Source organism: Sceloporus occidentalis, unplaced genomic scaffold (genome assembly GCF_023333645.1).
Source record: "Sceloporus occidentalis isolate IW3139 unplaced genomic scaffold, rSceOcc1.0.p SCAF_1, whole genome shotgun sequence".
NCBI lineage: Eukaryota > Metazoa > Chordata > Lepidosauria > Squamata > Phrynosomatidae > Sceloporus > Sceloporus occidentalis.
Genome location: NW_028316981.1, coordinates 78,866,366 through 78,937,402, shown reverse-complemented (window position 1 = coordinate 78,937,402; position 71,037 = coordinate 78,866,366). Strand labels below are relative to the sequence as shown.

At 42.0% G+C, this 71,037-nt stretch overlaps 3 protein-coding genes across 15 annotated transcripts; 2 read left to right on the top strand and 1 right to left on the bottom strand.

Moving 5' to 3' along the window:
* Nucleotides 1-20,889: 20,889 nt before the first annotated feature.
* Nucleotides 20,890-42,091, bottom strand: LOC149321672 (M-phase inducer phosphatase 1-B-like). Of its 8 annotated transcripts, none has more exons than XM_089526704.1 (16): nucleotides 42,001-42,091; nucleotides 40,621-40,865; nucleotides 39,686-39,783; nucleotides 37,047-37,080; nucleotides 36,083-36,119; nucleotides 34,631-34,720; nucleotides 34,133-34,234; nucleotides 32,637-32,759; nucleotides 30,123-30,203; nucleotides 28,762-28,914; nucleotides 28,027-28,128; nucleotides 26,237-26,299; nucleotides 25,603-25,701; nucleotides 25,352-25,485; nucleotides 25,101-25,212; nucleotides 20,890-21,544 (listed from the first exon to the last, which is right to left on the bottom strand). In XM_089526704.1, the coding sequence occupies exons 2-16, from the start codon at nucleotides 40,806-40,808 to the stop codon at nucleotides 21,404-21,406; spliced, it is 1,557 nt and encodes a 518-aa protein (XP_089382830.1). In that variant the 5' UTR covers nucleotides 40,809-40,865; nucleotides 42,001-42,091; the 3' UTR covers nucleotides 20,890-21,403. The 8 variants fall into 8 exon arrangements, with proteins under 8 accessions (XP_089382830.1, XP_089382845.1, XP_089382838.1 ...); XM_089526719.1 differs by having other exon boundaries at nucleotides 30,123-30,200; XM_089526712.1 differs by having other exon boundaries at nucleotides 36,083-36,116.
* A 409-nt stretch (nucleotides 42,092-42,500) lies between these two features.
* LOC149321671 (oocyte-specific histone RNA stem-loop-binding protein 2-like) lies at nucleotides 42,501-50,325 on the top strand. Its single transcript, XM_089515776.1, has 6 exons — nucleotides 42,501-42,550; nucleotides 47,892-47,990; nucleotides 48,075-48,179; nucleotides 48,427-48,562; nucleotides 49,690-49,791; nucleotides 50,046-50,325. The coding sequence occupies exons 1-6, from the start codon at nucleotides 42,501-42,503 to the stop codon at nucleotides 50,190-50,192; spliced, it is 639 nt and encodes a 212-aa protein (XP_089371902.1). The 3' UTR covers nucleotides 50,193-50,325.
* Nucleotides 50,326-51,752: 1,427 nt separating this feature from the next.
* Nucleotides 51,753-70,012, top strand: FAM53C (family with sequence similarity 53 member C). 6 transcript variants are annotated; one of them, XM_089526669.1, is made up of 6 exons: nucleotides 51,753-51,959; nucleotides 58,932-59,001; nucleotides 60,023-60,270; nucleotides 64,392-64,449; nucleotides 67,618-68,345; nucleotides 69,655-70,012. In XM_089526669.1, the coding sequence occupies exons 3-6, from the start codon at nucleotides 60,193-60,195 to the stop codon at nucleotides 69,931-69,933; spliced, it is 1,143 nt and encodes a 380-aa protein (XP_089382795.1). In that variant the 5' UTR covers nucleotides 51,753-51,959; nucleotides 58,932-59,001; nucleotides 60,023-60,192; the 3' UTR covers nucleotides 69,934-70,012. The 6 variants fall into 6 exon arrangements, with proteins under 6 accessions (XP_089382795.1, XP_089382786.1, XP_089382779.1 ...); XM_089526660.1 differs by lacking the exon at nucleotides 51,753-51,959 and adding an exon at nucleotides 51,968-52,119; XM_089526653.1 differs by lacking the exon at nucleotides 51,753-51,959 and adding an exon at nucleotides 52,169-52,353.
* The last annotated feature ends 1,025 nt before the right edge of the window (nucleotides 70,013-71,037 follow it).

The window sequence follows — 71,037 nt, the reverse complement described above, 5'->3', positions numbered from 1 at the left end:
CTTTGCAAGAAGCCTGACATGCTATTCTAAAGGTAGCTGTAAGTTAAGGAAAATGCAACATGGGATATACAGTGAAAGAAATAAAACATGTATGTGACAGTCAGGGTGACTCAGCAGAAGCAATTAGGAGCCACACAGGTGTAAAAGGTAATGGAATTAGCAAGTCCTAAATGCCAAGGACAGAAATGCAAAGTGGATAACTGAACACACCTGAGAATTGTTAAGTGGTCAAGGCTGAGATGATGAAATCATTAATTGTGGGTTGAACCAAGAGAGCCAATGAGAGTGGATGTACACGCCCACTGGGTGGATACTGACAAGAGTGGGTGGTATGATCCAAGGACTATAATAATGGCTATGATTCCTAATGTATTGTGTGGGTAGTAGTTGGGTAGCAGTGGATAGTAGGAGTGAGGAGTATTGTTGTATTGGATAGTTTTGGAGCTGTATATAGTAGAATAAAGTAGATCTTTTATATAAGACTACTGAGTTGTCTGGTGTCTTGAGTGAAGATACAAAAGCCAGCAGGATCCTGAAGAAGTGTGAAGACTTCTGTGGAAGCAAGAGTGAGAAGGCTTGGAGAGTTTGTCAGGGTCTTCAGCCTATTCTCTCTAACTCTGCTGCTTTAGAGCAAAGCTTTAACCACTGGCCAAAACTGGTCAGCGCCGGTGCGTAACAAGGTGGTGAGTTCGAGCCAGAGGTGAAGAGCTACAACTCCCATCATCCCTGACATTCACTGTGTACTCAAACAAAACAGTTAGAATCAAATGTTTCTGTGCAACTTGTTTATATTATTTTTGTCCCACTTTTCTCCAGTACTAAGATCCAATGTGGCATATAATATATATATATTTTTAAATGGTAAAAGTTAGAAATTCAACAACAGTAATGACAACTGGAATAAAATCACTGGGAAAATATAGAATTCCTAGAACTTTTTGCTAATGAGTGAGTTCTGTTTTTCATCAAAACAGATGTTGAAGGGGATAGCAGGACAACCTAGAACATAATAGAGTTTTGTCTGATTTTAGTAGGGATGTCCACTGATTAATGGAGCTTTTTGCTGATCACAGAGCCTATCCTGCAGTGTTCTTAGATCTCATTTTATAAAAGAAATGTAATCACCATCACAATTAAAAGTTATTATCTTAACATGAAGTTCTAAAGACTCAGGAATCATAGAATCATAGAGTTGGAAGAGACCCCAAGGGCCATCCAGTCCAGCCTCCTGCCATGCAGAAACTCACAATCAAAGTACCCCCTGGGACAGTCCAGCCTCTGTTTAAAGACCTCCAAGCAAGAAGACTCCGCTACATTCTGAGGGAGTGTGCTCCACTCTCTTACTGTCAGGAGGTTCCTCCTAATGTTTAGGTGGATTCTCTTTACCTGTAGCTTGCAGCCATTGTTCCGTGTTCTAGTCTCTGGAGCAGAAAACAAGCTAGCTCCCTCCTCAATGTGACAGCCCTTCAAATACTTAAACAGGGCTATCATATCACCTCTTAACCTACTCTCCTCCAGGCTAAACATCCCCAGTTCCCTAAGTTTCTCCTCATAAGGCTTGGTTTCCAGAGCCTTCACCATTTTAGTCGCCCTCTTTTGGACACGCTCCAATTTCTCCACATCGTTTTTAAATTGTGGTGCCCAGAACTGGACACATTATTCCAGGTGGGGCCTGACCAAAGCAGAATACAGTGGCACTATTACTTCTCTTGATCTAGACACTATACTTCTATCGATGCAGCCTAGAATAGCATTGGCCTTTTTAGCTGTCACATCACACTGTTGACTCATGTTCAACTTGTGGTCTCCTGTGTCTTCTAGATGCCTTTCATACATAGTCTTGTTAAGCCAGGTATCCTCCCATCCTAAATCTTTGCATTTCAATTTTTCACTCTAAATGCAGTACCTTACATTTCTCCATGTTGAAGTTCATTTAGTTAGAAGTCTGTGAAAGATAAAGTTTGGAACTGCTGATGAAAACACAGTGATTCCCGCCATGATGTTACAAGCCAATGATTACAACAAGAGTTTAGACATGTTATATTTTGGATTTTGTTATTGTTGTGTGCCTCAACACCTCCCCTAATACCCTACAAGCTGATTTGGGAATTTTCCAAAAGGCAATGTATCCAAAATCTGATTATAATTAACTACCCCTTGTTTTCCTAACATCATACTGAATCCGAAGAAGTGGGTATATACCTATGAAAGATCATGCAAAAATAAGTCTTAAAGGTACTGTCACATGTTTTCCCTCTCCCTTTTCCTTCTTATGCATTATAGTGGCATACTTAGGGGTCATTCACACTATGGAAATAAACAAGTTTGAAACCAGTTTATTTCCATGACATTCACACTTGCCCTGACCACAATCTATGAAGTTTGCGGGAAGTCGGCCAAAAAGCCCACTTAAACCGGTGCATTTGGTACCAGACCCCTTAGTGGTTCTTTTTTAAAGAGCCACAATGATGAGCATCTTTGGTAGTGTGAGTACGCTACTGAATTGATTTGGATCATACTGCATTGTTCCCAGGAATGGAGGTGCCTCAATTTTAAATCGGCAAATTGGCAAATGTGAATGGCAACAGGGTTAAAATGGCACAGAGAGATTCCATTGTGTTAAATGTAGTGGGAACACGGAATCGATTCTGAATCGGTTCTGGATTGGTGCGGAGATGCAATTTTTTTCATTCAAAAAAGTGCAAATGACCCCAGAAACATCTACCTCATCTCAAGTGAGAAGCTGATATTTAGTTTAGCTGCCACACAATGGAAAAGGCAGTTGCATCTTTTCAGGAATGTGTCTCCAATAGATGGACCCTTTCATCAAGACAGAAACATCAGAGTCCTGGCTAGAGGAAGCTGTGCAAACACCACTCTGCTTGGGTTAATATTTAGAACAATGTGGTCCTCTCATTACAGGGACAGCGACAGACAGACACACAATGGAAGCAAAGCATGTATTAGCAGCACCTGGGCCATATGGAATTATTACCTGCTAGCAAACAGCCCAGCAAAAGCAAATGTCAACATTTGAAGGACACAAGCACAAGCAGTGTTGCTTCTTAACATCTGTTCCTTATGTACTTCATAAAGCACAATTTAGAATTTAGCACAAGTTGTTAAGAGACAACAATTGCATATGTGGCTTCAAATATCTTTGCTTTTGTCTTTGGGTGGAAAATGCAGGTCATATTATTCCAGGATATTCCAGTGCCAAGGTAGTGCATCTCTAGGGCTAATTCAGAGGAATTAATTTGTGATATTTAAAAAGCAAGTTGCTCCTTTTCACTAATCATTTTTACACATGATGGAGAGACTAAGGTAATAGGACTGACTGAGGGGCCATTCAGACTACTTTTTACCCCAGATCAGAACCCGGATTAACCATGGGAAGTTCATATTGGCCCCGATCCTTCCACAAGCAAAAATGAGGCTTTCACACCCATTCAGCGGCAAATCCCCCTTGGTGCGGGTCTTTGGAAAGCAGACTTTCAAACCGGGTCTGGCAAATATGAACTTGTCCCCAATCATGATCGGGTCAAGTCCAGGGGAGGGATTTAGGTCAGAGGGAGGGTGGAGGGCGGAACATGCCTCCCCTTCATCGGGGCGGAGGAGGAGGAGGAGGAGGAAGGAGCCGGGGGAAAGAAGGGGGCCATGAAGGGCAGAATCAGGAAGAGGAAGAAGGAGCAGGGCGAAGGGTCAAGTTCAGGGGAGGGAATTAGGCCAGTGAGAGGGCAGGGAACGGAACATGCCTTTTTTGTATTTTTATTTTGACAGACTATGCGAATACTTTTTCTACAGGTAGATACATATATAGATAGAATGTGTGTGCTTGTGCTACATTTCCCTTCATTAGCTTGCTCCCAGCACTGCACCTTACTTTGCAAGAGGCTTTTTTTTTCTAAATTATTTTTTATATGCAAATCCTACAATGCAAATGTTACAAATGTTTCTCTTTCAATTTGGCAAATTGATACAGAATGCTTTTGCTACTGTATGTGTCTGTAAGGAATTCTGGGGTGGCTGAGGGAAAGCAAAGGATGCAGAGATGGCATTCCAAGGTGAGGAATTTATTATTATTATTATTATTATTATTATTATTATTATTATAGGAGTATGAGGCATTCTGGGGTCGCAAGGAGGGAGGATGCAGAGATGGCATTAGGTTGCATTTTGGGGTTGAAAACGGAGGCAAAGGAAGATCCATAATCTGTAGTGACCCAAATACACACAACACACACACACCTGGAGGTTTTTAAATTTGACAAAATATGCGCACACTGCCGCCAGCTCTTTGAAAAAAAGGAGGGGGGGAAGCACCCATCTGGCTGCCCAATTGCTGTAGCAAACGTCACCTTCGATGAAAGCGGAACTGAATTTGATTGCCAGCAAAAGATCATAGAATCATAGAATCACAGAGTTGGAAGAGACCGCTAGGGCCATCCAGTCCAACACCCTGCCATGCAGGAAATCTCAATCAAAGCATCCCTGACAGATGGCCATCCAGCCTCTGTTTGAAGACCTCTAAGGAAGGAGACTCCACCACACTCTGAGGAAGGAGTTTGTTCCACTATCGGACAGCCCTTACTGTCAGGAAGTTCCTCCTAATGTTGAGGTGTAGTCTCTTTTCCTGCAGCTTGCATCCATTGTTCTGAGTCCTATTCTCTGGAGCAGCAGAAAACAAGCTTGTTCCCTCCTCAACATGACATCCCTTCAAATATTTTAACAGGGGTATCATATCACCTCTTAACCTTCTCTTCTCCAGGCTAAACATCCCCAGCTCCCTAAGTCATTCCTCGTAGGGCATGGTTTCCAGACCTTTCACCATTTTAGTTACTCTCCTTTGGACACGCTCCAGTTTCTCAATGTCCTTTTTAAATTGTGGTGCCCAGAACTGGACACAATATTCCAGGAGGGGCCTGACAAGAGCAGAATACAGTGGTGCTATTACTTCCCTTGATCTAGATACTATACTTCTATTGTTGCAGCCTAGAATCACATTGGCCTTGTTAGCTGCCGCATCACACTGTTGACTCATGTTCAACTTGTGGTCTACTTGGACTTCTAGATCTCTTTCACATGTTGTCTCCTTAAGCCAGATGTCCCCCATCCTATATCTGTGCATTTCATTTTTCCACCCTAAGTGCAGTACCTTACATTTCTCCCTGTTGAAGTTCATTTTGTTAGCTGTGGCCCAACTTTCTAGTTTATTCAAGTCATTTTGAATTTTGATCCTGTCCTCTGTGGTGTTAGCTACGCCTCCTAATTTGGTATCATCTGCAAATTTGATAAGTATGTCCCCAATTTTGTCCTTCAAGTCACTGATAAAGATGTTGAATAGCACTGGGCCAGGACAGAGCCCTGTGGGACCCCACTGGTTACTTCTCTCCAGGATGAAAAGGAGCCATTGTTGAGCACCCTTTGGGTTCAGCCAATCAACCAATTACAAATCCATGTAACAGTTGCCTTGTCTAGCCCACATTCTACAAGCTTATTTGCAAGAATGTCATGGGGAACTTTGTCAAAGGCCTTACTGAAATCAAGATATACTATATCCACAGCATTCCCTTCATCTACCAAGCTAGTAATTTTATCAAAAAAGAGATCAGGTCTGGCATGACTTCTTTCTCTGAAACCCGTGTTGACTTTTTGTGATTATGACATTGCTTTCCAGATGTTCATAGACTCTCTAATGATCTGATCTAGAATCGTTCCTGGTATAGATGTCAGACTAACTAGACAATAATTGTTGGGATCCTCTTTTTTTCCCCTTTTGAAGATGGGGACAATGTTTGCCCTCCTCCAGTCTGCTGGCACTTCTCCTGTTCTCCAGAAGTTCTCAAAGATTATTGCCAATGGCTCCGATATTACATTTGCCAACTTCTTTTAATATCCTTGGATGTAGTTCATCTGGTCCTGGAGACTTATATTCGTTTAGATTAACAAGGTATTCCTGTACTATCTCTTTACTTATTCGGTGCTGAAATTCCCCTATTCTGTCCTCTACTCCTTTATTCTCAGGTTGAGCACCCTTTTCCTTTTCTCAGACTGAAGCAAAAAAGGTGTTGAGTAATTCTGCCTTTTCTCTGTCTTCTGTTAGCAAGGAGCCTTCTTTTAAACCGGTACCTGCAAATGTGAACTCTCCACAAAGAGCTGCAATGGCATTCAGGGTTAAATTACTCCAATTAAGGTAGATTATAGTGGGCACTTGCTTCCGGAGAGATTCAGGAGGTGGGCGGACCCAGATCTGCCCAGTTCCATCCAGGGTAAATGGGCCAGTGGGAATGGGGCCTGAAAGTCAACTGTACTAAGAATCAGAATATGACAATGGTTGAATTACAGGTTAGCTGCTCTCAAGTTGACCTATGAATGAGAGACCTCCAAATCATCCTATCATTTAACAGCCCTTGCAGATTCAGGGTCGTGGCTTCCCTAATTGAGACTTGTCTGACCTGGAATGTGGTCTTCTTCTTTTCTAACTGCATTCTACTCTACCATTACCATTATTGTCTTTTCTAGTGAGTCATGTCTTCTCATCAAGTACAATAGTCTCTATTTAATCATCATGAATTCTAGGGAGAGTTTGAGCTTTATTTGCAGTAGGGCCCATTTATTTATCTTTTTAGCAGTCTATGTTACATAGAAATTGGAAACAGGTTAGTATGGACAATCCTAAATTTAGCGTTCAACGATAAATCTTTACACTTCAGCATCTTCTCTAGTTCCTTTGTAGTTGCCCTTCCCAGTCCTAGTCACCTTCTTATTTTGTGAATGCATTACTTTTATTAACATCACAATGAACAATGACAGCAAGTTAACCCACTAACTGTAATGAGAATGAATTAGTTTTGAAAAGGAGGTCTTCCGAGCTCCATCTTTTCACCAGGCTGAACAGATGGTAGTACTGTTTTGAGAATTCCTAAGGGTTACAGCAGAAAACCATACTCTTGAGATCACTTTAATTGCCTTGCCTAGCTCAATGTTAGGGATTTCTAGGAACTGTAGTTGTGTGAGACATTTAGCCTTCTCTGTTAGAGAGCTCTGATGCCACAATAAACTACAATTCCCAGGATTCCCTAGCACTGAACCAGGTCAGTTAAAGCAGTCTCAAACTGGATTATTTTTTCGGTGTGGATTGGACCACAGCCTATTTTCTGGTCTAAAATCTAGCCAGCTGGCATGATAGAGAATGCCATTTTGTTGCTCGTGTTAACTACATTGGCTATAAGTGAAATCGAGGGAAGCATCATCTTGCCTTTTGCCTCTGGCAGGAAAATAGCTCAGGAGAGCTCTGTTGGCCAACTATGACTGGAAATATAATGAAACAGCTCAATCCTTGTAAACTCTCCCAGCTAGTCAACAGGCATATGCAACGGGCAACAAGTCCATCTTTCTTGGATCAACAATAAAAATTCATAATTGCTGAAACATTTTCTTTTATCCGAAGCAAAATGGCAATTAACAATTGGGGTCAAAAGACATCAGTAATTAACGTCTGGATAATTTGAAGATACCAAGAATATATATAGCTAGAACAAACAGGCAGGACAAACAATCTGTGCTGGGAAGGAATAGTCCTTGGCTCGATGCAGATAGTGAATGGCTCTCATCAACTCTTGGAAACATTTTAAAAGCCATCAGCAGAGTTTCATAAATTTGTCAGAAAATGACTATGCAGAGGTGGGAATTGTACAGTCCTACAGATGTTGTTTGATTGCAACTCCCAGCAGTCCCAGTCTAAATTACCAGAAGAGAGGGAGGCTGGGAGTTGATATACTGAAAGTCCACGTAATTCCCACCCTTCTTTAAATTCACATCTCAAAAAGGCACCCCTCCCAACACAGACAACAGGCTATAGTGCAACAGACCTGGACCCTCCCTCATTTATCTAGCCTGTGCATGAAGTGGAAGCACAAAGGAAGACAGTATGAATGGAAACATTAAATGGAAAATTGAGCAATCATTGGCTAATAAAAAACAGAGGTACCATTAAGATAAAGTGTAAAGATAACCCTAAAAAGAGATATCAGGAGCTTTGAGGTTATCCATCAACAGCAGACGGATTAGGCCAGGGACCACCTGGTCATAGCCCCCCCCCCCCCCAGACACTATGATACCATGTATTGTATTTCTATTTAAATTGGGGAAGACCAACTGCAGAGGTTTTTTTAGAATTTGAGGGTGTCAAGGTTTTGGGGGCTGCAAGGCTCACACCTTGATGCTTAGCAAGGCACATGGGGCTTATTGGCCACCCTTTTGCAGACCTAATCTAAAATTATAATAATTATTTCTAAATTTGGACTATCCCAATAAATTTGCACATGCCCCCTTTATGCAAAATAGTGTTGCCTTGACCTTTTTTAAGTGGTGTATTCTTCTTTGCACTGTGTAGAAGCCTTTGTACCTTCAGGACTGATTAGAAGACCTTGAAGTGATATTGTCTGCCTTTTCATTGCATTAGTTTGGTAATGCAGTATGCACAATTTTAAACTGGCATTTAACCAAGACATTTCCCATCTGGTTGATTCACTAAAACAAAAAAGTTCAGCACTGAGTAATAGATGCAAACTTTCTGCATAATTTTTAGTAATTTAATGGGCTATTTACAATGACTAAAAATGGCATTTTACTTGAAGCCGCTAATTGTGTAGTTCTGAGTTTTTGACAGAGGGACCCCAGGGAAGGATAAATTTGTCAGATTTGGTTTCTTTGCATTTCTCATGTTTCCAGTATTAAATCTGTTTTGTCCCTCTCCACATAAGTTTTCAACTTCTAAAAAGTCTACCTCAAAATGTAAACACATTTTTGGATGCCAGTAGACACAGTTTTGCAGGAAATTTTGCCTACCGTGCATTTTTGCAAGCAAATGTAAAGAATATACACAGCTTTGTGCATACTTTCCCCTGCATTGTAGATGTTCTATTATTATTAATTTTTTTTTACAAGAGAACTGCATTACATGATTTAGCAAATTGTATTTCAATTAACACATTGATTTTAGAGGTGCACGTTAGACAAGTTCACAATCAAATTTAGTGTACCTATGTCAGTTATGGATAGGAGAGAAATCAGGTCAATGCACAGCTGAGTTCTCCCTTACCTTTACCTGACACCGGTAAACAAAGAAGATGATGACAATAGTTAGAACACAGAGACGCATGAGTGCTGCTCAGAATGGTGATATGCTGACTGGTTGTGGACTGTGGCACATTTCTAGGAAACAGAGAGCTAGGGTGGTGTAGTAGTTTGAGCGTTGGACTATGACTCTGGAGAAAAGAGTTTGATTCCCTGCCCAGTCACTGAAACTTATTGGGTGACTCTGGGCAAGTCACACACTCTCAGCCCCAGAAAACTTCACAATATATTCTTCTTAGGGCCACCATAGGTTGGAAACAACTTGAAGGCACATAACAACAGCAACAATGTGAATAGGACAATAATATGACACAAATATGATACCAGTCCCTGGTACATTGGGGGGGGGGGGGGGGGATTGTTGGTTTGCCAGATCAAATAACTTGAGAAGCACTGGTTTTAGCAACAAGAACACACTGTAAAACAGAGAAAGAGCTGTTTTCATTTCAAGCTGTACCTTCATGTACTTTTCCTCTATCTCCCAATTTGCAAATGTGTTGGAGCAGAACTGTGCATCTTTTTGCCTAAGGCAATACTGATGTAGTGTGCATTAATAAAGGTAGAGGGGGAAGGGCAGTGCTTCAGGACAACAGCTGCTGAAAGGGATGGGTCCTTCACTGCAGGGCCCATGATCATGAGCAGGAAGCATAGAACAGAAAGCAAGCCTTCTGAGCCAATGACATTTCCAGAGTATTATAAGGCAGAGTGTCGAAAACTTCTATCCTAGCACCATTTAAAAGTAATCTGGCATCTGTTAGCAAACACAACAACAACTCCATGCAAACTCAGAAAGAACAGGTGATGCTCAGCTACACACACACACACAAGCTGACAACAGTCCAGTTTCTAGCTGGTCACAGGGAAACCCCCTCCCTGTTCACTCCTTTCACTTATACTCAGCATGGACACCTGGAGAGGCAGTACTCACAGGGAAAGTGTTTGCCATTGTCTTTCTAAACATCACTGGATGCTGCATTGACTTTATCTGGAAAGAAGAGGGCTAGTGACCTTTCTTTGCAAGAGGACTTTGAACCTCCACAGAGAACCGGCTGTTCATACAAGACTGTGGCTAACGCTGAAACTGTATCCCTGATAACCTAGAGGTCCTGGTTCAGATTTCTTTAATAAAGCTGTTGAACACAGAGCTCATGTTTATCCATTGTTTAAGAAAGATCTGCTACTGTTCCTTACTGTATATACTCAGCCAAGAGAGATGGGACAACACTGTAAGTATCTGAGGATAGGGCAGAAAGAGATTCAGGTTATAACCTTAAGCAGTGGCAGCCCACAAACGTTGCAGCCTGCACTGAAATAGTAAATTATTCCCCTCACCACCACCACTTCTCAAGCGAAGGCACATAGTACCTTAGGCCAACCAGTGTGTTTTGCCTTCTTGTGCAGAAAGTAACAAAATGAACTTCAACAGGGAGAAATGTAAGACACTGCACTTAGGTAGAAAAAATGAAATGTATAGATATAGGATGAGGGACACCTGGCTTAATGAGACTACATGTGAAAGGGATCTAGGAGTCCTAGTAAACCACAAGTTGAACATGAGTCAATAGTGTGATGTGGCAGCTAAAAAGGCCAATGTTATTTTAGGTTTCACCAACAGAAGTATAGTGTCTAGATCAAGGGAAGTAATAGTGGCAGGATACAGACTGCCCCTTTGTGGCAGCCTGCAGGTGCCGCAATCCCCGCTGGATTGGGGCCTCGGCAGCCACAGTGGCAGCCCCAGACGCCCCAATCCGCCGCTTTTCCAAGCCTCAGGGAAGCGGCAAAACGCCACTTCCCCGCGGCCTGAAAAGGGGTGTCCTTGGGGCTTCATGCCCCAACAGCTGCAGGGAAAGAGATAAAGGGGCCACTCGGCCCCTTTCTTTTCCGCATCGCTGGGGCGGCCGTGTAAAGACCACGCCAGCGATATGCGCAGCAAAAAGGAGCACCGTTTTGGAGCTCTTTTGCGCGCCACTGCCAGCGCCATTAGTTGCCTAGGGCGGTGTGCATGTCACGCCTGCGCCACGTCGTTTGGAGATGGCGCGGTCGTGACATCATAATGGCGCCGCCTGTGTATACAGGGCAACCCATTATGCCGCGGTAGTTACGTGCTAGGGTTGCGGGGCATTTGTAAAAGACACCCAAAGGCAACCCTAGCATGTATCCAGGCCCTAGCATGTAGCCAGTCTGTATCCCGCCAGTGTCACTCTATTTTTAGTTTTTTGTGGGTTTTTCAGGCTATGTGGCCATGTTCTCAATACAGAACAATACATATGCAAATCACTCCTGCATTCCCAGGCTCACACAGTATATATGCACCCAATTTTTCCAGGCAAAGCATTCTCTGAAAATGCCAGCCACAGATGCTGGCGAAACGTCAGAAAGAAACTCTGCTAGAACATGGCCACATAGCCCGAAAAACCCACAAAAAAACTATGGATGCCGGCCATGAAAGACTTCGACTTTACATTCACTCTATTCTGCTTTGGCCTCAGGCCTCACCTGGAATACTGGGTCAGTTCTGGGCACCACTATTCAAAAAGGCATTTGACAAGCTGGAGCGTCTTCAAAGGAGGGCTACCAACATGGTGAAGGGCCCAGAAACCATGCCTTATAAGAAAAGACTTAGGGAGCTGCGTCTTTTTAGCCTGGAAAAGAGATGTTTAAGAGGTTATATGATAGCCCTGTTTAAGTATTTGAAGGGGTGTCACATTGAGGATGAAGCAAGCTTGTTTTCTGCTGCTCCAAAGAATAGGACCTGGAGCAATGGATGCAAGCTACAGAAAAAAAGATTCCAGCTCAACATTAGGAGGAACTTCCTGGCAGTGAGAGCTGTTTAACAGTGGAACACACTCCCTCGGAATGTGGTGGAGTCTCCTTCTTTGGAGGTCTTTAAGCAGAGGCTGGATGGCCATATATCAGGGATGCTTTGATTGTGAGTTCCTGATTAACAGGGGGTTGGACTGGATGGCCCCTGGGATCTCTTACTACTCTATATGATTCTATAAGACTCACAAGAGACTCTCTTTCTTGGCAATAAAAAACAGAAGCATGATCAAATCCAGTAACTTACCCTCCAACATTTCACAGCTCAAAATTGGGACACATAGGTCCAATCAGCATCACAGTGTGTTCATGGCCAAAAATAAAAATAAAAATCTTATTCTTACTTCTTATTAATAAGGAAGAAAAAACAAGCTAGGAGAGGATACAGCAGTTTGCTTTTGCCTGAGTCTATGGGGAAGGAAAGAGTCAACCTTATATAAACAGACAAAATCAAGGAAAAAATATTTTTGGAGTATTTTCAATCCATAGTGAATAAAAAAAATCCATGGAGGACTGACTGTAATTTGAACTTAGTTTGCAACAACTAAAGTAAGCAAAGGACAAAGGGAGAAAAGAGGAGGAGGAGGAGAGAAATTGGGGCACTTTAAAAGGTGAAAAACTTGGAAGGAGGATTAACCTTGAAGAAATGAGAAGACTAACAGACAAAAATCATGCATGTAAGTACATTGTGGCACATAAAGATCTGAATCATCTTGGTGACAGTGTGTGTATGTATTTTTTCAGTCATTTATCATAACACACAGCATCAGCTTGATATACCAAAATACACTCCCATGGCAAATTATTGATCTGGGGAGCAGGGGGAGGGGGCTCCTAGGAATTATCGAGTGGAGCCTTTGTCCTTAACCCTCATCCTACTTCCCCTTTCTGAGCATGTTTGTTTTTCTGGCTGCACATCTGACCAGTCTTGCGATTTTAAGCTGAGGTTGTGTCACTAGGTGCAACTTTAAGATGAGGTTGTGCCACTGACACAGTGGAACTACACTGACAGAGCTTAAAACTCCATTAGCACCCAGGACCTTGGCCAAAGGGTACTAAAAGGTTTCCTAAAAAAGAGGAGCTCTGCTAGAGCAGACTGGAGATCCTAGTCTCAGTTGCATCATTAGGCACTGTGAGGGGTTCAGACTGCACCAGGTGACACTCCAGAGGGGGGTGTCATCCTGTGGAGTGATACACCCAGCCCAGTTGTTAGACAAACGAGAAAGGGTGTCATGTCCCCTTCTCGCTTGCACAGCAGCCATGGCAGTCTCTTCCATTTGGCCTTTGGTGTGTTACAACCACGCTAGAGCCCAAACAGAGCTCTCGGGCCTGGCACTACCTCCTCCAGCAGCTGTGGCTACTTGGGGAGGCAGTCCCTTCTGTTTGGGCTTTGGCACAACTGCAGCCATGCTAGAGCCTAAACAGACCTCTGGGGACCAAGGCAGTCTATTTCCTTAGCTTACAGTTGTAAACTGCTTAGACACTGTTAGTTCAGTAAGAAGCGGTATATAAATGAAGCTATTTTGTTTGTTTGTTTCCGCTGCTCCCCCGCACCAGGTGATGCCAACCCCTGGTACACCACTGCCTAGTCTGGGAGCCTTTTCCACACTAGGAAACATAAGCATGACTAGAAGTCAAGATCCTTGCCAAGCTGCTGCACACCCATCTCACCTTGCAGCTGGCATCCCGTGGCATTTAGCCTCTGAAAACAGACTCCATATATTTATTCTTTCTTCGTTTATCGCAGGGGTGGGGAATGGTGGGAGGCTAGGGGGCGGCATTTTCCCTCAGCATATCTTGAAGGACCACACCTGCTCCCATCCAAAAATAACTTTTTTAATTCACATTTTTTTATTCCCAAACACCTCTAGGGGATGGGGGGAGCATTTTCATCATATTTTGGGTTTCGAAAAAGAGCCTTTCTTGAGCCTAAATTGGTCCAGGGAGCCTCAGTATGTGGTGGAAATACACCCCATGCCACCAATTGAACATTTTGGAGCATTTCAAGACAATATATATTCTTGAAAATTTTTGTAAAAATTGTTTTCGACCCCTGAGAACTTCCAAATATGGTGGAAACGTCCTCCACACATCTTAGAATGTAGAGATTTGGGGAAAATATTTTTGACCCCAGGGCCATAAAAATGGTCTTGGTGGGCATATGCAGCTCACAGGATGCACACTGCCTACCCCTGGTTTATTTGTTACTTTCATATCACACTTCCCTATCATAAAATTGAATGTGGCATATGTGATTCTCTTCTCAGCTTTATCCTCCCAACCCTGTGAAGGAGGTCAGGCTGAGTATTATGACTTGCCCAAGTTTAGCCAATGAGTCTGATGACTATTTGAGAGCACATACCCCCTCTCCAATGAAGATAGGATAATGCAATGTTGTGAATAAGTGAAATGGGTATTTCCACACATATATATATATTTAAAGTACATGGAAAGATAGGATTACAAAATAGTTTGGCAGCTCAGGTATATTGAGAAGCAAGTCGTATTGAGTCCAGTGTGGCTTACTTCTAGGTGTGCAGAGACTAAATCAATAATGGAGGGACACCATCATTGAAAACTTTTATAAGATGTAAACAAATATTTTGTTTCAATTGTAGGAAGCATCCAACAAGCTAATATTCTTGCAGCATGTATGTTCAACTGGATTTCAAAAATTTCAAAAGAGATTTTGCATTACAGAAATGTAAGAGAGAAAAAAATATGTAACTTATGTAAATCCAGATATCAAATAAAAAAAAAACAACACAGTTTTTCCAGAAAGTTTGCTTCTAAGTTATTTATGCTAGAGAAAGAATAAATATTTTAGGTACTAAAAGAATAAAATTCCTGCTAGGTTTAAAATCCAGTTTATATTCTTCAGTCAGACATATGAAAGTCAGATCCCTAAAACATCAAATCCATAGCTTTCTCATTCCTCTGTGTAAGTGAAGTCTTTTATTAAGAAAAACTGGGAAGCTTTGAGCAAAGTGAAATGAAATAGAGTTTTGGTAATTCAGTTTCAGTAATGAAATGTCCAGCACTAGGAAAAACTGCTGTTTGCAATTGAGCTTAACAGATGTTTAATGCTGGCATTCTTCTTTCTCATTATATGGGGGGAAACCTTGTTATTTCAAAGCATTTTACAAGTGTAGGATCTCAAGGAATAAATGATACAACATAAAAAGTAATTAAGCATTCAGCCCTATCAAACAGAATAATTGTGGGAAATGGTGCATTGCAATGCACCTTCATAGGGGAATCACTGAACAAAAGCCGCCATTCACATCACTGAACAGAAGGAGATTTACAATCAAATCCATTTTGTAATGATGATGGAGGAATTTGGATTCAGGCATGTGATTTAAGTAGAAAGATTTCAGACCAAGTGAAATCTCTCCATCTCTGGTCATTAAGCAGTACCAAGAACAGAGGAAATTTATTAAAAAAAAAAATCTCCCTCACACACATCAGTCATCACACTCTCTCTCCTTTCTCACATACTTTCATCACATTCACATTCTCTCTCTCACCCACAACCTCTCCTGATCTCTCATCTTCATCACCATCTTGGTAATCTATAGGAGCAAAGCTGAAGATGAAGGGCAGGTTTTAACCTGGTCCAGCTGAGCAATTAGGCTCAACATCACTACCATGGGAGGGAAGCTATAGACCATATTCCATTGGTTGGATTATTTTTGGTTACCATTTCAGCACTTTCCCGATGCTATGATATTCTCTCTGAGATGGTGCAACCAAACTATACCTAGCAGTTCAAATGTAGCAACAATATAGATTTATGTAACATAAAGACTGTGGGCATGTCTGCACAGGCCATTTACACCAATTTTCCCCTGACCTCACATCATCCTGTCCACATGATGCAGGGCCTAAGCCCCTGATTCGACTGCACATTGTCATCACAAGGAAAGACCAGTTCCGCACTGAATCCAGGCTATCCCTGCCTTAAATTACATTTTGAAAACTCATTGTTTACTCTGGACTTTCCAGGAAAATCAGGATCATTCCAAAGCAATGCCAGGCAGCTGTTTACACACAGATCTCACTGTGTACTGCGACCTTGTGCAAGTATCTCCCTTTGAGGTCAGCATGAGGTGCCCAGCTATGTGATCAACTCATTTCTGACCTCAGAGGGAGCAACGTGTGCCAGCAGGAGTGGTACAGCGGGATGCATGTGTAGACAGCCACCTGGCATTGCTATGAAGAGCCTAGGTGCAATTCAGAGCAGCATCAGGGCCAGAATACTCCAAGAGCAGCCCAGAATATTTTGGCCAGTAGACTTGTCCAACGGGTGTGTTATTTTTAATCTTTCTCTTTACACATCTTAATATGGGTTTTGTATTTCCCATCCCACAGCTGTAGCATGTTGCCAAATGTTTTTATTGTCACTAACATTGCTTTTACAAAGTGTGCTGCAAAGATGTAAGCGTACTATCCTTGAGAAATGCTGATGTAGCTTCTCAGGGGTTTTCTGCACTGTCTGCTCAAAGATGCTCCAGGCACTACTTTGCTATTTGAATTCCTGCAAAGTTGAGCTCCCAGATGCTGAAGAAGCTTTTGCCCCTATAATAACGCACCAGTAAATATTGTGAACATATGAGCACCATCTGAATAACTTATCCATATGTTCCTTAAACTCACACAAGCGAAAATTAGGGGACAAAAACAACAACAAAATGATAACAGATATCAAGGGTGCCATCTGATGGTGATTTAGATTCTTTGTTTGGTATTCATTTTGTTCCACTATTCTGAACAGGTAACAGACTGAGTACATTATAGATCTTGGCCAGAGGGAACTAAAAGAAGCAGAGATAGCATTTCTTTCTTCTCCAAGAAGTAAGTACATAAAACACCTGCTGCAGCACAAACCTTCATGGACTGGAGTCCATTTCATCAGATGTCAGTAAGATGGCCTCTAGTCTATAAGAGTTTAAACCATAAGCCAGTTGGCCTGAGTTCTCAAACAACCTGCAGCACTTCACTGATGTGCTCTGGGAGCCTTGCCCCCTTTTCAAGCCTCATTTTAAACAGCTTGTATTTAAAAATAGTTTGGTGTAGATTGGTACACATTTGGCAAGGCCTCCCACATTCCCTTTGCTATTCTCTCATTCCTTCCATTTTTTTTTTTTTTGCATTTTAATTTTTTATTTATTATACTTTTTCAAAGAAAACATATAACATATAGAATTAAGTAACTCATCGTTCATATAATATTCCACAGATCAAAATTTTTCATACTTATCTCCTTTTCTCCCATTCTTAGCCCCCCCCCCCCCCCACCTCTCCACCTGTGGAAAAGCCTATTCATTTTAATATCTATTACCTTTCATATGAAAGATCATTTTAACTATATCCTTTAATTTCTTCTTCCCCTCTATCCCACTTAGATAATCAACTAGTTTTCCCCACTATTCTCTCATTCCCAATATGAAACAACTGGTCATTCAGAACTGATAAAACAATTGTTGCCCTTGGTTTTCTGTCTCTTTTGCCCCAAGTCTGGTGGATCTCTGTTGAAAGATCTGATTCCAAGACCCCCATACAAGTCTTCTTGAGCACCATTTTAAATGTCCATGACTTATAGCTGTTAGTGCCTAGCTTTCCACAGCAGTATGCACACTAATCTCAGCCATCTTCCTGTCCTTAGGCTTGATTTCATAGAATCATAGAATAATAGAGTTGGAAGAGACCACAAGGGCCATCCAGTCCAACACCCTGCCATGCAGGAATCCAAATCGAATCATCTTCGACAGATGGCCATCTAGCCTCTGTTTAAAGACCTCCAAGGAAGGAGACTCCACTACACTCCGAGGGAGTTTGTTCCACTGTCAGACAGCCCTTACTGTCAGGAAGTTCTTCCTAATGTTGAGGTGGAATTTCTTTTCTTGTAGCTTGCATCCATTGCTCTGGGTCCTAGTCTCTGGAGCAATTGAAAACAAGTCAGCTCCCTCCTCAGTATGGCATCCCTTCAAGTATTTAAACAGGGCTATCATATCACCTCTTAACCTTCTCTTCTCCAGGCTAAACATCCCCAGCTCCTTAAGTCGTTCCTCATAGGACATGGTTTCTAGACCTTTCACCATTTTACTTGCCCTCCTTTGGCCACATTCCAGTATTTCAACATCCTTTTTGAATTGTGGCTCCCAGAACTGGACACAATATTCCAGGTGGGGCCTGACCAAAGCAGAATAGAATGGCACTATTACTTCCCTTGATCTAGATACGATACTCTTACTGATGCAGCCTAAAATTGCATTGGCCTTTTTAGCTGCCGCATCACACTGTTCACTCATGTTCAGCTTGTGGTCTACTTGGACTCCTAGATCCCTTTCACACGTAGTCTCATTCAGCCATATATCTCCCATCCTATATCTGTGCATTTTATTTTTCTGCCCTAAGTGCAGTACCTTGCATTTCTCCCTGTTGAAGTTCATTTTGTTAGCTGTGGCCCAACTTTCTAGTTTATTCAGGTTATCTTGAATGTTGATCCTGTCCTCTGGAGTGTTAGCTACTCCTCCTAATTTGGTGTCATCTGCAAATTTGATAAGAATGCTTCCAATTCTGTCATCCAAGTCGCTGATAAAGATGTTGAATAGCACTGGGCCCAGGACAGAACCCTGTGGGACCCCACTGGTCACTTCTCTCCAGGATGAAAAGGAGCCATTGTTGAGCACCCTTTGTGTTCGGTCAGTCAACCAATTACAAATACATGTAACAGTTGCCTTGTCTATCCCACATTTTATAAGCTTGTTAACAAGAATGTCATGGGAAACTTTGTCAAAAGCCTTATTGAAATTGTTTCTAGCAAACTCATAAGTTTACAAGGAATTCCTTTATAGGAGCTTTCCCTTCTTTCATCTACTGAGGCCCAAAACCTTCTTATCGAATCAACTCCTGTTGTGTCGTCATGGACCAGACAAAACACCTAATCTCTACATTGCTAACAAATTAAAATTAAAAACATATTTATGACAGAGCAAATTTATTCTACTTGTGAAGAATGGCCATACCAGTTAAAAATGCTATGAGGAACATATATAGAAACAGGGATGTGCTACTGGAAATTTCCCAAAGACCTCCTTCTAACTCAGCAAGTCACAAACTAACCCATTGTATTCAGGTTTCAGTATTTCACTGTCTGAATTCTTCTACAATAATAAATCTGTTTTTTAAAAGGTGCTCCAGCTCTTTGATTTTCTGTCTAGAAATCACACCTGTCCCTCTGCTCCAATATTCTGTGATAGCTAATTGTCATAGTAGGTAGTATCTAGACAGACTGTAGGAGAGAAAACTGATCTGTCCACATAACCCTTCCATGCTTATGTTTTGCCACTGAAATGGCCTGTCAAAGAAATAAGGGAATTGAACTAATGTGGCATTGTTTGCTTTATCACACAAAACGGTTCTATAGAAGCCACTGTATATCTCCAAACCGTTATCTGACCTATGTGCTTTGCTTGTCATCAGTTAGTGCTTCCCAGACTCAGAGATGAAAGTATGATGCATCATTTGAGCATTGCTGTGGTGCCATCTGGTGGCAAAGCTGTTGTCTGACAGAGAATTTTTATTTTACTGTACCTCCTCACCTCAATGAAAGAGGTTCCATTACTTATTTAAATTGATCCAGACTTTAAGGAAGTTTTCCTGCACATGCCCCATAATTCCAAAAGGCACAAGATTTTTCAACTGATTCAGAAAGGCATGTGGACAAGACTCAATTTGTGTTGCCCCAATTTACAACATTTCAAATTTACAACAGATTAAAGTCTCACCCAAAATGCATAGCTCTTCCAGTGTGTCTGTGCAGGTAAGTGAGACAAGACATCAAAGAGGGTGAGGTGAGAGAAGATGACTGAACTGGTTTTCTTTTACCTGTCTAGGTTGTGGGAGAAAGAAACTGTAGTCTTGGCATTGTTGTAAGGAAGGAGTATCCTTTGCCTATTTAGAAAGGAGAGCGTACAAGGGAGGAAGGAACTTGAATCTTGCTATCACTTGGAGGAAGGGATTTCCTCAGCTTGCTTACAATGAGGGTGTGTAAGGGGGGAGGAAGAAGCTGGAATTCTGGAGTTTTGGTGTGGATGAAATGGGTTTCCTCTGCTTGCTCAAGTGGGAGATGCAAGCAATTGGAGGCTGTTTTCTTCACCTGGCAAATCTACTATAAAGGACACAGCAGGAGGTGTGCTGCACTGCCTCTGCTCCTGTTGTGCCCTCTGAACCTGATGAATACCCAAACAAGAGATGTGCTCCCTCTCTTTCCTGATATGCTTTCTCCACTTGGGAAGTCTGCACAGAATAACACAGTTTTTACCAACTGCTCTCTGTCTGTGTGCTGCTCTGAAAAGGAACTGTCTAATGGCAAGCCAGGTCAAGGTAGGCAAACCCCTTTGGGTTCAACAGTTACGGCTTCTTCTAGTCCCTCTGAAGAGGAGCTACACATTTCTCTAACCTGGAAAAGGTAAATTCCAGTGTTTCATGCCTAAAATATCTTTAAAATTGGTGATAGGTTGAGTAAAATTGCTAACTTTTCAGCTACTTCAGCTGCATCTGAACATATTCCTCTGGTATCTAATGATTCCCTATGGAACTGACTCTTGCCATTTATGTCAGTCACAATTTACATTATGCATTCATGAAGCCAACCCCAACATAAATCAAGACTGGCTTCTGGTTTACTAGCAATTGGACTGCAGTATGTGGTAGTATAGATTTCACTAGGTATCAGAGGAATCTTTTATAACATATCACATGCAAATGTATATTGCCAGGAAATTCATGGAAACTGCATGATTTCTGTGGGACATTTTTGAAATAAATTCCTCAGTGCTCCTATTTTCCCCTAGGAAGAGGATGTTTTCCCTATTTTATTACTGACACATGTTTTAATCTAGGGGATATTCCAAAAACCGTAATACTATGGCTGCTATATTGCCCAAAAATCAATATATTCATAAATGAGCAACAGTCATTCTATTCCAGAATAGTTTATTATTCTATTAGAATCAGACAACTAAATGGAAAAACTTGAAGTGACATTAAAAATCTGTAGTCTCTCATTAGCATCTATTTTAGTACTTTGGATTACAGAATAGTTTAGCTGCTATCAACAACTGAGGTTGAAGAGACCATACAGGTGTTAGTCAACCCCTGTGAAGAAGGCCTTTTTTCCACAGAGATCAATGGTTCCTTTCAGTATAAAGCTTTGCATTTGGACCCAGTTCTTGCCCAAATAAAGTCTATGGCAGCAAGAGATTTTTAATGTTCCCAAGCTCTTCTCCCTGTCTCTACTGCTGGGCCCATTCCTCCTGGCACACTCACTTTTCTAGTTTCTGAGCAGCACAGTTTATTACAAAGACTTTGGTCTTTTCCTTTACCTAGAAAGAGTCCTTTTAAGGCAAACCTAAAGGGTAATCTACTACCTCTGACTTCACAGCTTCATGAGATGAGCAATATAATCCTTCCGCTTCCTTGTTCCTGCCCATGTCTTGCTTTTGACCCGAAACTTGAGCAACTCTGCTTTGAAGTCCTGGTGGTGCATGGGACAGTAGCTCTGGGGGTCACACAGATCCTGAAAAGAAAGGGGAAAGTTTGAAAATACATGATTTAATATATATGTAATCAGAGCTGGCTCTAGGTATTTGGCCACCCTAGGTGAGAAATATTTTGGCACCCCCTCTCACCCCTCATAATTATTTTCACCCCCTGATTTCAGCTGTTTCGTTTGTTAAAGCTAAACATGACATAAAACTTAGGTTCCAATCTCTTGTCATAGTATTGAGAATTAGTCAAAAAGACAATTTACAGGTTAAAGACTTTTTTATTCTGCTTGTATTGTCTCTGTAGACTAATTTATTGCCTTTTATAGAAAAACATTCTTTTTCTGGTTTCTTATTATGTAATGACAAAAGACATAGGATACAGGGCGGCTGTGCGCTCCCGATCCCCTAAGTTAATGTAATAATAAATAGAGTACTCACCTAAACAACTAAAACTTCCTCTTTACTTAGTTTAAAGCTTGTCATAAGAATGCAACACAGTATTAAATGTACTAGGCAAACATTCAAAATCAAACACAAATACTGAAATACTATTGCATGATCACTACCAAAAATGCAAAACACGAAAACAGACTAGTTTGTTTGTTGTAAACAGTAAACTCAAGACAATTGGCAACTGGATTCTGTGTTGTGGCACCAAGGGTAAGGCGGGTGGGCAGCGAGAGGAAAGGGGGCTGTTGACCTTGAGGTTACATTCAAGGTGCATGTGGAAGGCGGATGATGTACATGTGACCGTACCACGGACACAGGGGGGCGCACATTTATGTTTTGGCCATTGTACAAAGAAATTGTCATATGGTAGCTTGCTTTTATGTTGCTTGCTGTAATGGGTTTTCACTTTAATATTGTTTAATTACGCAAAAAATTATACAAAAAAGCCACCAAGCCGCCCCTAAATTTTCCCAGCCTAGGAGGCTGGCTAGTTCACCTATACAGATAAGCCAGCCCTGTATGTAATTTCTAGTGAATTCATTAAAAAAATTACATTTTTAAAAATCCAAAAAGGCACTGAAAACACAAGAAACAGGACCTGAACAGATGAAAAAAAATCCATGCTGTAATGTGGATCTCCCTTGCTCTTCCTGCACCCATGTTCCAAATAGTTACCCAACACTGACCTCTACCTGCACATTATCCTTTCCTCTACTTTCCTGTTCTGTTTCCAACCATGACAAACTCTGCAGAAGAAATGCTTTAGAGTTATATCCTACTTTCCCCTAAGCTGCTCATGGGGGAATGCATACTTCTCTCCGCTTTTAATCTTCACAATGACCTGTCAGGTAGGTCAGGTTGAGAGAGCATGGCCAGTCCAAAATAATCCAGAGTGAGGATTAGACCCTGGGTCTTCCTAGTCTTTGTCCAATACCCTCACAGGATGCATAAGAAAGCACACACTATTCTTTTGCAAATGTTGCATCTCCAGTATTTCAGGTATACTACATAATTTTCAGTTGTCCAAAATTATTTATGCACATGTTTCCCACATAGTACTACTGCACTATTATAGTAGTTTACTCAGCTACATCCTAAGCAGAGCTTCTAAGAGTTACTTTTCTAAGGTTTGATCCCCATCAATAACAGCTGGCAAAATCATAATGGGAAAGACTTTAAAAAAAAAGTTTACTTAGTGGCCAGTATTTAGTAAGAGAAAAATAAAGTCCAACAGTCTGTCTGCAACACTGACACAGGAGCACAAATGTCAAAGTTCCAGGTTAAATTATGGAGCATGTATTCTGCATAGGATTGTACAGTATTTAAAGTCTACTCAGGAATTTCAGCTTATTCAAAAAAACTGTAACCAGGATTTGTCACATGGAACATTTCTCAACAGTTTTAATACGCTGTTACCTGCTTCCCATGTGGTTTCAGATACAAGTCAAAGGGGCCCTCTATACTCTGGATCAGGGTATCTGAGGACTGACTGCTGCTGTATAAGTCTGACTCTGACTGCTTCTTACGGTAATCCTCCCAAAGCCTTTCTATTTTACTTCTCTTTCAGGGGCTTGGGAACTAGATCACTAATGCCTACATTTGAACTACTGAAGCAGATTTCTTGGACCTCTTGAAATATTTAGAGACAATATTTTTAGCTATATACATAGCTCTAAAAGAAGGCTTTTTGCTTTAAGGCTTTGAAATGAAGTCTCCTTTGAGTAATCATCTTGATAATAATAATAACTTTATTACAGCCCATTTGGCCAGCATGATCATCTTGATGAATGGTCTTTAGGGTCTATTCTGTAGTGATGTCTCACCAATGGAGGGAATATGCCTCTATCCTCTGCCTACAGCCAAATTCAATGCATATGAAGTTCCAAATTAATTGACCAAGCTTTTAAACTACTGTATATACTCATGCATAAGTCGACCTCATGTATAAGTCGGGGGCAGTTTTTGGATCCAAAATCATGGATTTTGATATGACCCGTGGATAAGTCGAGGGGCAAACACTGGAGGATGTTACAAAAGATCTAAAGGGGGGGAACAAAGCACCACTTCCCTCCCTGTATCTCACTCTCTGGACCTCTCCCAAGCATCAGTCTCAGCATGGAAAAGAGGAAACAAACCTCAGCGTGCGTGCATACACACACACACACACTCTTCCCCTTACCAAAAGCATCTCCAAGGCACATGGCTTGCAAAAAGGAGGACAGACCCCACTGTCTCTCTGCTTGTCACCCCCAGGACTCCCAAGGCTCATAGCTTGCAGAAATGGAGGACAGGGCTTTCTCTCTCTCTGCTTTTCACCCCCAGAACTCCCAAGGCTCATAGCTTTCAGAAATAGAGGACAGGGCTTTCTCTCTCTCTCCTTCTCACCCCCAAAACTCCCAAGACTCATGGCTTTCAGAAATAGAGGACAGGGCTTTCTCTCTCTCTCCTTCTCACCCCTAGAACTCCCAAGACTCATGGCTTTCAGAAATAGAGGACAGGACTTTCTCTCTCTCTTCTTCTCACCCCCCAGGACTTCCAGGCAAAACGGGGTACAAGCCTGGGCATACTTTCTTTGTGTTCCTTCTCTCAGCAGCAGCTTGTTAGGTCTAGCTCCGCAGGAAGGCTGAGAGCCTGGGAAACAGACACACACACACACACACACACACACACACACACACACACACACACACAGAGTTAGAGAGGAGGAGAGGAGAGCCAGCGCCGGGCTTCAAACAGGGAGCCGTTACAAGGCTACAGAGGAAGGTGGGCACTTCTTCTTTCACAAAATTTATTAGCATTAACTCATTGACCCTTCCATAAGTCTACCCAGGATTTTGGAGTTCATTTTGGGGCATACATTTTTCGACTTACAGTCGAGTATATACGGTAATAACAACTGAAGCTAAATTCAGGCTTTATTGATACAACTTAGAATGCTGTTTTGTCATTTATTTGTTTTTAGCTATTGCTGTAAAGCACTTTGTTAATGTTTTGAACTAGAAGACAGGGTAAAATACTCTGCCAACAGAATACAAAAGAATAGAAAATATTAGGAGGATTATTCTGATATCTGCTGGAAGCACCAAAATAATAGAAAGATAAGATAAGCCCTAAAGTCAGGAGTCTTGTTGTTACCTTGTGTGCTAGGAAGAAGTCCTTGTAGCCACCCTGAAGGACATAAAGTTCAGGGTAGTGAAGTGCCGGATATTCATTCATGGCTCGGTCTTCCTCCCTCAAATAGCGACACCTTTGAGCAGGAGCAAGGCAAAGACAGTAAGCAAGAAGTCATGAAGAAGTTATCCTACATAGCAAATGTTCTCCCAAATCATCTCTTCACCCCATCTCATGCAGTATCACCTCCAGTGCTTACTGGGACCCACACTCACATCTTGGGTCCCCTCTCAGAAGAATATTCACAGTGGAAGACAAGGATGAGGCGCTTTTGTGGTACTGAGGGGAGAAGGGGTTTCTTCAGAAAAAAATCAAATAGGTCATCTTGCCTGTGGATATTGAAAGCCCCCTATGAATAGGAGACAATGGAAAAATTCAGTAAAATGTAGGACTAACAGCTCTCATATCACTCCCAAAAATGAGTTCTGGCCTTGAACAGGGTTTGCTCAACACAGGAATATCTTACCTTGATATGCCCCCCATGGTACTCATAGGGGTAACGACAATCAACGATGAAGAACTTCTCTATGAGGCTTTGGAACTGATCATAAATCAGAGCAGCCATCTATAAAAACAGCAGAAAATCACCCCTGTTAAACTAATCAGCTTTGTCTGCTTCAGATATCTGTTGTGTGGATAAAATGACTGGCAATGTGGGAGGAGTGAACAATCACATATGGGCTACTTAAAAGGAGGGTAGGAGGGAAAAAAGGAAGCAGTACAACTATTGGTGGCTCTTTTTCCTGTCAGTATATGGTTGCCCACCAAAAACCGAAGTCCAAATTTGCTGGCAAGACTAAAGGTGGACTGTAACAGTTAGATGGTGCATAATGGTTCATTAAACACAGGCTTCGGAAATGGGAACAACAGAGTGACCTGTAGTGTGGCTTCTGGGACTTTCACAGAAGCAAGTGGTAGCAATGCAAAGTGGTGAAGAGACAGAGTTTGGGTGATGTGGAGGAAAAAGAACAGATGTGTAGAACAATGAAGACAGAGGGAAGGAGAGAGGGGGAGGGAGGAAGGGAAAGAGAGAGAGAGAGAGAGAGAGAGAGAGAGAGAGAATGAACAAATGAACAAACACAGCAGGTGTGATGGCTCACAGTCTCAGAAGTGATGTATCTCAGGTCCTGATGCCTTCCTGATATTGTTGGCAGTGAATATACCTAAAGAGACACAACCATATTCCATTTCTGGCTCTGCAACAGTTCCAGAGGCCTGCTACCACTCTTTTGAGCTTCAGATAGATAAATTATAAAACTAAGGCTGTAATCCTAAATGCTTTTCATACAATCAAGATTTGGAAGGGGCCCCACAAGTATCAATTCCAATCCTTTGCTAAATGGAGAAAATCCACCAAAAGCATCTCCACCAGATCCAGCTGTCCAGTGTCTTTTTGAAGACATCTAAGGACCCCGCCATCTCTCCAGACAATTGGCTCCATTGTTGAACCATTCTCACTGTCACTAGTTCTTTCTAATGTTCATTTACATGAGGAATATTCTTCCTGGATTATTTCTGACGAAGAAATGATTATTTCTGAATAAACCCATGAAAGTTTGAGCTGCAAGTCCTTTCTGCAGCAATACCGAACATATATTTTTGACTTCCTGTCCAGAAATGTTCCCCTGTGCTTTGGTATCTTTATGCTCCACTGCATAAAGGTTACAAGGCAGAAAGTTAGAAATTGTAGAATAAAACATTTTAGTCTAAAAACCAACATCCCATGAATAGAATAGTGAAGAGTTAGAGCACTCCCATCAATTTCACCCACCACAACTAACGTTAAGCGCCTTGTGGGAGTTAAAATCAAAGACACTTCAAAGGCAGTAACAGCTGTTTCACAGTGGATCATGCTCCCTCAGAATGTGGCAGTCTCTCTTTATTTGTAGATTTTTAAATGGAGGCTAGATGGTCATCTATCAGGGGTGCTTTGATTGTGTATTCCTGCATGTCAGGGAGTTGGACTGGATGGCTCTTGGGGTCTCTTCCAACTCTGATTCTATGATATTTGGAACTAATAACTGAACATGCAGCAAAATTCAAACTGTGTTTGAAAATGGAAAGATGAATGAGCATCTCCCTCAAGAAACATAACTACATGAACAGAGTACAGAACAGCTGGCATAGTCTGCAGAAAACAACTTGGCAGGCTAGAAGAAAGCAAGTAAGAACTATTTTTAGTTTTGTGTGTGGTTTGGGGGCTATGTGGCCATGTTTTAGAAGAGTTTCTTCCTGACGTTTCGCCAGCATCTGTAGCTGGCATCTTCAGAGAATGAAAAACCCACAAAAAACTATGGATGCTGGCCATGAAAGCCTTCAACTTCACATAAGAACTATTTTGATTTTAGATAAAATTCATTACAAACTCTAGCATGGCCTTCTGGTTCAATCTCTAGCATCGCCTTCTGGTTCAATAGCCACTGATGTTCATTGGCACAGGCCTGGGCTGAACATAGGTAGCCTCTTGCAACTGAGCTACCTGAGAGGAGATCAATATGCCCCAGTATTAAGGGAGCAGTTGCCCAATCAGTTTTGGTGCATTTTCTTCATGCTAATATGATCTCCCTAAATGGGGTGTCTGTTTACTGTACTGGTGTGGTTAACATATTCACATGAGCAAAACTATTAATTGAAAATCCATCTACACACATTGGTTATGAATGGCTTCTCATATGGGCCACAGTCATCTATCAACATGCCTGCCCCAGCTCCTAAACACAGAGATTAAAAACAGTAGGAATTCTATGCTGCTTAGCACTATTCTAACAGTTTAGAGGAGAGGCTTTCTATATCCAGCTGCATACAGCTGGGCAGGCTTTGCAGTGATAGGCAAACCCACTCTTTCCCCACTATCTACCCTTGAAGGCAACAGAAGCTAGAAGAAACCTACATTGGAGAAATCACCAATCAGCTGCCTGAAGCTGTAGTCTTGATCAAGTGCTTTGACAATTTCAATGTCTGAAAGGGAGGCTGTCTTCTTCAAAAACATGATCTATAAAAAAGGCAGTCAGGTCATCAAAAATGTGGAAGCACATCAGTCACCGGCAAACCAACTTGTGTAGACAAGGGAAGAAAAAACACTGAATGGAAGAGGGGGACATCAGCCTGCCAACTGTGCTGTCAGGATCATAGGTCCTGCCATGCTTGATTGTTATATGCTTTGTAATATTGAATGATGGAAGGTGTACACAACTGGTGAAAGATTGGAAGGGAAGAAGTTCAGGGAAGGCAGGATGTTTTGGTTTGTAGATGGATGATATGCAGGCCTGTGACTTTAAATTGCTATGTGCTGTGTAACTGAAAATGTTTTAGTCCTGACAACACCGTTATGGTGTGATCAACTCAATTTTCTGAATAAAGCTTTCTGACTCTGCTGAATATTGTGTTTCTGATCTGAAGTTAGCCAGTACATGACATGTGCTTTCAATACCTCTCAAGGCAGCACATGAGACTGCCATTCTACTTTTACCACAGTGGGGATATAAGATGAATAAAGTCTCACATAGAAACAACTACAGCATCCAAGAGGTCCTCACCATTAATAGCTACACTGATGAGATAGGAGGAAGTCCAGACATTGGTGGCACTGGTGGGGATAAGTGGAAGCTCTCACATAATATCTTACCCCATCTGACTCTTCTTGGATTGGGCTTCTCTTCCATTTCACCTTGGCAACCATTTGATCATCTTGGACCTTTATTGCCCTCTTCAGCATGGGTCTGTTCAGTTTTTCCGGCAGTGATGGCGATCTGAAGAGGTGGCTCTTGTTCACTGAGACCTGCTCAGAGTAGGGTGCAACCAGGAAAAGAAAGAAGTACAGGAGAATCCAGACAAGAAAACTATCACAAGTCTTTCACCTAGTTTACAAGGCTTCACAGGTCTTGTACTTTGAATGGAAAACCAGTCCCATCAGAATTTTAGTTTGTGGACGCTGTTGTCAACATGCCCCTCCCTTATTTTGGCCATCGAAGTGTTAGATAGTATGTTTTTTTTAAAAAAAGAATCCTTTGTTTGAAGGAGGAACCTGCTGCTGGAAGTATGACTCTCCAATTAAACAAGGCATACACCTTGTTTTAAAGGAGCCGTGGTGGCGCAGTGATTAAATGCCTGTACTGCAGCCACTCACTCACAAATCACAAGGTTATGAGTTCAATACCAGCCAGGGACTCCAAGCCAACTCAGCCTGGCATCTTTCCCTTAGTATACCAGTAAGTGGTATAGAAATGTACTTGCTATTGCTATTAAAGAATTTAAAATAAAACAACAACAACTGGTTCTGGTTGCTTTTGCTTCCTAATGCTGGCAACAAAGGAAGGAGGGTGCAGCCCCTGGCAGGTTCAAAGGAAGACTGGGCCTTGGACCCACTGAACCACCACACCACCATCATCTTAATTTATATCCTGCCTTTTCCTAGAACTTGAAGCAGCTTAGGAACTAAAAACAGACACAATGCAGTTAAAACATAAAAAAGATCAACATTAAAACAAAAACAATAAAATCAACTATTTCAAACATGCAATTAAAAATAAAAACAGTTTTAAAACTGTTTTAAAAAAACCCATCACTAGTGCAGCATGTTATTAAAAGTCCTCTTTTAAAACAATCATTTTTTAATACCTTATTTGAATCAAAACCAAACAAAAGTACACCCTTGCCTGCTGATGGAAGCATCACAAAACAGGGGTCAATCCTGGGAAGAGAACTCCAGGGGCTAGGGGCAGGCATCAAGAAGTCCCTGAAGTTGCTGATCTTCAGCTAGGCATTCTCCTGTGCTATGCATCCCAAATTCCTTGATCCCAGAAGGGTTCAACAGCAGCAGCACCTCCTCAACAACCTTTTAAGTTAGTCCACAGAAGGTTCAGTAGGCCATAATAGTTAGTCATTTCCCTCCTAAATTATAGGAGTTTTATACTGGGTCACTTGAAGGAATCTCACTTGTCACAAGCAAATGAATTTGCTAAGTACCAAATATGAGTTTGTACTTGCCTCACTAATATTGATGTCCTGGGTAAGGAGGGGTCCAGATAATAAGGAAGCCATGCTGGAGAGATGCCCAGTGAGAGGCTTCTGAGGAAGAAGCACAGAATAAAAAATACAGAACCCAAGTATGTCAGCTGAATTCAAGAAAGTGCAGGGTTCCTTTAACAGTTGTGTGGAAGAAGGAATGTCTGCACATACAGCAGGCATGACAAACTACACTTTCTGAAATCCATTCTTCCATAGAACCTACAATTCAATTCATTAACAGAATTGAAGAACCATAATTATTTCACCCTTCCTTTTAATTTCACTGCTTGAAATTTATTTTATGTTCAAAACTACTACCTCTGCATTTTAAACCTGACAAAAAAATAATTTAGACTGGGATTTTACAGCCTTGGAAGCTGCCCTGCAAAAGGTTGTAGGATGTTGTGGAAGTGCAACCTATGCCATTGGTATACTGGCATGAAACTCTGCTGAAACAGAGGTACTGCAAATGGTGCTATATTGGAAATGGGAAAGGAGCAGGAAAAGGCATTATGGAGAACAATGGTGGAAGCCATGAATTCCAAAGGTTCCCAGGTTCCAAAACCCACTGTTCTCCCAGGATGCCCTTGACCGGAAAGAAAAATATGCACACAAGCAGGGATTGGGAAGTGGCAGTTTCTGCATCATGGATTATATCTTCCATCCAGCACACTCCAACAGAACTACTTCATTAGCGTTGACATACACAGAAGGCATGAGAAAATCCCCCCCCCCCAGAAATTCACATATACCCATCTTGCCACTGGAGGGATACATTTCATGGAATCATAAAGCTGGAAGGGACTCTTTGGGTCATGAAGTCCAACCTCCCGGCTCAACGCAGTATCTCCACCTAGAGCATCCCGATAAGCCGCCATCCAGTCTCTTTCTGAAGACATCCAGAGAAGGAAATCCCACCATCTCTGTAGCCAATTGATTCCATTTCCAAAATGCTCTCATTGTCAAGAAGTTCCTTCTAATGTTCAATTGAAATCTACTCTCTTATAAGTTAACTTCATTAGTCCTCATTATGCTGTCAAAGACAGATGAGAATAAACTTGTACCTTCTTCTTTGTGGCAGCCTTTGAAGTATTTAAAGAGTTTCTTAAGTGGTTCAGTTCTGGAGATCAATGATCAATAGTTAGTATTGAGCAATGATCAATAATTAGTAGTTCAGATAAGGAACTTGCTAGATTGGGGGGGTCACTAATTAAAGGTGTGACTTTGATCTAGCAGAACAGAAATAGAAATAGCTCACACAATCTAGGAGAGGATGGGGCACATTGTGGTCCCCCAGATGTTGGAATCTGCACCCCAGTACACCTAGACATCCTAGTTAACAAGAGGAAATGTAGGGAGCTTCAGTCCAACAAAATCTAGAGGGCCCAAATTACTCACACTGCTAAGACGTCAGTTACCCGCTGCTAGGGCCTCAGCTGGAGTTCCAATTCTTTATGATACACTAGAAGACCTATGCTAGCAAAGTAATGTGTGGATTCTTCTTCACTACCAGTGAAGCCACTAAATAGCCCTATTGAGCTGGAACAACACTTACTGAGAACCTGTAAAGAACTTCCAGATGTGATATTTTTCATATTTTAAACTTCTTGGTGTATTTTATATAAGTGGTTGAATCTTTGAGGAAATTATAGCTGCTGGAAATGAATTGTATTTAGGTTTTAGCAAAACAACTGAAGAAGTTGGAGTGAAAGGGGATATCCGTCACAAACCAAAACTAAGTAATCTCTTAGGTAAACTTTCCAAAGCCCAGCCCCCTCTAGCTATGCTGAACTACTACTCCACCACTCCAGCTACTAACAATACTACCTGGATAATGGGAATTCTAGTCTGACCCAACTAGTGTGGTCAAGGATAGCTACGGTAAGATTTGAAGAAAATTCAGTGGTTCAATGTGAAAGTTAGATTACTGCCAGTGTTTGGACAATTTCAACCTATGCTTTTCAGCAGAACACAACCAAGAAGTCTTCTGCACTTTAATTACTTCCCAGTGTAGAATTACATGGCACTCAGTCATTCCCATTGTACACAGCCAGTGATATCCTATGAAAAGCTCTCTGTTTTTGGCATTCATATTTACAGCTTTGGAACAGGAAAAGATCTCAAGCTGCTGTATAATGGCATTGGTGTTATCCATTACTGGTAAGATCCGCTCCTCCATTTTCTCAGGCCCAAAACAGATGGGCCAAAAAGAGCGGCTTCTGGCTGTTTCAGGGGCATGGCATGCAGATGACGCATGCCACCAGATCATCTGGAAGCCTCTCTGAAGTTGCATAAGGAAAAAGCGCGCAGAAAGAAGGTTCCTGCTGGCTGCTAATTTGGGATCATGGCAGTGGCCTGCTTTTAGAGTGGGCTGTACAGTCACTGCAATCCCAGGCCAATTGGGGGCTGCTCCAAACCGCCAATTTGCTTCGCCCCACAGGTTCCCTGATCAGCACAAATGCCTAAAGGGCACCCTCCTCATTCACTTCTCACCTCTGCCTCTCCCTGATCATTGGGGAAGATCTCTGGAAAGCTATCCAGGCTCTCTGGAACTCTTGATGGTGCCACTGTAGCAATTGGACTGCCAAAGTCTCTCATCTCTAGATCCCCTGCTTCCTTCAAGAAGAAAAAACTCACAGGTAGCCATCCACTGTTTTGCAGGCTGGACAGTACACATTTCCTTTTTCTAGAATACATAGATTACACATCTGTGGCTGTGTACATGATTAGCCTCTTGTAATAGTTTTTGGTACAGTTAGAATTATTTTAAGCTGGGGCAAGCAGCTGTCTTTCAACGAATTTGAAAAGCCATCTGTAAGTCACCAAAAGCACCGTGTCCCTTTTCCAGCAAACTGCTCAGCTGTGACCCTCTGACAGATTATCCCAGAGGGAATCTGATCCCCAACAAAGAAAGTTGCTTATCTCTGATCTGAATAGTTGACATGAATTTCTTCCTGTTATTATGTGCCTTCTAGTTGACTCTAACTTAATACCGGCCATATTTTAAGGTTTTATTGATCAGATTTATTCAGAGGAGGTTCACCTCTGCTTTCCTCTAAAACCTGCCCAAGGCCACCCAGTGGGTTTCCATGGCTGAGTGGGAGTTTGGACCTGTTCTCACAGAGTCCTGGTTCAACACACAGAGTACTATACAGCACCTGCTCTGTGATATACAGTACATTTACACTGTATTAATATTCTGCCTGTTCTTCGTGTAGCCTTGTATGTATAATTCACCTTAGTTAAGGTAACTCAAAATGTATCCATGTGCAAATGGGAATGAATGTATTATCTTCTTGATCTATACCTCTTTAGTACAACTAGAATGGCCGGCACCTGAAACTTGACAAGGCACTCATGGAAGGAATGGCCTGAGGCATCCACCATCACTGCATTCATCACTGCTAAATGTTAAACTTGGGACAAGAGTCCCAACTTAGGATCTCATCTTCATTAATCCCTAAAGACATCATGCTACTTAAGTGAAGTGCCCACAAGGCAAATATTCTTGGAAAATATTTTAAAATATTTGTAGAAAAGGGGAAATTTGCAACCTCAGAACCCACTGATTTCCATACATAAGTGCAAAGAGTTTCTAGATAAGAAAGAAACAGTTGTAGCTAATAGGCACAAATATAGGGCCCAAACGAACAGGCCAAAATAAAGTTGCTTTGGGTCTCTTTGGAGGTAGGCTCTTTAAATGATGCATGAGTCTGAAGAGGCTGAAAGCCGTGCCAAAGCCACACGCCTTTCCTAAGGACTGTAGTGCAGCTTTGGCACAACTTCTGGCCTCTTAAGATGCGTGTGTCATTTAAAGAGCATACCTCCAAAGAGACCTGAAGCAGCTTTATTTTGGCCTGTCTGTTTGGGCCCATAGTGCTAGTCCCTGGCACATGAGGGAAAAACACAGAACACCTAAAGTAGGCCAATATAGTCAATATTTTCAAGCATAGTTATTTTAGATCAGCTAGTAAGTCATATTAACTCACCAGCATTGCATTGTTGCAGGCCAGCTGTGAGTCTGTTAGTCTTTTCCGGAACAGCAGGGACCTAGGCATGTGCCATCCAGGATGTTTAAACAGCCTATCTTCCTAGGACGATATAAACAAAAGAGGAAATCTGTAGTGCTGAGAATTGGCCCTAACTTTGGAGTCAAAACACAGGGAATATTCAGGAAGGAACTGGGGCAGTGGTGGGCAAGTTGTTCTCTTCCAGATGTTATGGACAATGCAAATCCAATCATCGATCACATCACACCCTTACTTATGCTAGCTAGGGCTGCAGGGAATTGTGGTTCAACATGATCTGGAAAGCTACAATTTGCCCTCTGAGCTGGGAGCAAGCATAACTGCCATGAAACAGGGAGGAAGTGCCTATATTCTGCAGCCTTTGGGCCTGCACAGGAAAGACCTCACTCTGCCTGCCCATCACCTGGCCTACAGCTTATACCTATGAAGAAAAAGTCTCCTGCAGCCACTGATACTCACATTTTCCTTGTTTACGGAAGGACTACTGATCTCTCTGGTCACACAGTGAATACCACGTGGCGTGCCTGGGGTGCTGCATAATACCTGGGACTGAAGTGCCAAGGGTAAAATGTAAACATGTTTTCTACACATATAAATAATGAACCCTAGAATAGCAACAACTGGTATTCGAAGTCCCATGACTCAAGATCTCATGGCCTGTCTGGCATCTGTGTATCTTCACAAGTTGCTGCTGGTATGTCCTTTAATGCAACCTTATCACCGCCGTCTTGCCATCTTCCTGACAAGATTAATTCAGAAGTAGTTTGCCATTACCTTCTTCTAAGGTTTAGAGAGTTTGAACTGCTCAAGTCCACAATGACTAAGTGAAGGTTTGAAATCCAGCCGGCCAGTGTCCTAGTCCCACACTCAAGCCACTACACCATGCTGGCTCTCAGACACCTGTAAGGTGACTGAATGCCATCCCAGGAACACCATGAGAAGAAGGCCTCTCCAGTCCAGCATTCATTTATTAATACTTATATCCTGTCTCTCCCACAGAAGTGGAACACTTTCTTTTCACACAATGGTCACGTTTTGCTTACAGGAAGCCTACAAGAAGGACATGTGTACAATAGCGCTTCTCTTTGTGCTCTCAAGCAACTGATATACAGAGGCAAACTGCTTCTAGTACTTGTGATAATTACATCATGACTAGTAGCCACTCAGAGCCCCATCTTCCTTGGATTTTTCCAATTCCCTTTCAAAGCATTTCAAGCTGGCATCCATTCCTATACTTTGTGGTAGATACTGTAATTCCTCACAAGTGTACAAGTCTTTTTAACTAATTCTATTTTATATTACTACCTATTGTTTATATGTATTTTGTAGATTGTATGCCATTGGCAGGTTTTATATTTTTATTGATTTGATTATTTTATGTAAAACACTGTGTACATTTACAGCGATATAGAAATAAGGTATAATAATAATAATAATAATAATAATAATAATAATAACAACAACAACAATAACAATAAGTCTACTTGGCCACATCCAATGTCTAGAGAAGGCGCTCCCTGTATTCTAGACACACCAAGTTCCAACACCTGTAGCTCTGGGGCTGAAGAAATAAGGTGAAATAGATTTGGCCCCATCTGCCAGCGAAAGGAAACCAAGCCTCTAACAGGTGTTCAAATAAGATCACCAGAAGGGAAGATCAACCTGAAATGCATCTTAAGTACTTGCTCCTACCTCACCACCTTGTTCTGGCTTCAAAGAACCATCTCCCTCTCCTCCTCCTCCCTCCTTCCACTTTTCTTCTTTCCCCTTGTGTTTATTGTCTTTTAAGCTTGCAACACTCAGGGCAAAGCCTCTCTCTTTGAATTTATTGGGAGAAAACAATTGCTTACAAATAGGATAAAAGCACAATTAGTAGATACAGAAATTCCAGCAAACTCAAAATATACTCACCTGGAGCAGCGGCACACACTGCCTTCTTGAGCCTCTGCTGGAAGGGGGAAAAAGATAACCACTCAGAGAGCCTTGGTGGCCTTTTGTCCTCCTAGCAACTGCTGTAGGTGCACTAGGAAGACTACATTTTTTAGACAGAAAATATCCCCACCTGCATCCATTTTACAGAAGAAAGAATTGAGCCAGAGTACCTTGGCTTTGTTCAAAAAAGTGCTAGAAGACCTAGAAATCCATTGACCATCCACTTTCAAATGTATCAATTTCAAATGTATCAATAGACGAATTACACCTTTTGTGGACTTCCTGTAAACACAAGCCAACAGCTTGTTTGTTTTAGCCTGAACTATTTAAGTAGCTTTTTCTCTTTGAATGGTATTTTATCTTTTTAAGCATACTTTTAAATAATTTTAATATTGTCAAAAGATTAATCCTATTCAAATATTCACTTTTTGGTATGTTATTAGCTATATATATTTTTTAAACTTGTAAACCAGCTTGAGTCCCAATTTTGGAAGAAAGGTGGGAGACAAATAAATATAAAAACAAGAACCACTTGGGTTTCATATTTCCACTATCTCAAGTTGGCAAAAAGATAACAAATGAAACTAAATCTAATACTACTCCCATGATGACTAGGTTAGCAAAAACCAAGCCCTCAGTATCATGGGTGGGCAATTGTGACCTTTCAGATATGCTTGGACTGCAGCTCCCATAATCCTTCACCACTGGCTATCATGGCTAGAGATGGGAGCTATATTAAAAAAACAAAAAACAAAATCTGGAGGGCCATTGTTATCCACCCTAGCTAGGCTGGCATTGCATGCATCTTGGCAAAGAAGAACTGTATTGTCAAAGTGATGTCCATGGTATTTTTAGCTAAAACCTCTGACGAGCAAAATAACATATATTCGTGTGATATATATGGAACCATAATATGGTGTAAAAATATGTAGGCAGAACTTACAATTGATCCTGAAGTTCTACTGAGCCCTTCTGATCTAGAACAGGTCAGAGAAAGAAGTTAGCAAAGTAACTAAAGAAGTAACTAAAGAAGGAGTCAGGAGTAAAATATGGGATGGGATGAATGCCAGAAAAATTCCTATGTTTACAAATATCTAATGGGACAATTTGGTGTCCTTCAGATGTTTTGAACTATACCTCATATCTCTGGCTGTTGACCAGATTGGATGATGCTGAAGTCCAAAACATCTGGAAGATACCAGTTTATGATCTGGGCATCGACCAGGGCAGTGTGACCTTGTTGGTGCTCTTGGACATCTCAGCAGCTTTTGATACCATTGACAACGGTATCCTTCTGGAACGCCTGAGGAAATTAGGTATCGGGGGCACTGCGCTTCAGTGGTTCCGATCCTATCTCTCGGGCAAATTCCAGATGGTGCAGTTGGGGGACATTTGCTCCTCCAAGAGGGAGCTGACATCTGGCATCCCTCTGGGAGCTATTTTGTCCCCCACTTTGTTTAACATTTACATGAAACTGCTGGGAGAGATCATCTGGAGACACGGGGCACGGTGTTATCAGTACGCTGATGACACCCAAATATACTTCTCTGTGACTCCGACTGATGCAGTGACTAAGGATGGCGTCTCTCCCCTGAATGCCTGTCTGGAGTTGGTAATGGGCTGGATGAGGGAAAACAAACTCAGGCTGAATCCAGAGAAAACGGAAGTACTTGTGATAGGTTCCCCAGGTCCGGGGAAGGAAATTTATCAACCTGTCCTGGACGGGGTCATACTTCCCCTAAGGAACAAAGTTTGCCGTTTAGGAGTACTTCTGGACTCGTCCCTGCAGTTAACATCTCTAGTAGATGTGATGGCCAGAAGTGCTTGCTATCAACTTCGGTTGATACGCCAACTGTGACCCTACCTGGGCCAAAGGGACCTTGAAACAGTGATACATGCTCTGGTAACCTCTAGTCTAGATTTCTGTAATGCACTCTACATGGGGCTACCCTTGTACCAAGTCCGGAAGCTTCAGTTAGTACAAAATATGGCAGCCAGATTGGTCAGCGGTGCATCTAGGTTTGACCATGTAACACCTAAGTTGAAAGATCTTCACTGGCTGCCCATTTGATTCCGGGCACAATACAAGGTGTTGGTTATCACCTATAAAGCCCTACATGGCTTGGGCCTGAGTTACTTGAGGGACCGCATCTCCCCATATGATCTGCCCCGCACATTTAGAACATCTGGTAAGAATTTATTGGAAACACCATCTTCCAAATATGTTTCCTCATCTCAAAAGGCCTTTACAATAATGGCCCCGAGGTTGTGGAATCGTCTTCCTGATGAGCTCCGTCTCGCGACCCCCTTGGAAACATTTAAAAAGAGACTTAAAACCATGCTCTTTCACCAAGCTTTCCCCCCCAAGGAGTGATAACCAATCTGCCTGTCTGACAACGATATTCTTTTGCCCTTGCCCCTGGATGTCTGATGGTTTGATAAGCTATTGATGTTATATTTATTCTTCATATTTTATAAGATTGTTGTATGTATTCTGATTTTAGTAGCCTGTAACCCAGCTTCGATCCATCGGGAGAGGCGGGGAAACACAAATAAAATATTATTATTATTATTATTATTATTATTATTATCTACTGCATGAAGAAACCAGGTAAAGGCTGAGCAATAAAGAGACTATTCAGAGCAACAAAAAGAAAGGTTATTGGCGGCACACTAATTAACCTGAAGTATTTCAAATACCTCCGCAAACTCTTTACTGGTGGATTATAAAAAACCATCAAGGTGCAAACCCCATAAAATGCACTACCTGGCTGAAATTGGATTTTTACAATATTGACTCTCTAAATGGAAAAGGAGGCTCTAGTTCTTGTGGAAAGTCACATTACCAGGACTGAGAAGTGATTAAACTATCGTAACTCATGATGTCGTGTGCCTCCAAGTCATTTTCAATTTATGGCAACATTAAGGCAAGGCTATCACAGGGTTTTCTTGGCAAGATTTGTTCAGATGGGTTTTGCCTTTGACTTCTTCTGAGGATGAGAGTGTGACTTGCCCAAGGTAACCCAGTGGATTTCCATGCCTGAGTAGGGATTCAAACTCTGGTCCCCATAGTCATAGTCCAGTGCTTAAACCCTTACCCCCACACTAGCTCACAGTAACGCATACATATATTAAACCATCTGGAAAGTGCTGGATTGGGAATGGCTATCCCAGGCTATTTATAGTTGCTTATCTGTTTCGTCATTTCATAACAACCAAAACAGGAGGTCATCAGGGCAGGACAAAGACTACTAGACTTATAACTGCATGTAGTGCTAGAGCTTCCACACTCTCTCTCAGCCTGACTGTAAAATACCAGTTTAAAGTAGGAGGTGTTCTACAGAACAGATAAGAGAGACCACTTGATTTTAAGATGACTTGATCCACATTAAAGCCAAACTGGATCCAAACCAATTTTAGTCCCAGTTTAACTAATCTGAACAAAGAAGAAACATATGGGATGGAAAAAGTGAGCTGGCTGACAAGAGTGGTGACAAGGAAATATATTACAGATTTGTTGTTCAAATGACAAAACAGCAGCAGAAGACAGAATCAAACTGTGCTTCTGGCGGTGGTTATTACCAGTTTCCAATGTTCTTGAGGATTCGCAGAAGTTGAAGGCAATTTCCTCTTCCCCATTACTGAGATTGGACAGGTCTAGGCACCGTCTTGGAGTATCCCTGCAAGAATAAAGTGACCAACATGCATGAAAGAAAGCGTAGCTTCTAAAAATCCAGAGCTGTAGGTATGAGAGTGCTGGACCTGGATTTGGGAGACTGTGGATCTCATTTCCACTGAATCATGAGACTCATTGAGCAAGCTTTGTCAGTCACCCTCTCTCACCTTGCTCACTTAACCTACTGTGAAGATAAAAAGTGAGGATTAAAGGAGCCACATAGGTCAGCTTGAATTCATAGAAGGAAAGGTGGGACATAAAACAATAAATAAACAAGCAATACTCAGTGTATTTATATACTGTATTTAATCAGTAGAAATAATTAAATACAATCAGTAGAAATAATTAAATAGAAAACTGAGATGTTTTGGCTGCACTAGCTACATAACTTCTGTTCCGTTTCCTTCTAGAAAGAATGGTCACTTCACAACCATTTTAGATTATATCTGGCAGCCATTTTATATGAGTATTTTTAGCTTTTATTTTATAATGCCCTACTTTTTTTGATTGTCCTACATTTTGCGGGGCTTTGACCTCTTTGGGTCACCCTGCCTATAGGGATCATAGAATCATAGTTGGAAGAGACCACAAGGGATGAAGAGAACCTGGATTGGTCATCTCATCTCAGACCATTTCATCTCCCAACACACCAGTGGGAATGTGCCAGGACATATTTGAATCGTTAGCCCTTTTCTTATCAAGCCTCCAAATTCACATTACACACAAGCCTCCCAGGTATAACCAACTGGTCCACCCAGTTTGGGGAAAAGACAAGGTATAAGTAAAATTATGTGAAAAATAGTGTTTTCCAACCCAATCAACTCTCTCAAAATATATTTACCCTGCCAGTGTGCTGAGGTTCGCAAAATCTGAAGTTATGTTCAAGACTGGGGTAAGAGGCAGTTGTGGGGTAAAAGGGCGAGCAGTCTCTGATTCCTGGAAGGTATTAAGCACCATCCTGCAGCCAGACTGGAGCCCAAGGTGCGAAAGAGGGACACCAGCTTCTGTGGGGGGATCGTTCTCAGACATGATGAGCAGCCACTCGCATACGGCACAGCTTACTATTCATAGTCTGGTTTTCTCCTACTACAATCAGGAGGGGGGAAAAACACATCAGCACAAGTACAAAACCATGACAAAACATCACAAGCATACCACTGAAAATGAAATTACTTTTAAAAGCATAGCTACAAGGACAACTCAGAAAGAGTGAACTTTGACAGGAATGTGGCTTAAAAGGCCTCACGCGCTGAACCCCGGCAACACTGACACTAGACATTACGTGGCTGAAACCCACCTTCGAGGGTGTGTGTATGTGGTTTGAATTCCTAAGTGTAAGCAAAGTCAGACTCGAAGGATCAAATTGCCAACACGCAGGGTGACCCAATGCAAAGGAGGACAAGGCACTGCAAAATGTAGGACAGTGATGGCAAACCTATTAAAGACCCAGTGCCCAAACTCAAGTGTTCCCGCACGGGGTGCCACCCAGTACAGAGGATGGGGGATGCTTCCGGGGGGACGGGACTTCCACCTTCTGGGGCCGGGACATCCAGGGGGTAGGAAGGCCTCCTCCCCCTGCCCTCAGAAAGGGCCTTGTGCGCTACCTCTAGCACGCATGCCAAAGGCTTGCCAAAGTGGATGAAGGACATCCAAGAAAATGTCGGCCACGACCAAACAATAGCTAAAAACAGTCCTATAACTATAAATCCATGCTTCTTAGTCATGCTCCAAATGGAGGGCATTTTGGAATTCCTCCTGGACAGAAGGCGGAAAGGCAGGATACATCCTGGAAAAGAAGCGCCTCTGTCTGGCCACCCGGATAGGAGGGGCCTTCCCTCTATCAGCCGGCAGGAGCCAGGAACGGTTTCAGCCGCTGCTCCAGCCTCTTCTTTAGCGTTCTGTGGGCTCTGGGGGCTGTGTGGCCATGTTCCAGAGGAGGCTGTGCTTGGCGTTTGGCCGGCATCTGTGGCTGGCAGACAAGGGAGCACTCATTAAGCAGACACACCTATCCTCCTGAGGCCTTGCCATTCACCAACATACCAACACACACATTCACATGCAAATCACTTCTTTTCAACCAAGGGTCACACAGTATATATACCCCACTCTCTTCCATGTCAGCATTCACAGAAGATGCCAGCCACAGACGCCAGCAAAACATCAGGAATAAACTCTTCTAGAACACAGCCCAAAAAACCCACAAAAAACAAACTCCAACTACCAGAATTCCATAGTCTTGAGCCAGACAAAGAGTTAAAGCGGCGCCAAACCGGGTTATTTCTCCAGTGCGGACGCAGCAATAGATAAATCGAATTCGGGGACCTCAAACCTGCCGCCTTCGGTCCAGCAGCCGCTCCTAAGCCCCGCCCTCCCTCAACGCCGGCCAATCATCCAGGTCCGGAAGAAGGAGCGCCCCGCCGGTCCCTTCAACAGCTTTCTCATTGGCCAACATAAGCAGTGACGTCACAAAGGGAGAGGAACAGTTGATTGGACGAGGCTGCCCCCTCCGCCTGCTTACCGTGTTTGTTATTGTCGACGGTGATTGAGGAGATTCCCGCCCCTCCTTTGTGATGGTCCTTCATCCAGCCAATCACTGGACAGAGATCAGTCTCCTCTCTTTCGATTGGACAGAGGTGCTTCCCAAGCCCCGCCCACCCTTTCTGCTGGAGGGAGATTTAAACTCGCTGGAGCCGCTTTGCTGTCTCTGCTCTGCTGCAGGCGATGCATTCTGGAGGTTTGGGGGCGGACGGCAGGGCTCCTATGGCCAGCAGGTAACAGCCCTTGCAGGGGCCGCCCAGCCGCTCTAGACTGGCCGAAGGGGAAGGCAGCACTGCAGCCCTTCCTTCCCTTTTCCTCCCGCAGAGACTCACAATATTAAGGCATTGGTTCCCTAGGCTGCGTCCGCACGGCAGAAATAATCCGGTTTGACATCTCTTTTTAACTACTATGGCTCCGTGCTATGGGATTCTGAGAACGGTAGTTGGCTGTGCTCCGTCCGCTCTGGTGCCACAACCAGCTACCATTCCCAGAATTCCATAGCACGGAACCATGGGAGTTAAAGGATTATTTCTGCAGTGCAGATGCAGCCCTCGTTGCAGGACGCTGTTGCAGCCATCTTTTTGGGTGCATCCGCACTGCAGAGATAATCCGGTTTGACACTACTATTAGCTGCTACGGTTCCATCCTACAGAATCCTGGGATTTGTAGTTTTGTGAGGCACTAGACCCAGCGTGGTGTAGGGTTGTTTTTTTTAGCGTTGGGCTACAACTCTAGAGACCAGGGTTCCATTCCCTGCTCTGCCAGGACGCCCATTAGGTGAGCCTGGGCAAATCACACTCTCTCAGCCTCGGGGAAAGGCAATGGCTAACCTCCTCTGAGCAAATCTTGCCAAAGACAACCCCATGATCCTTTGAGAATGATCTCTTTTCCTCCAATTATGGTTTCAGCATCTACTTTGAAGCAGAGGCTGCCCTGTAGAAAGGCACATTGGCACTTCTTGTATAGTGCCACATTGGCACTGGTCTTTTAAATATTGTTTTCATTGACTATACAGCAAAGATCTGTTACTCAACTGCAGGAAGCTACTTGGATAACCAGTGTTGGTCTTTTATCTGTTCATAAAATAACTTTCTAACCTTTAGGCCTGTGGCTCAATGTGCACCTCAGTCATGGACCACTGTCTGCTGTTATGTCTCCTGTATTTGAAAGAGGCAAGTAGGTCAAAAAATTGTAGGATGAAAGAAGTCCATGAATAGAGCAGGATCCTACAAATGAGGAAGAGTTTTCCAAACATGAAGTCAAAGGCTTTCATGGCCAGCATCCATGGTTTTTTGTGGGCTTTTTGGGCTATGTGGCCATGTGCTGGAAGAGTTTATTCCCAAACGTCAGGAATGAAATCTTCTAGAACATGGCCACATAGCTTGAAAAACCCACAAAAAACTATAGTTTTCCAAACATCAGCAAAAGCCACCTCCTTAGCTTTGGTTCAGTATGTGCCTTTTACGTTGGCTGTTGATTTATGGTGACCACATTAATTTCAAGGCTTTTCTTAGACAAGGAATACTCAGAGGTGGTTTTGCCACTTCCTGCTTCTGAAACATTGCCTACAGCACCTGATATTCTTTGGCAGTCTCCCATTCAAATACTAACCTGGGCTCACCTTCCAAGCTCTGGCATCTTTAGGATATTTAGACAGATCTGGTTCAGTGTATAAACAGCCTTTTTCAACATGGTGCTCAACTGTCAATACCCCTATAGCACAGTTTCTGGAAATTTTGAAGAAAGCTTCAGCTAGTGATATCAGCTAATAGTAAATGCCTTTAGGTAACGTTTCAGAATTTAGAGCTGCGTGAAAGAAATAATAGAGTTAATCTTGAATTAAGTAGAAGTCCCTTTCACTCTTTAATTTGTCATACTGCTTTAATGAAACATTCATATGCTGTCTATCATATTCAAGTCCACAGTGCTGTTAAACTATTAAGTCAACACAGCCAAATACAAACCCAAAGATAAAAGCAGTAAACAAAATTCTGAAATGAAGACTTCTTCAAACGAAATTAGATACATCATTTTTCATTTTGTTTTTGCCTGGCACCTAAAAGATAACAATGGTCCAAAACACACAGCAGAAATAATCCAGTTTGGGACGGGTTCAACTATCTTGGCTCAGTGTAGGGAATCCTAGGAATTGTAGTTTACTGTGGCACCAGAGCTCTCTGACAGAGAAGGCTAAATGTTTCACAAAACTACAGTTCCCAGAATTTCCCTAGCATTGAGTCAGGGCAGTTAAAGCAGACTCACACTAGATTATTTTCACAGTGTGTTCTGGACAATAGTCAGTGCCAAGTAAAGGTTATGAAAAACTTCCTGGATTGCATGCTATAAAATGAAGAACATGCAACAGACAAGAGATACAGAATAGAGCAGGGGTAGGCAACCTGCGGCCCGCGGGCCGAATGCGGCCCGGCGAGGCCTTGAGACCGGCCCCAGCCCGGTCCTGCCGCCGATTGCCGCCGGGGCCTTTGGTGTCTCGCGCGAGGGGCATGGTGGGGCAATTGTCTATAGAAGCCTCAGAAACATGGATTTATCTTAACATTTTTTTAAAAATCAGCAAATTTTTCCGCATGTCCTCCATTTTTTATTTAAAAAGTGCCCTCCATTTGAAAAATTTGTCCTACATTTGTCCTGGTTTATTTACTTATTTAATTTGTTAAACATTATTTAATTATTTATTTTTTTGCTTCGGCCCCCCCAGTTGTCTGAGGGACAGCAACCCGGCCCCCGGCTCAAAAGGGTTGCCTACCCCTGGAATAGAGAATAAAACAGTGAATGTTCTTGAAGCTGTTGAGAAGACTTTATTTATTTAAGACTTTCTCAGCTTGCTGGTACTTTCTACCATTTATGGACATGAACTATGACTGTTACCACACTGAGGACCTTCCTTTTGGTGACAACTTGTGACCACTGAATTAGTGAAAAACAAAGTAAGAAAAATGCCTCATGAACTGGCTATAAATCTGGGAGCTGCTTATATTTCTTCTAACAGCTACTGACCATAGTTTTTATCTAATCTATTTTACTGAGGTTACTGAAGATTTTTGGAGTGCATTTGCACATGTGTGGCATTGAAACTGTATAGCCCTGTGAGAAATTAAATCAAACATTTGCAATCCTCAAAAAAAAGCACATCTTCCATTGATTTTATAGGTGAAAGTAACTGGATAATTGAAAATACAGATGAGATGTGGGGAAAATATATCCAGTGGGCCTTTGGTATTTGCTAGAGTTTGGCTTCAGGACCATCCGTGGATGCTCAAATCCCATTAAATACAGTGGTACAGCAAAATGATGTCCCTTATATAAAATGGTAAAATCAAGGTTTGCTTTTTGGAATTTATATATTTTAAAAATATTTTCAAGCCATGGATGTTTGAATCTGTGGATAAAAAAATCCATAGATATGGAGGGCTGACTGTATCTTATCTAGATGTGATGATCCTTTTGGTGTTTTATGAGAAGTTCTTATTTTCATTTCAACATAACAGCTTTTATCAAATTCCTCAGTATATGTTAATAGGAGGCATTCTTTTACATGGGCAAAGAACTACACAGAAGTATGTTTCCTCTACAGAGTATGGCTAGAAGCCTAAGGGGCTATGAAGTGCATCTAGAAATAGATGTTTTTTTAATACAGGAGGGACCTCCACATTTGCTGGGTTTAGGGGTGCAGGACTCTCATGAAAGTGGGGGAAATGCAAATAAAACTATTTTTTTTACCTGAGAGAACACTACTCTAGGAAGCTCTAGGTCCTCCCATGTGGCTCTGTGGTAAACATTCAGCAGTTTCACGCTGAGGGACCTAGAGATTCATAGAGAACATCTTAATTTCAGTTAATAATCAAAGCTGCAAAAGTTAAAGCTGCAAATGTGGAGGGCCGACTATAGGTTGATGACAAGAATGCATCTCAGAGGAAAACAGATGCACAGTACTACACTGCTGCAATGGCATATTTTTCCTACAGGCAGGTCTTCTCCAAGTTTCTCTGTTTATTAGATAGGGGAAATTGTTTAAATATGACCTCTATAGTTTCTTGTGGGTTTTTCAGGCTATGGAGCATTCTCTGAAAATGCCAGCCACAGATGCTGGCGAAACATCAGGAATAAACTCTTCTAGAACATGGCCCCATAGCCCCAAAAACCCACAAGAAACTATGGATGCTGGCCATTAAAGCCTTTGACTTCACAATATGACCTCTTACTGTGCCATAGATTACTCATCTTTTCTGGAAAATTTAGCATGGTGTTGTGGTTTGAGTGCTGGACTAGGACACTGGGAGACCAGGGTTCAGATCCCTGCAGGGCCATGGAAACCCACTGGGTGATTTTGGGCAAGTCACTATCTCTCAGCCTCAGAGGAAAACAAGAGCATACCCCCTTCGAACTAATTCTGCCAAGAAAATCCCATGATAGGTTTTGCCCTAGGGTTGCAATCAGTCAAGGCACACAACAGGAAATACTCAAAGAGGGTATGAGACACTTTATCATACTGCAGCCGAACAGATTAGAACTAAATCAGAGGGTATGCTTCATGATGAAGTGTGATCTCAAGATGCAGATAAACCAGCATTGTTAATCTATTTTTTTCCTTTCTCTGCCTCTGTAGCACTTTGCATAGTCTATTGTGCTAGGGAAAAAAAATAATGCACAACCTGATGCATGAGACCTGAAGGTTATCCATGTTTGCTGTCAGGAAACTCACCAAAAGATTGGTCAGGGACTTAGTAGTTGTTAAAGATCGTTGGTTGATTGTGGGGAAACAAAAGGTTCTTGGATTCTTGTAATGACCAAGGTGCTCTGTAGAGTAGAAGTACTAGCGTTAGGTGATCTGTCTATTATAACCACTAAAATTTTTGATACTCTTAGTTTGACCTGAAGAGACATGGGAGTAATCAAGCAATTAAAACAGGCTAGCTTGGTGCACTTCCAATGTGATATAAAATGGAACAATGCCCCTTATTTGTACTGCATTATGTCTCTGTATAAGTAAACTCCACAGGATCTTTGTACTGATTTCAGTTGTAAAGAGATAAAATTTTATTTCAGTTGATAGGCTGTTTCCATGGAATCTAAAACAGCAGGTTCTGATCTTGATATGGATACAATGTTTGCCTTGCTGTGGAGTTTCATCTGTTAGTCCTTAGAGAGAGCTTTTGCTGCTAAAAGAATTAATGGATCTCAATGCCTCAGTTCTTTTTTTCTGATGAAGAAATGCTAATTGTGAATTCAGAAACTTGTCATAACAGTGTACCATGTGTGAGCGTCTTATAGATCATAAGATTGGAAAAGTTACTGTCAAGCATTGCCCAGCCAGCATGACTATGGGCTATGGTGGATGGGGATTCTGGGAGCTGTAGTTAAAAAGTAACTTTCACAAACTAAAATCTAGATTTCAGAAATTATTAAAAGACATGCCTTATTTCATTTACCGTACTTAAAAAGTTATTTGGATTAAGGATAACTTTAAAATAGTGATTACTCAACTGAAGTTTGTAATAAGTTGGCTTTAACCTTTTTTTCACAATCAGTAATCAAAACATAATTTTCTTGGAACAGACCTTCAACCCAGACCTTCTCTCTTGGAGTACAGATGGTGAGTGTGGGTGTGGGTCCAAGTACAGGTTGGAAGCAAAGGGAATCCAGCTCAAGATCCAGGTGAGTATTATTAAAACTGCTGTTATACTTTACCAAGAGCATTGATTATTTCCATTTCTAGCTTTGCATCTTGGTCCTCTGCAGGTCTGATGTGGAGACAGATGAATCTGTTTTGCAAAGGAGGCAGAAGCAAATAGACTATGGGAAAAACACCATTGGATACCAGTGCTTTGTCCAGCAGGTTCCCAAGTAAGCAGTCTTTGTTGCTTACCTCCAAATGTTTATCTTTGCATAACAGAAGTCTGAAATCTGCAGCTCTTCTTTCCAAAATGTGATGGTGTCTATCACCTTTTCCTACCACAAGGTCTTGACATTTAGTACATTCATTTCTGTGTTGTATCTTGAGGAAGCTGTGGAAGATATCTATCAGTCTCTGCTGTGTTTCTGCCTTAGGAGGCCTTGGCATGGCCTGATCAGCTTTCATGCTTCATTCCAGGGCTGTTCGGCAGGCAGGTGTTCATCCACGCACTCCAAATAAATATAAGAAGTATAGTCGCCGCTCATGGGACATGCAGATCAAGCTGTGGCGACGGGCACTTCATGGCTGGGATCCACCTGGACTTGAGAGGGAAGTACTTGTTAGTTCTTCTGGGTTCTTTCTGATTTTGAGCAGAGTAGCCTGAAACAAAAATAAGGTTCATACAGCCACATAACAAGTACAGTTTCCCCACCCAAACATTTGACTTGCCAATGGGATTTATCAATTGACAGGCTTATATTTCATGTCAGGGCCATTTTAGGAAGAACTTCTTGTATATTGCAGAATTCATTGCTGGCAGCCTGGTGACCCATTTATAAAGTAATCCTCACACACTATTCAGGAACTGCAGGCCTAGTCTATATATGCATTCTCCCTGGTATTCTTTATCACCATGGAGACACAGTTAATTGTCAACAGAGCTGTCGTGTTCCTCAGTGATAGCAAATGGTTCTTGCGCCCATCAGAGATGGGAGTATTTTGTACTACATTCTGTAAATACCCAAGGTGTAGTGATCATATGTAAAGGGAAAGGAGGACAAAATTACAGGTGTGCCATTCAAGTGAGGAAAATATAAATGATCTTCACTTATTTCCATTGTCGACTTTGGCAACTTGTAGGAGTTTGCGGTAAGAAGTGTTCAGTCTTTACGATCTGGATATGATCACTAAAAGGGGGGAAGCCCTACATCTCTTTTCCAAGACAGGTGTTGGGTAGGGAAAGAGCTTTTCTTGCTTTTATTTTAGGTCAGAGTGGGCAAACCACCTTTTCTGTCCCCCTGGCAATGGTTACATTTCTTCAGAGGTAATCTTTCAGGGCCAGTTGAAAGTGGACTCAAAAGTGAACAAATTGCCCCCTTTTCCTTTTTCGCCTTCTCCCTCCCTCTCCAGTAAGCCATTGGATTGGGAGCAGATCACTCTGGCCAGACATCTGAACTGACTACTTGTTGAGTCCTTTTAAATTTAGGTTAGTTGTCACCGGTTGCCCAACCCTGCCCTATAATCTAAGCCTAAGGCAATGTTTCTCAAACTTTGCTCCTCCAGATGTTTTGGATTTCAACTCCCGGAAGCCCGAACCACCTTGGCCAGCAATCTAGAATTCTGGGAGTTGAAGTCTAACACACCTGAAGGACCAAAGTTTGGGAATCACTGGTCTAAGGCATTTATTACTATTGATGCCTGGCTTAATGTGAATGAAGCCATTCTTTGTTTGCAAGGCAGGAGCTGGTGACCAAACTGAATCCCCCGTCTCATTCCTCAAACGAATGGTTTGGTGCTCAAAGGAATCTGGAAAACATATGTAAAGAAACCTTGGAAGGACAGGTATTGAGACTTAAACAGTAATTGTGGCATCATTTGGAAACACTTAAATAACTAGGATGTTTTGGTGTACATGATCAAACTCACAAAATATTCTTGGTGATGTGTTGAGGTGTGGAGCCCTAGATCTCCATGGGACATTAAATTCCAAGCATAGCATCACTATTACAGAGGACTGGGGAAATGACTTTTTCTGTGGGTAGTTACTAGATCACTTATTCAGACTTACTGCTTTTATGCTTTGTTTGTTCTCTTAGTTTGCTGAATTGTCACCTTCTGGCCCCTTTTCTCCTTGGCTGCCTCAAAATGTTCCCTTCAATGGGGAAAATTTCCTGGAATACATGGAAGGTTGTCCATTTGCTCCTGGCTGCCAATTTCCTCTCCTGGGACCTCAAAACAGCTAATGCTCTAGAAGCTACAGTGTCTTAAAGGGGAAACCCTGAGATATCATCAAGCCTTTCACCCGTGTGACCTACTTGTGCCCCTCAGCTGATTATGATATCCATAATTTTGCAATGGATTAATAACATTTCTGTATTTGTGACTTGTTTGCCTTATGCAGTCTCCTTTTGCACAAAACACATGCTGTTACCTCTGCCTCATTTACTTAGTTCATAGAATCATAGAGTTGGAAGAGACCACTAGGGCCATTCAGTCCAACCCCCTGCCATGCAGGAAATCCAAATCAAAGCATCCCTGACAGATGGCCATCCAGCCTCTGTTTAAAGACCTCCAAGGAAGGAGACTCTATCACCCTCCGAGGGAGTGCGTTCCACTGTCGAACAGCCCTTACTGTCAGGAAGTTCCTCCTAATGTTGAGGTGGAATCTCTTTTCCTGTAGTTTCTCAACCTAGTTGAAGAAACACTTGTCACATTTCCTAGCAGAGAAGGGCCTGAACATTAAAACATTGCTAGGCCCTACATTGACTTTGGGTAGTTCAGATTTGCTTGACACAAACACTGTAAGTTTTAAAACACACAAAAATCTCTATACCCAATGCAGAATTCATAACTGGGAGCAATTGGCTTACAGATTGTAAACCGCTTAGAAACTGCTGAGAGAGTGCTGAGTTCACGATTAAGAAATGTAAATGCTATTGCTATAAGTTTAGGGGGGCTGTGGGATGAAGGTTTTGGTACCTTTTAATTTCGTGGATACAAAGCTACCCTGTGTGTGTGCTACTTGCCTGGAGCATGGAAAAATTAGAGCAGTTGGAGGATGAATTGCAGTTTAGTCATATCACTGTGAAGTGTGGTTTAGCTGTTGCAATCATGCCTTAAGGATGTAATTAGGCACCTCTGGTGTGGCTACTCTTAGCCTAGGTGCCACTTTCTGTGGAGGGGACAAGTTAAGTTTATTTACATTTATCCAACAGTTGCAGATCATTAATCTTTAGTTGTGAATAATTGCCAAGTGAGTTTCATGTGTGTCTTCAGGTCCTTAATGACTTAAGGTGACTCTAAGGCAGTGGTTCTCAATCTTCCCAATGCTGTGACCCTTTGACACAGTTCCTCATGTTGTGGTGACCCTAACCATAATATGATTTTCGTTGCTACTTCATAACTGTAAATAAAAATATGTGTATTCTTATGGTCTTAGGTGACCCCTGTGGAAGGGTTCTTCGACCCCCAAAGGGGTCGGGACCCACAGGTTGAGAACGGCTGCTCTAAGGCATCATGGGTTTTCCTGGCAGGATTTGTCCAGAGGAGGCTTGCCAAGGCCATCCCCTGAGGAGGCTGAGAGAGAGTGACTTGCCCAAGGCCACCCAGGGGGGTTCCATGGCTGAGGGGGAATCAGGCCCTGGGCCAACACTCAAACCACTAGGCCACACCGGCAGGTCCATGAACACTGTTGGCCTTAGGAAAGAATGAGCTAGGACTCAAAAGAGACCCCAAAGTCTGGTCCTAGATGGGCAGAGGCTTGGTAACCGGGGTTGAGAGGAAATAAAGCACTCTTGACATGCTCAGTGGCGTGATTTGGATACAGTTTTAGCAAAACACCTCAAAGACATTCGACTAAATTTGACAGTTGAGGCGGCCGGCTCTAATCTAACCGCTCTGCAGAGGCGCCAGAGACCGGCTCTGGGAGAAGAAACCGGGCCAGAGGCGAGGAAATGCCATTCTCCCTCAGCCTCCGTAAGACTACAGGCCCCATCATGCTTTGCTGCAAGGTAGGATCCATGCTGAAGGGGGGCTGAAGAAGGAGAGGCGAGTGCTGGGGCCAGAACCCTAGGAAGCCCCTCTCCGGCGCTGTCGCCCGCTCCCTTGGACCTCTGCGGAGGCGCCGGCCCCACCCTGGGCCCACCCTGGCCCCTGCGGGAAGGGCCTGAGGTATCGGAGCTCCCCCTTCAGGGAGGGCAGTGGGCTGGCCCAGCGGGTCGCTCCACTCCTGGCCCGGCTGCGGGGGGAGGAGAAGCGGGCGGAGGGCTGGGGGCGCAGGAGAAAGACCCCCTCCGCACATGGTCCGCCCCGGGGCTCTTTAGTGGAGGGGGCGCCCGCTGCTCTGGCTGCGGCCCCGCGAGGAGGAGCCAGACGCCGCGGCCCACGCCGCCTCCAGCTGCCCCGGTGGGTCCCAGGGAACGGGGGCCATGGAGGGGAAACGGGGCCAGTATTGGGTCGAGGTGGGAGTGGATCCATGGGTGCATCATGGCTACACACACACACACATATATATAGGGGGTGAACATACGCGTGTGTGGTGTGCGTATATATGTGTATCCGTGTATATATATATATGGGGTGTATATGTGTGTGTGTACATATATATATATATATATATATGGGGGGTGTATGAGAGAGAGAGTGTGTGTTTAAAAATGTGTATATGTCTCCGGTGTGTGTCTGTGTGTATATATATATATATATATGTATCTGTTAGATGTGTATATGTATATAGGTGTGTGGTATGTATGAATATATGTGTGTGTGTGTGGATATATATATATATATATATATATATATATATGGGTTTTGCGTGTGTGTGCTTGTGTCCATGGGTGTGTGTGGAGGGGTGTTATATACAGTGTCTGATGTTATTATCCTGGGGTCTGGGCCCTGCTTGCCTTGCCTTTGTGAGGTGTGTTATGTCTGTGGCCTCCATAGGCATCTGCTCTTGTTTGCCAGAGAGAGAGAGAGAAAAGGAGGAAGCGTGAGGAGGCTGCAGCGGCGTTGGAGGCCTTTCCAGGGGAGGCTCTGGGGGCCCACTGGGCCGCTGTGGCTGAGGGGAGAGGAGAGGGGCTGGGGAGGGTGTCTGTGGGAATGTGGGTGGTGGGGAGGAGGAGGAGGAAGGCCTGGGTGATTGTCGCTTTGACTCTTTCTGTGGCTCAAGGCTATGGAATTCTGGGAGTTGGAGTTTGTTGTTCACTTGATCTAGGCAGTAATAGACAACAAACTCCAACTCCCAGAATTCCACAGCGAAGAGCCAGACAAAGAGTCAAAGCAGGGCCAAATCGGGTTGCTTGTCAGTATGTGAATGGAAAGTGGCTTACTAAAAAGCAGGCCTTGAAGCTGTTCAAACAAAGAGGAGAGAAGGAAGATGCCAAGTCTAGAACCATTCATTCATTCATTCATTCATTCAATTTGTAGCCCCCTCCCCCCCAACACACACACAAACACTTTTTCCTGTTATGGGACTGAAAGTGTGGCACACAATAATTTCAAAATAGGTATAAAATAGTATAAATAAATAAATAAATAAATAATAGTACATTCTGAAAGTACCGTCTCAGTAGGCCTGTGCACTGTTTCACCATTCCCAAACTAAACATGAATGCCATAAACACAGGCTTTTTACTTTTCGTCTTTTGGTTGCTCTTTAGGTACCTAATTGTCTGAAAAGCAGGAATGGATGGATAGAAATAACTTTTTTTAATAGTGGAGAGTAACCACAACGTGTTTGACGTGTCACACAAGTTTCGGTGCTAATGATCCTTGCCAAATTTCAGCCCCACTCCTTCCTTGGGGCTCTGGACAGTTTATTGTACACCTTTTATTTCATTTTTATTGTCAGGGTAGTTTTGTGAATAAGGTTGTTCTGGAGAGACACTACCTTATCCAAGGCCACCCAGTAGGCTTCATGTCTGAGCAGGGGTTTGAACTTCTGTCTTTCAGATGCAAATCTAGTATTTGCAGCTATCAGATGATAAATTAATCAGGATTAAGACTTTCAGTGTAAAATTGCTGGTAGCAGAAGTTGTTTATACCAGAGTTCAGAGAGCATTTAGTCCAGGAGGAGCTTTAGACATAACAATCTATGCTAAAGTTTACTTACATCACTCTAACTTTTAGCAATTTTATCTGCAATTAATCTTTAGAATCATAGAGTTGGAATAGATTGGACACAGTATTCCAGATGGGGCCTGGCCAAAGCAGAATACAGTGGCATTATTACTGTCTAGATCAAGGGAAGTAATATTCTGCTTTGGTCAGGCCCCACCTGGAATACTGTGTCCAGTTCTGGGCATCACAATTCAAAAAGGACATTGAGAAACTGGAGCGTGTCCAAAGGAGGGCGACTAAAATGGTGAAGGGTCTGGAAATCATGCCCTATGAGGAACTACTCAGGGAGCTGGGTATGTTTAGCCTGGAGAAGAGAAGGTTAAGAGGCGATATGATAGCCCTGTTTAAATATTTGAAGGGAATTCATATTGAGGAGGGAGCAAGCTTGTTTTCTTCTGCTCCAGAGAACAGGACCCAGAGCAATGGATGCAACCTCCAGGAAAAGAGATTCCACCTCAACATTAGGAGGAACTTCCTGACAGTCAGGGCTGTTTGATAGTGGAACAAACTCCCTCAGAGTGTAGTGGAGTCTCCTCCTTCGGAGGTCTTTAAACAGAGGCTGGATGGTCATCTGTGGAGGATGCTTTGATTTAGATTTCCTGCATGGCAGGGGGTTGGACTGGATGGCCCTTGCGGTCTCTTCCAACTCTATGATTCTAAAGGAAAGATTAATTGCAGATAAAATTTCTAAAAGGTGGAGTGATGTAAGTAAACATGTCTTGCACATGTACTTGCACCAGGAGCCCTGGTGGCGCAGTGGTTAAATGCCTGTACTGCAGCCATTCACTCGAAACCACAAGGTTGCGAGTTCAAGACCAGCAAAAGGGCCCAAGCTCGACTCAGGCTTGCATCCTTCCGCTAAAATGAGTACCCAGACTGTTGGGGGCAAAATTAGCTTACTTGCTAATTAGCTTACTTGCTGTTCACCGCTATGATCTTTGGAATAGCGGTCTATAAATAAAACAAATTATTATTATTATTATTATTACTTCAATCCTGCATATCTTAATTTAGCATTAAGTCTCAGTGATTTCAATGGGAGTTGCTCCCTAATAAGTGCACATAGGGTTGCTGCCATTTTAGGTTGGCAATTGGAATTTAGAGAAAGTAGTCATTATTATACTGTATATAGCACTGTAGATTTACACAGCGCTGTACATCAATCAGTAAAATCAATAAAAATAAAACCTGCCAAAGGTGTACATTCTACAGGATAGTAACAAAATACATATAAAACAATAGATAATAATACAAGATAGAATTAGATAAAATAAGCAGGCAACGAGTTAAAAACATCAAATATCAAGTCAAGTATGAGATAACAATCAGAAAAACAATCACACAATGCCTGGAAATGCTTGGTGTTTATTTATGAATACCTGCATAAAGGTGTAGTGTAAAAAGGTCAAATAATTAAAAAGAAATAGGACAACTAAATTGTCTTATTTATATGACACCTCCAGTATGTTTTACAGTTGGCCCTTCTTATACCGAGATTTTTTATACACGAATTCAAGCATCCACGGTTTGAAAATGTTCAAAAAAAGTATAAATTTGAAATATCAAACCTTGATTTTCCATTTTTTATAAGAGACACCATTTTGCTTTGTCATGATATTTAAGGGGACTTGAGCATCCACGGATTTTCTTGTCCACGGGGGATCTTAGAACCAAACCCCAGCTTATAACAAGGGTCCACTGTAATGTGTACATATGAGATTTTTTAAAAGTATCTGTCCTTAAGAAGTTTACAAACTAAGACACTGAGGGAAGAGGGGAAAAGAGAAGAATAAAAAAAAATGAATGTGGGTAAATGATGCAAAGCTGACTGCTGTTTCTTAATGAATGCCTTTTCTCCCCTTTGTTCAATATATAAAACTATCCGTGGAACCTTCCACTGTTGTCCATCGCTGGAATATTTCAGCATCTTTTACTTCAAATTGGAGCCTAACCTACAGTAGCTCTTGCCCTATAGCTGGACTTCTCAACACCCAGTATATAGTACAGTACTCCCACGTGTAATGTGTGACTTCAGAAGGATTTATTGTGGAAAGCAATCTAAACTATTTTCACATGTGTCGGTGATTCCTCTTTATCTGGTGGATTTAGGGCCAGTTCTGCTACTGTTTGGAAAAAGCAAAAAATTATCTTTGTATCTGTACTGTGTGTGTTGACTGTAACCCCTACTGAATCTTAGGGATTTAGTTTTGAGAAGACATGTCTAAGATTTCACTGTAAAAATTGATAATCACAGTACGGTTCTATGCATTTCAGCTGAAAGGTTCACTGGGGCTTACTCCCAGGTAAATAGGCATAGGATTACATTGTTTGTGTACTGAAAGTCTCTCTGGCTTTTCTTTGTGAATGAAGATTCAGGAAGGACTCATCCCGCGCTTCCTACAAGCGCGTTGATGACTAAAAAGGCCAATCCGAGATAAAAAAGTCAGGTTGCAGAAAGCACAGCAGAATGTCTCCTTGGGTGATGTTTCCGGGTTGTGGTTCTTTTTGCGTTGTTGTTTCTCTTCGAGACTCATTCGGTGTGAGCTTTCAAAAAAAAGGCTGCAGCATCGTGGATAGTGCCTCTCCATGCATTCCGGTGCGAGGCCAAGGTAGACCATTGTTGGTGATCAATTTGGCCGAGCCTGAGATGTTGTTTCAGGGAGACCTTGTATCTCTTCTTTGGAGCGCCCCTCTTGCACTGACCCATGGCGAGTTCACCGTACAATACTATTTTTGGGAGGCGATGGTCCTTCATACTAGAAACGTGTTCTGCCCAGCACAGCTGCGTCCTCAATAGCATGGCCTCAATGCTGGTGATCCCTGCTTGCTTAAGGACAGCAACATTTGTCACATAATCAGTCCAGTGCATATTTAGAATTGTGCGTAAACAGCGCTGATGAAAGCGTTCAAGGAGTCGTAGGTGTTGGCGATAGGTGACCCATGTTTCAGACCCATAAAGGAGAATAGACAGTACAATGGCTCTATACACACTGGTTTTTGTGCTTCACCTCAAGTGTTTGTTACTCCAGACTCTTTTGTGAAGCCTTTCGAATGCACTATATGCCTTTGTTAGTCTGTGATCGATCTCTTTATCAATCTTGGCATCTGAGGAGATGATGCTTCCCAGGTAGGTGAACTGCTGAACAGACTTAAGAACAGATTTGCCTACAGTGATGCAGGGATGGTAGTGTTCTTCCTCAGGTGCCGGCTGTTAGAGAACTTCCGTTTTCTTCAGACTGACTTCCAGCCCAAAGAGCTCTGCAGCTGTAGCAAGGCAAGATGTTAGGCGCTGCAGAGCTGCTTCCGTATGGACAATGAGGGCAGCATCATCAGCAAAAAGCAGCTCATGGACTAGATAGTTTTTAGAGTCTTAGTGCAAGCCCTCAGATGGCTTAAGTTAAACAGGCTACCATCAGTACGGTAGCGTATATAAATGCTGTCTTCTTCCATAGCCCTTTGGAGCATCATGCTGGAGAAGATTGTAAATAGAGTTGGAGCGAGAACACAACCTTGTTTCACATCATTAGTTATTAGAAAGGGCTCCGAGAGAGCGTCACCATATCTGACTTGACAGAACTGGCCTCACCCTTTAAACCAGAGGTTCGTCTGCTGAGGCCTTGACAAGCATGGACGGTGGCAGCAAGGTCCTCAGGTCGTAGGTTTGATTAGCGTTTCCTTCTCTTAGATGGTTGACCTTACAGGGTTAGATGAGCACCATCTGCCCGGGTTTGGGATTAGAGTTTTTCTTCTAGGATGGTTGCCATAAGGCTAGAGAGCCCATTCTTCCCTTTGGCACTCTTAGTCAGACCCTTCGGTTGTGACCTGTCTGGCATGGGAGGCCCTACTGGTGGCTATTATACCACCGACAGCATAGTTCACAATTTCATTAGGGTACGCAAGCCTCTGGGGCGTCAATGGAGAGATACTGAAAATACTGTGTAAGTAAATCTGTATACCATTTTGCTTTTTTTAAACTAGAAAGGAACACCATAAATTGGGTATCTTTACTTTGTCTTTTGTTTAATCTTTAGACCAGCTTTAAAGTTACTCTTATTGGCATTAAAACACACACAGTGTGATAGTGTTTGACAGTCCCTTGTAAAATAGCATGGGAGACATTCTTGCTAACGTGTACAAAATTAGGGATGTTAAAGGCAACACATTAATTTCTAGTAAGTAATTTATCTTGGGAATACATCATGCCAGAATGCTGAACTTAGCACAGTCCAATATGATGGACTGCTTATTCACACCAAGAGAATAATGTCAAGGTGGAATAAAGATGTCAGAAAGCAAATAACAGTATAGTTCATAGCTGGCCTTGTGGATTCTGTTGTATTGATTTTGGGGTGATGTTATGATACTAGGTAAGGTGAGTTAAACAGTGCTGATAAATGGGTTATGGAACTGGTTTTGCTTACAATACACGTTGAATCTCTCTAATCTGAAATTCTGACATCCGAAATATTCCAAAAACCAAAACTTCTTTCATCGGTGTCTGAGATAGTAACGCCTTTGCTTTTCTGATGGTTCAGTGTACACAAACTTCATTTCTTACACAAATTTATTAAACATACTGCATAAAATTACCTGCAGCTATGTGTATAAAGTGTATATGGAACATGAATGACCTTTGTGTTTAGACTTGAGTCCCATCTCCAAGATCTCATTATGTACATATATGCAAATACAGGTATTCCAACCCCCACTCCAGCCCCCCAAATCTGAAATCCAAAACACTTCTGGTCCCAAGCTTATTGGATAAGGGAGGCTCAATCTGTATTATGTTTTGTTTTCTTATTTTGGAGTATTGTATCTTTTGCTGTGTTTTAAAAACTCAGATTGAAATCTTCATGTATTTGTAGATAATGTGAAGAATACAGCAAGGAGCAACAGGTCTCAAGTTACTCAAGGATCCAGAAGGCAAAAACTGAGGTTGGCGTCCTCATTCTTAGTTTTCCACTGCAGAAATGAGACCTAGCATACTTGGGATTTGGGCAATATGCTGTAATAAAGATGCAGAAAAAAGTCAGATAAGGCCAGTGTAATAGATAGGAGGCATCAGTGACAGAGGCCTGTGTTCATATCTTCAAGCCAAGAAACCCACCTGCTCACTGTGGGCCAGTCATTAACTATTAATCTAGAGATGGAGAACATCTGGGCCTCCACATGTTGGACTGCAACTTCCATTGCCTTTTAGCATTGGCTATGCTGACTAGAGAATTGTAGTCGGCAACATCTGGAGGGCAAAATTTTCCTCATCTCTTACATAATGTACCTTACAATGTATTTATAAGAATATATTGAGGAGCAGGCCTGTATACTGCCTGATTGCTCTTGGGATGTAGCATTTTAAAATGCTATGTGAGTTGGTAGTAATTCAGATCAGTTTGTAAAAGGGGCCTTGGGTTTTATAGCATGGAGAAAAGAATGTGGATGTGAAGGCTGGAAAATGTTACCAGCTGAAGTTGGTTTAACTCACATCTGCCTCACCCTAATACATGCAAGCAACTTTGGAGTTTTAGGTATATGAAGGAATACAGTGGTACCCCGGGATACGAATTGATCGCGTTACGAAATTTCCGGGGTACGAAAAAGTTAGATTGGAAAAAACTGTTCCGGGTAACGAAAGAATTTTCGGGTTACGAAATTCATTTCGGCGCGTTTCGGCGCGAAATTCAAATGCGAAGCGCGGCTAGCGGCTTTCCAGCGCTAACGGAAAGCCTTTTCGGGTTGCGAAATGTATCGGGTTACGAACGGCGCCGCGGAACGAATTAATTTCGTAACCCGAGGTAGCACTGTAAATGAAAGAACTTTGCCTATTCCCTGCATGTTGTATGCATGGGTAATGAATGAAAGAAAGCACTATATATTTCCAGTTTTTAAGGAGTCCATCTGGAGAGAACAGATAGAGTGTATGACATACCATATATTATTATTGTCTTATGTCTTACAGGGGCCTTGAATATGACATGGAATATGGCTAGTCTGTGATGAAGACAACAATTTAGCACATACAGTAGCTGATGATGATCATGCTTGAACACAGCTGGATTTGCTGAGTGAGACAGAAGGGTGGCAGGAGCTGGAATCAAAAGTTCTGGTACCTGGCCTTCATAAGAAGCCATGATCCCTCTGATAACTGAGCAGCTACAGGAACAGAGTCTAGAGGAATTGAAATGCACATCCTTCAACATCAGCCTGGTAAGATTTGCCTTGCTTTGCCTGTCAAGCTAGCAGTAGAAGTGTATTTTGCTTTTATTTTGAGATATTTTTTATTTAATTAATAATAGCATGGAAAGACTGGGACAGTGCTGCTAGCTACATATGATAAACTGCTCTAGAAACAGGAGGGGAGGTTTGAAAAAAAATTATGATGTATTATGAGGTTTGCTGTTAAGAAATATGTGTTTAAAAAACAACCAACAAACCACGGGGTTAGCTCTTTGTGTGGGCCAAAAGAGTATTTTGGATTCCAGAAGCCTAATAGGTTCTGCAGGAGGAGAGAGGATGCATTGTAAAGCCAACACTCTGTGCTTCATGTATTGTGTTTTCTGCCTAGGTAAAGCCAATACTCTGTGCTTCATGTGTTGTATTTTGTGCCTAGGTACCAGTCACTTCTATAGATTCTTCATGTGCTTTAGAAGGAATAGCTAAACATAGATACAAATAAAAATTCAATTGTGATTATCATGGGCAAGTACTGATCAGTGGCCATGATGATCATGCCAGAGCTTATTAACGTATGCATCTGAGGAAGTAGGCTTATGCTACCAGGTTATTTCTTTCAGTTAGTCTCAAAGGTACTACTAGATCCTTTTGTACACTGATTTTCCAGATAAACATGGCTATGTCTTTGAATTATTAACATATGAAACTTATTTCCACACAATAATGTTTATTATAATAAATGGACGGTCTTATAGTGGGTTAACAGTAACAACATTCAGAACTGAATTTTTTACAGATGACATTTCAGACTAGTAAATGCCAAGGACCTATAGGGGAATTATATTGCCATCATATCCTGCTTATGAAAATCTTTGCACCTTCTATCTGACCACTAGTGAAAAACAAAGTTTTGAACTAGATATCTTTTCACTGATTCCAACACAATCAATTCTTACTTTGCAGTAGTGGAGGAAGCCATCTGAATTTAGTAAAGAGATAGCACTTCAGAAAGTGGTGTTGATATCTGATGACAGAAAGTGTGTGAGACTATGGTATTTGCAGGAGAAAAGCTTCAGATGATAAGTAAAAATCAATTCTTGATTTACTTGGATCACATAAGCAGCCTGTGATATTAGCAGGTGTTCAGCCTGAGGCACCAACTAGGCTTATCCTGTTCTGCTACCAGAAAATCCAGACTTCGTGATTGGAATAATTAGAAAAATTAGAAAAATGTGCATACATTTACTTCAGCCTTGTAAATAATTATTCAAGGGGAAGTTGCTCACCTCCTGTTGTTATTCTTACTCCACCCTTCTGATAGTTGCTGTTGCCTGTTTCTCCACTACTGCCTATTCCTATCTATATAAATGATGTTGAATTTACATAAGATAGCAAGAACCCCATGTGTGTAGTCTCCATAGCAAGGCAATCTGTTTAGCAAAGAGCTGCGCTATGGCAGTGGCACATGCATGTCACACTTTGATAGTTGGTGCCAGTAGCCCTTCATTTTAAGAAATGAGGAGTGCTTAACCTACACTTCAGCCGAAATGGCCTCTAGAACAGCTTAGAAAGTTTGGAAGTAAGACAGTCCCTGCATATACGCTTAGAATGTGAATAACAGGACACAAAAGGACAAGAGATTGGGAGGGATGGAGCATTTGCACCTTGGTTACTAACATGAGGACTGTTCCTGCTTCCTGCAGATGAGTAAGAAACCACATGGGTGATTTTCTTAATTTACAGCTTTGTTCTAATTATTGGACAAGTTTGGGAAATTCCTCCTACACATTGGGATGTACAAAACAATGAAAGATAATGATTTAGAAATCAAGAAGTAATCTAAATCTATATTAAGGATCTTTGCTAAATGAAGAGCTCACACTACCAACCCCTACTCACTAATACTTGGAAAGCCCTATCATTGTTCCTTTTTTCAAAATCGTTCTCAAAGATTGCCTAGGCATTTCACCGTTTCTCTATAGCCATAGTCTATCAAACTGATACTTGTTCAGAGCCCCCCTGGTCACTAAATAACAGGGAACAGAAGTATCTTTACAAATTTAGGTTGCTTCTGTGGCTATATGGACAGGTCAGGGACAAATGTGATCTGAAATGACTCCTACAATTTCATTACAGATACATCCCAAGTTTGTATGGAAAGGGATCTTATAGCACCATTGAGACTAACGATGCAAAATAAGTTGTAGTGTAAGCTTTTGTAGACTTGGTCTGCTTCCTCAGATGCAGGAAGGACCTTTATAATCAGACTGTATGGATAGCCATAGAAATGCAAACTTGTGGGTGTGGGTTCACACAGTTAGTCTCAAAGGTGCTACAAGATTGCTTTGCATATTGATATTCCAGACTAACACATCTATGGCTCTGAATTCTATGTCAAGTTTGTATTGACATCAGAACTCAAAGGATCTTTTGCTATTTTATGACTGAGTTCAAATTAAGTTTTCTTTTCTCTACAGGTATTGATGAAAAAGGATGAAAGTGTGTGGGGATATAGGAGAGGAGGAATTGAAGTGCCAGTAGTAGCCTTACTTTATAGTATTATTCAAGCTTTATAGCACAGTTGAAATGGACAAGCTGCAGTAGAAGGCTTCAATGTCTCAACTATTGCCTCCAAATTCCAGACTCTTTACCTTGTTATAAAACCATGCTGCTTGTTTGATGATTTTGATGCCCCTTCAGAAGGGAAATCTGTCTGCAATTTTCCAGTTTTCCCACTGCTCCCTTGCTTGTGTGCCTGTGTCTGATCTGCCTTATTTCCTAAACACCCTGGTCCTATATTAAGTGTAAAGCATTTCTGGATCTGTACTTTCTCCATATCTTTTTTAAATAGACTTAGAGTGAGCTATACAAAAGAGTCTCTCTACAAACAGTTTCTATAACCTAAGGAGAGGTGGCTTGACTTGGAAAATCAATGTGCTCCTGTGTCAAAAATTTAAGTTAAAAGGGGAGTGTTGCAGTGAAATATGAAGCATGTGCTTCCTTGATTCTTTTTAGGTCTGGAGTCCATGGTGAACGTGCCTGGAAATTAATAAGTTAAAACAGCACAAAGTCACTGCAGGTGCAGCCAGGAACAGAACTCATCTTTTCCATACAGAAGTTTGAACACTGAGGTGTAGACTTCCAAGAATGGGATGTGGCCTAATGAAGCTTTTGCAGGGAAGGTACAATCAAGAGCATAATGTTGTTTGAGCAGATGAAGCTCTGTAACAGAGAACCAGTTATGTGGAGTGGAAAGGGAGTCCCCTTTAACCCTGTAAATTTTAAATCCCTGGATAAATAGACAGAGACATGTTGCTCTGTCTGCATTATTGGAAACAAAACATAGAAATGGGGTGGTGGTGAAGATGGCAAAAATGAGTCATTCCTATAACTTTTTATGTGCCCATGAGATTTTAGTTCTATGTGTCTTGTTTGTTATTGTCAAACAGGGGGTTTGGGGGAGATTAAACATCAGTTCACCACTTTAGATAATAGAGATGGGTCTTGGTGTGGCTTATTATATCTAAGGTCTTGCTGTCCTTCAGTATATTAAGAGAGCTGGCATATAGATAATGAAAAACATGGCCCTAACTCCAGGAGCCTCTTGTCACCAAAAGGAAAAGAGTACAGAGGGTGTCAATACAAATTTATCTTGGCTTTGTGACCGTAAAGAGTTTTAATTTCTTGGTCTGCCTTTTCACACTCTTGTGATGCGAGTAAAACATCCTTAGGCTCCTAATATTAAGTCTAGTACAGAGATGGCACTAAGGGGAAGGCATAAAGAACTGTAGAGCCTCCATTGATAATGGCTTGTGGATGAATCTGAGGACAGCACAGTGGAAAGAGCAACTAGGCAAGCTAGAATAAATCAGAGGCTCTATTTAATTAAGCGCCCTTTTCCCAACTGTGGTTTTAACATCACATTAAAAGAAATTCTGGAAGGTTGTCCTATGATAGAGCTCAATTGTTTGGCAGTGAGTGGTGCGTGGGTGGGTGAGAATGTTGTAGGAATGGGAAATTCCAATTGGGCATAATATCTGAGTATTGATAGAATATCGCATCTGATAGGCCACATGGTGGGAATTACAGAGCCAGAGGCGCTTATGAGATGCTGATTGCTGTGATGTGGTGACTCCTTGTGTTTCCCTCCCTAGCCTTTGCCTGATCATGCTGATGTGGCCAGCTGTGGCAGCCCCTTCCAGATAGCGCCTGGTAAGAGCGTCTGGCTGGACTTCCACCTTTTGTGCCTACATCCATTTCTCTCACATCTTTCTTTTTATCTGTGATGTACTCTGTGTGCAGTTCACTGCTAATAAGAATAGTCTACTTCCCAGGTCTCCTTCTGGAAGCCATGTATTTTGTGATAACATCTCCACTTTTAAATGAAAACTTGATGTAAATATAATGGCAGCCTTTGGTATGTTTTAATAACATGGATTTGCCAGAATTAAAGACAGAAAGGATATCTCAATAAATGAGAGCGGATGTTTTAAGCAAAATAAATCTCATTATTGTTGTGACAAGGGGAGCAAAGCCATTATTTGAAAAGAATGGAAGAAATGTTGCTATATTTAGTGTTAAAAGAAGTCCTCCTAATGTTCTGTTGTTTTTTAAATCAATTTCTTTACTGACCACTAACTATTTTATCCAAGGCAGTTTGGGACTGCAATGTTTACACAGGGTGATGTCTTTATTAACATGTTACATACACAACTGACTACATCTTTTGATGTACTGTCCTGTAAACACTTTAGAATAAATAGTAGCTCTTAATAAATATGGTGCTGTAGCAAGGAGAGTTATATTGGTGGAATACCACTGTGACTAGGAATTAAGTTTTATCAGTTGATCTATGGATGTGCTTGATTATGCATGGAAGCAGGTGCCAGGTGAATAAGAGAAGTCCTGTAACCTTAAATTTAAAATTGGTAGCTTCCTTCTTCAATGGCACTGTTTTTTCTTGATTCTATTGACTCAAATAGAATATTAGAACATAATCTCAGCTATGTGTCACATAACTTTAAACTATCAAACTGTGTTGCTGGAATCCTTAGCAACTCTTAATAAAGAGTCTAAGTGTTCATCATACCAAGCTTTGAATAGAATAGATTTTACACACACATTGTACAGTAACATTGTCATTGGCAGTACTCTTTTAAGGCACATTTTTGTACAAAAGGAGTGAAACATTCCTGCAACCATTCTGGTCACTTTAGTTAGAGCTGTATGTTGTACAGCAACTTGATGATGACTCCTCTGTGCTTGGAAGGGTTAGAATTAGAATGTTTAAAAAGGCTTTTTGTTTTAATACTTTTTCATTTAATAGATGCATGGAGTAGTGGAGGTATGAGGACAGTGGGTGCTTGCTTAATCTAAATCATGTATTGGGAAGCATCAATTTGTTTATCCTTGTATTACATTTTTTTTATCCTGTTTTGAAACAAGTTCCCAGAGTGGCTTATAAAACAAGCACAGTCCATTTGGCTGTAAAGTGTTCAAATAATTTCTGTTTCTTATGGGTTACTGCTAGCCTGTCCATAGTTTGACCTGGATAACTTGAGTTGAATGATTTTTCTGTCTGCATTATATTGCACCAGCAGAGAATCCAAAAAGCATGTGCACGCTTTCAGGTGCCACAGTTTACTAACAGATGTGTTATGGCATGAACTAGTTATTTCATCATATGTGTAAAGTGGTCAGTGAAGGGCTTTGTGTGTATGCACCCATACATGTAGATAAGGGATGGGTGAAGTGCAGTCCCTGGAAGCTTCAGTTTCCAGTATTCTTCACTACGTTTGCTAGGTTAACTAGGGCTGATGGGAGTTGCTGTCCAATTACATCTGGAGGGCTTGCCTTTTACCTACCCTTGATGTAATCACGTATGTACACAAATACATTTAAAAGCTAAAGGAATACATTGCACACATTAGTTTGCTGACCCTATAAATTCACTAGTCCTTAAAGTTCTGCAGGACTTCTTGTTTCTGCTATCACAGCATAATATGGCTGTGCTTCACAAATTGACTCCTGGTGTATTTGACTTGTGAGTTTACAGGAAAATGAAATTACTCCCTACTGTCTGAAGGCATGGTCTTGTGTTTCTCCTCCTTTCTCTTTGTTAATGTGGCATGTTTGGTTCTAGCTTTCACACTGGTCCTCATATTTCCATTCACCAGTCTCATACCACATCTCATTTTTCAGTATGTTTTTGGAAGAAATATACATATTAATTTTGCCATTTTTTGGAATGTCCTGTTGTGCAGCTAGTGAATATAGACTGCTTCTGAAGGGAATTCAGACTTTCTTCTTTAGATTTATTTCGGGTCTACGTGTATTTTGGCTTGATGGTACACTAATTTGATGATCATCACCAGCAGCTCTGGCTGTTTCTGCAGCTAATCAGAGTGTTGGACAAAGAAATCTTAAATTGAATTAAAAGTTTTCTCAGAAGAACAGCATTGTTGAAGCACTGACCTGCTTTTTGAATTACCCTTCTGAAGCCATAGTTGGGAGAAGGAGTGGCTGGAAGATCTTACAGTGTGTTGGTCATAGAGAAATACATCTTCCAGCAGATACATTAGGCATGTTTAGAATATTGGGGAGGGGGAGCCTGAAAAGCAGTGCTAAATGTAAAGTGGTATCAAACGTGGAAACACTTGAAGGAAGCAGGAAGTGTTAATCCTCCAACAGTTCTTTAGTTTTCAATAGACTTTATTGAATGTGTGTCCTTATTTATTTGGTCAGTTGTTCCCACTGCTCATTTCTTCCCATGGGAGAAAAACTTAGAAAAATGATACTGTCTTAATCTCCCTGCTCCTGATAGATTTCCTTAGCTATAACTAGGATGTATTTGTAAAACAAAATGTGCATGTCCCCACTAGGTTTAGTCCTCTTCTGTGATCCATAAATGCATTCTAGGATGGTAAGATAAGTTTCTTCAGTGCAGAGTTCTATTCATGTTGGGAAGAACTAGTACGGTATATTCTTATCATAAAATTAGAGGCTCAAGGAGAAAAAAGGGGAAGTATTAATGTGAAGAACAACCCTCATCTCTTATCTTTGTGATTTATACATTACATGAGAATGGGATAAAAAAATTGGGACAGCATCTGGACTAATGGACTAGATAGACCCACTGTATGGAAGTGGTTATTGTTGTTGTTTGATATCGTTCTACATGCAATTATAGAAAGTACTGGAATTATTTTGATATTGTGAGGTGAAGACACTCCCAACATGGTACTGTTTAATGAAAAAGTAGGTAAGAGTGCTGATTACTCATATGTCACAGGATATGATTAGGTGTCCTTCTGGGATGTCAATTTGTGTAATGATTAGATGTCTTGTCTTAAATGATCTATCTTATGATATTTCTTTCAGAGGGAGCTACATGGAGGGACCTGACTCCCTGTCCAAAGATCCATCTTCAGGACAACACAAGTCTTTACCAACACTCCAGCTTGAGCCTTCCTTTGCCCCACTGCAGCCCAGACGACAGCCCCCAAAACAGACTTGCATCTCAAACCCTGGCCACCAGTTCACTAGTCTCAGAAAAGGCTTCTGTGCCTCCCACCAAAAGACACTGCCGCTCCCTTTCAGTGCCCGAAGACCTCTCCCGGTGGCAAGCTGTCTGGAGGCCCCTGGGGTCCAAAGTGTGGACGCATATCAAACGCCGGGACAACAGTGGAGGGGACACTTTGGCAGTGCAGCCCCAGAACGTGGTCCAGGGAGCCAACAGACTTTGCTTCAACCCCACCCCCAGTGCCTCTCATCAGGGTGTTCAAGATGGTGCTAGTGGTGGGAGGAGTCCACCTTTCTTCAGTTTGGCCCTATCCCGAGAATCGCCAGCAAGTGTACCATGGGAGACCGGAGAGACTTTGCAGCCGTATCCTCTGCAACGACGTTTCTCCCTGTCACCAGTCAGATTTTTGCCCTCTCCACAAAGCTCTACCACCTCCACACCAGAGCTGCTCCGACACCAGCATAGCCTCCCTCGCAGCCGCTCACAGCCTTGTGATTTGGACACCAGGAAATGTGGTCTTAAGCGGCGCCATGATGAGGATGTGAGGTGGCACAGGCCCTCACTTGATTTCTACAAGATGAATCAGGTAGGGAAGGGAGCAGATGCTATCCCCATCTGATTCATCAACTTTGCTCACATGTCTGAAGCCAAAACCTCTCCTTTTTAAGGTGATAACAAATGAGAATAATTGAATGTGGTGGGAGACAAAAACTATTGGTAGCTGATGTAAAGCAAAGGAACTGCCTGCCTGTCCAAAGACTTATTTTCGTATCCACTGTCATTAACTAGTATCAGCAATATTTTCCTATGGAAAATATTCAAGGTATACTGAAGAAGAACGTTGGGAGTCATGTTGATTTCTGTGTATGACTCTTGCAGAATACAATTTAATTATTTGTTAGAAACATTGGGCCAGCTACTGTACAGGATGTAGAAATGACATAGATACTGCTTCAGGGGCTTGTGCACATATATTCCCAGTTTATATCAGAAACTACTACTACTGTACATACTGTAGGATTCACACTTGGAACAAAATTTGTGTGATGGCTGCTGGAAGATCCAGTAGGCATTTCAAGCTTCCATGATCCACACTGGAATTAGGGTGGAAATGGTTAGGCACCCATTCCAGAGACAACATTGCTTGTGTGCTTAGTGCTTTTTTTCTTCTGTGTGGAGCCAAAAAAATAGGACTAGAAACATAGTGTAATCATTACTAAAGTATCATGCAAACCACACAGAAATGTTACTGTCAGTGGGATCTGATTACAGCTGTCTTAGCTAATGGCATGATAAGGAAAGGCACTGTAAACAGGTTACATAAAACTAGAAGTGATTCAGGAAGGCTTTCCTAGAATAGCCTTCCAGCAGGTTACCATCTTAGGTCTAATTAAAGCAGGTTTTGAAAATTCAGATCTTTATTGTGATTATGCATGTCTGCTCCTTTCCACAGACAAAAGTGGTTCTTCCTAGCTTAAGAACCTATTGTTGATATTTTCCTCAGACGAAAAGTAAGGCCTGAAACAGACAGGTGGAAAAAGCCCACTTCCAGGAGGCTTGGGGGCATGTCAGTCACATGATGCATGCCACCAAGTTGTCCCAACCCAGAAAAGCCACGGTAAACAAATCGCTCCTTTTCATAAGCTGCTTTGAAACAGCGGCAGTGAGCTGGATTGGGGCCGCGCGTGTGCAGTTCTCATGGCTCTGAGGCGAGTGGCTCCAGGGTGGCCCTGATCTGCCCTTTTTGAGTGGTCTGTTTCACCCCTAAGTGAGCCTGCAAGAAAGCTCCAACTAAAAGTGTTTTAGTGTAAGCAGTCGTGAACATGGTTATGGTTATAAATTCTTATTAGAACAAAAGGATGAAAGGTGTTTAATGTTTTGTTTTTTAATTACAGAAACCATTTACAGGAGGTGCCTGTCAGTTAGACAGATCTGAAGAAAGTGGCTATCCATCATGGTTGTTGGACTGCAGTCCACAAGCACCCTCAGCTCCATGCAGTCCCCTCAGCAATTGCATCCAGGTGCTTAGTGAAAGTGAAGAGGAGGAGGAGGAAGAAGAAGAGGAATCAGCAGTACGAACAGCAAGGCAACTAAACTGGAATTTAGCAAGTAAAAGAACTCTCTTCCAGCCAGACTTTAGTGACCTGGATCTAACATTGATTGAGGAGAACTAGGGGTTGGATGTGTCTTTGAAAACTGACTTGAGACTAGCAGCCATGCAAGGCTGCACTCCTGGATGAGGGCCAGGGGAGTTGGGTGGGTTTAGGGGGAAAGTGGCGGTGGGACCAAGGGGGGGGGGGTTTGTCTGCTCGTTTCTTTTCTATTAAAAAAAGAAAAAGAAAGTGCTAAGTGTTCTGTGTGTCTTAGATGAGATAACAGAATTGTATCAAAAAGTGTGGAAAACAAGGACTTTGGCGGCAGTACTCATGCCTATCTCAGCAAGCTTCTTAGGTATCCTAGTCTCTGAAACTCCAAAACAGAGTAAAATTCTCTGTATTCCAAATAAAAGCCTACATATGGGGACAACTGGTATAGGATATCTCTGGAAGGAAAAAAAAGTAAATAAACAGAGGTAGAGGCTTTCTATTGCAGAATTTTGAAATAACCATACTCTTCCACCAAATTATTTTGCATACTGGATGACTCTGCCCTTGTGATTTGTTGCAAACAAGTCTGTAGCCGAGATGGAGAAAGAAGACAGCAACAAAGCTCAAATGTATTATTTTCTCAATATTTTGCTCCCTAATTCAAATGACGTCGTCTTGCCAGCTGAATGTAAAACAGGAGGTTGGTACCTGCACTAGGGACCAGTTGTCTTCCCCTGAGGCCCACAAAGATTGAAATCAAATGGCTGGAACTGATATTCTTATGTCATACAGAGCCCTTTGTTGTTATGATGGTGTGTGTTCATTTCTGATTTATGACAATCCTAGCATGGGATTTCCTTGGCAAGATTTGTTTAAAGGGAAGTTGCCTTTGCCTTCCTCTAAGGCTTAGAGCATGTTATTTGCCCAAGGCTACCCAGTGGGTTTCTATAGTAGAGTGGAAATTCAAACCCTGGTTACAGTACAGCACTAACCACCATGCCACAGCCTATTTAAAAGGTTAAGTGGCACTTTTGGGGAGGCTTCTGGGAGAGGAAGTTTTGGGGGATAGAAAATGGGCAATTTGAGGACTCTGAACACATTGATGGCTGGAAAAATAGCCCTAGGCCCTCCTCTTTTTTCATCCCTGTGACAGGGATGGTGATCAGGAGCCCTCCAGAAATTGTTGAGCTG

Excerpts from the sequence above, each read along its gene's own strand:
- LOC149321671 (XM_089515776.1), top strand. The coding sequence starts at position 42,501 with ATGCATTCTGGAGGTTTGGGGGCGGACGGCAGGGCTCCTATGGCCAGC. Across the intron at positions 47,991-48,074 it reads GAATCCAGCTCAAGATCCAG|GTCTGATGTGGAGACAGATG; the intron begins GTGAGTATTATT and ends GGTCCTCTGCAG. Across the intron at positions 48,563-49,689 it reads CACCTGGACTTGAGAGGGAA|GAGCTGGTGACCAAACTGAA; the intron begins GTACTTGTTAGT and ends TTTGCAAGGCAG.
- FAM53C (XM_089526669.1), top strand. The coding sequence starts at position 60,193 with ATGATCCCTCTGATAACTGAGCAGCTACAGGAACAGAGTCTAGAGGAA. Across the intron at positions 64,450-67,617 it reads CCCCTTCCAGATAGCGCCTG|AGGGAGCTACATGGAGGGAC; the intron begins GTAAGAGCGTCT and ends TATTTCTTTCAG. Across the intron at positions 68,346-69,654 it reads ATTTCTACAAGATGAATCAG|AAACCATTTACAGGAGGTGC; the intron begins GTAGGGAAGGGA and ends TTTTAATTACAG.
- LOC149321672 (XM_089526704.1), bottom strand. The coding sequence starts at position 40,808 with ATGTCTGAGAACGATCCCCCCACAGAAGCTGGTGTCCCTCTTTCGCAC. Across the intron at positions 28,915-30,122 it reads AGGACATCAATATTAGTGAG|GTCTCAGTGAACAAGAGCCA; the intron begins GCAAGTACAAAC and ends TACTCTGAGCAG. Across the intron at positions 25,213-25,351 it reads TCTGAGAGGGGACCCAAGAT|GTGTCGCTATTTGAGGGAGG; the intron begins GTGAGTGTGGGT and ends TCCTGCTCAAAG.